Source organism: Leptodactylus fuscus, chromosome 10 (genome assembly GCF_031893055.1).
Source record: "Leptodactylus fuscus isolate aLepFus1 chromosome 10, aLepFus1.hap2, whole genome shotgun sequence".
Lineage (NCBI taxonomy): Eukaryota > Metazoa > Chordata > Amphibia > Anura > Leptodactylidae > Leptodactylus > Leptodactylus fuscus.
In genome coordinates, this window is record NC_134274.1 from 23,431,385 (window position 1) to 23,492,332 (window position 60,948).

Below are 60,948 nucleotides of genomic sequence, written 5' to 3' on the forward strand. Positions count from 1 at the left end.
GTCTCAGTGTCCTTTTTGCAGATGGTAATGTATATTTTTATCATCCTCTGGCTTGTGTTATCATGGCCCCTACAGCTCCTCTTCATTCTCTGGATATCATGAATGTTTATAGTAAAACAAGTGAGATTCCACGAGCCGTATGTTTAATGCCGGATAGATGGACCACCCATAATATATAGCTTTATGGCTGGGGATTATAGTCCCAGGCACTGTGAGCAGCAAAAGTTTAAGATAAAGCAGAACAATTGCTTATAGCAACCAGTTGGGTGACAACCTAATTTTCTAATCTGCCCTGGGTAAATGACAGCTGTAATTTGATTGGCTGCTATGACCTTTACCTCCATTACCAGTCATGTGCAAGAGGCCCTAGGCTATATTTCCAGGACGGTCAAAAACAGCAGTGTAACAGAGGCCCGTCTGTGGGGCTGAGCTCATATGTTGGGTTATAGTGACCATAACCTATGTATCTGGGGGGCTGGGCTCATATGCTGGGTTCTGGTGACCATAACCTATCTATCTGTGGGGCTGGGCTCATATGCAGGGTTATAGTGACCATAACCTATCAATCTGCAGGGCTGGGCTCATATGCTGGGTTATAGTGACCCTAACCTATGATTCTGTGAAAACGAGCGTCCCCTCGTTCACAACGGCCATGAACAATGACCAATTATTATGGTGTTGTAACCCACAGTGTGAATGTAGCTATAGGCTAGATTCACTTGAACACTGGTGAATCTGGTCCTGTAAACCTCTAGTTCTCACAACTGTCTTGCACCAGTGGGGGCGCCCATTGTCACAGCTTCCTCTTATATTGTAGTGTATAGAGGGATCTCTGGAAACGGACAAAAATTGATCATGAACTATACATAGAATCGTCCTTGACAATGGACCGTCAAAATATCAGTCATGCGAATAGCCCTATTCACATACCGTGAAAAGAATGCGGCTGCGTGACGACTGTACGTGACGTAACGCGCCCAATATTCACTGTCATGTGTGTATATCGCTTAACCCTATATTTATGTAACAGTGGATATCACTGTCTGTGAACGGGGGGCTACTTTGACTGATATTTTGATGATTTAGCTCATGCTCTATTTTTACCCGTTTGCACAGATCCCTCCGTACACTACAAAGTATGAAGGACCCCTGGAAACTGCGCCCCTTATATACATTACTCGTGGCCAGTTTGCACCTTGTCATGTGAATGTAATCTAAAGCCTTAGATGGCAACAAACCCCATTGTGACTGGCAGGTGTCACCCAGCTTTCCTAGGATCAGATATTTATGCTTTTTATGTTTAAATTTAGGCTGAAGCCCCACGCTGCGTTTTACAGTACCTGCAAAGTGGCTTCTATCCAATCCCATTGACACCTTGCAGAACCCCCACCCCCCCATAAAAACGGATTTTGAGAATCACAGCATGTTAATTATACCTACAGGAATAATGTCATGAAGAACACTGGAAAAAAATTGTTGCATTTCCGCTGCGTTTATTTGCTGTATTTTTTGCGTTTGTCCAAAAAACGCAGCATTTTACAGTCTAGCGAATCCCGTCCGCACATTGCAGAAAATTACACGCTGTGTCTTCCAAAATCGTTGCGGTTTTGGAAATCCTAGCATGTCACTTACGGAAACGCAAACCATTTCCCTATAGGTATAATGAAAGCAGAAAGACGTTTCCTCTGCGGACTTTCTGTGAACGCAATGCGTTCCGTTTTTCCCCGCAGCTTCTCTTACCTTTATTATCTGATCCGCGCTGCCCTTCCCTGAAATTTCTTCTTTCTTCCATATATGAGTTTGTTCTCTTGCAGCATGGGGGCGTCTCCTGTACTGTCTGAAAGCTCGCCAGCGACGCTTCTGTCTTCTTCTCCGGACCATCTTCATCTAAAAGCAGTGACTGCGTGTGTCCATCGGCCATTTTACTGTGGTCGAACGGGAGAGGCCACAGGAAAATGGCCAACAGACATGCGCAGTCGGCTATCTCCCTGTAGCCGAAAGGGAGAAGCCCCAGGAAAATGGGCAACGGTCATGCGCAGTCGGCGCTTTTGGATGAAGACGCGACGGGAGCGCGAGAGAAGAGGCGACCTGAAGAAGAAGACAGAGGAGATTTTTAATTAATACAGGGAATGCCCCCAGTGCTGCAAGAAAACTCATTTGCATAACGAGGAAAACTGGGAATATCTACGGAACGACGAAGACTTCTAAAGGTAGGAGAATCGTCTTTCTTAAGGCTATTCTTACGTATTAGTAGTAAACTATGGAATTCTAATGGTAGAATTCCTTTAAGATCCTTAAGACGGTAGTGCGCCTCTTCTCATTGACATCTCTACATCAGCCTAGCCGTTTTTTTGCGTAGATACGCAAGCTTCGTCTATTTTGGGGGCTTATTAAGTGGAATTACTCTCTGGGATAAAGTTCAGGTTTGTTTATTGACATATTTGTGACAGGAAATTGCTGTAGACTAAATACACTTGGCTGTTCCCTTTAAAAAAAAAAAAAAAATTGAAAAAAAAAAAAGAAAAAAATTCATCAGTTTTGGCAGAACTGAAAGTACCTATAGAGGGCGCTGCTGAGCCGTGCTGTGGAGAGAAAGAAGGCTGTGACGCAGGCAGAGCAGAGGTGGGCGGAGCTGCTGGGGAAGCGGTCTGCTGCTCGGCTCTCTCTACAGACAGGCTGAGGCGGTGACACGGGTTCGATCCCCTCCTCTGGATCTTATCTGCCCCTGGCCTGGGGGGCTCATCGAGAAATCCCTGGCATCTCAGAGGGGTGTGCAGAATTCAGCGATTGTTGTAAAGAAGCTGCAACCTTCCACTGGACACAGCAGAGGTGCATTCATGTAGAGTACTGGCTGGGGGGCTCTGTGTGACCGGACTGGGGGCATTTAAATAGCAAAGGAAGCAGATGTGGATTCCCTATCCAAATCCAACAAGGGGCTGACAATAACTAGGACTCCTGATTGTTTTGCATTGGAGAAGGCAGGAATCATCCAGGTGCTGCTCTGATCACATTGCAAGGACCCTTAAAGACTCCAAGATTTAGTCACCTTGTCCTCCTTATTTTGCAAAAAATTGATCAATTCATTTCCTGGAATGGTAAATCTGCTGAAAAAAAGGAATCTAGCAAAATATAATGCCCCAATATCGATCCTCTACGTGAATCAGGAAGGGCGTTGTGCATTTTTTTTGGTAACGTTGGCATGCTCAGCCCATTGTAAATATTTTATACCAAATATATTTTTATTTACGATCTCGCCTCTTTTTATACCTCGCCTCTGACCTTTCCTCCACAACCCGTCACTTCATTTGCAGTTGGATTTTTTTTTTTCCTTCTTAAGGGGGGGCGGTTGTAAATCAAAAAAAAAAAAAAAATATTTTTGACATTATTGGGATAGGGAAATAGATTATATTTTATTAAAGGGATTAAGAAACAAGATGGCTGAAGGGAACTGGGTTTTTTGAAATGCAAAAAGATAGAGCAGCTGGGAGATCGGCTTGAAGTTTCCTTGATCGGGTAGAATTAGGGGGTATAGGAAGGGGGCGTCTGCATTTGGGTGTTAATTGAAATACATAGTGTTTACCCCTTTCTTGGATTTTTTTGTTCCTGTTTTTGTGGTGGGGGACTACAAGTTGAATATTCATGGTGAGGGTGACCAAAATGTGTTAATTTTCTGTGACTGTCTCCCTGCTTGGCCCCACTGTCACTGCCCTTGCAGATTGGATGTAAAATCAGAAATAGCTTTCATGTCAGGAGGAGGGAGACGGAAGGGGGAGGGCCGCGATTAGCTCTTGAGAAATTCCTTTTCAGTTTGATCAAGGCATGCAAAGCCTAATCCACTGATCACAATCCAATTCTTTTTATTTTTGCGTTTCCCTTCCCCAAAATTTCACGTCGGCAGATAAGCTCGAGTTGACCACCAGGGCACAATTTTTTGTTTGCATTCGGCACAGAACGTGAAACCAAATTTTTTTTCTTTTTTCTGATTTTTTTTCCCCTTATTTGCGAAACAAGGAAGAGGTGGGAGGGTTTTTTTTTTCTCGCTCTAGGCTGGAATTTGAGCTGTGAGACTGAACTGTCTCTTTCAGAGCCCCATCCAGGATCACTCTCTATGGAAACAACCTCAAGAATTTGGTTGCTTGGTTAATTTCAAGGAAAGCTTCCTAGATTTTCAGCCTGTATGAAATCCACTCTTGTTTTCCTCCCCTTCTGTAGGATAACGTGTATACCCCATAGTACGGAATAGTCGCTGTGGAGTTCCTAGCACCTAAATTCGATTTTATTTGTATATTTTTTTTCATTTTCTTCATGAATTGTGATTCTAGGAGATAGATCTATCCTCGTTCCATTGTTTTTGAAAGAAAGCAGACAAAAAAAAATTTTGCTGGGCGCACTCCTACGCTCAGTTTCGTAAACCGTGATACACGTTACGCTGCCAAGCTGGAGATGGCGGAGAATTGGAAAAACTGTTTCGAAGAGGAGCTTATATGTCCTATATGTCTGCATGTGTTTGTTGAACCCGTTCAGCTTCCATGTAAGCACAATTTCTGCCGAGGTTGCATAAATGAGGCCTGGGCCAAAGAGACAGGCCTAGTGAGGTGCCCGGAGTGCAACCAGGCCTATAATCAAAAACCTAACCTTGAAAAGAACCTAAAACTCACCAATATTGTGGAAAAATTTAATTCTCTTAATGTGGACAAACCACCATCTATCCTGCACTGTGTATTCTGTAGAAGGGGGCCGCCGCTGCCTGCCCAGAAGATCTGCCTGAGATGTGAAGCGCCATGTTGCCAGTCCCATGTCCAGACTCACCTACAGCAGCCTTCCACCGCTCGAGGGCACCTCCTAGTAGAAGCCGAAGACGTTAGGGCCTGGAGTTGTCCACAACATAATGCTTATCGACTGTACCACTGTGAAGCCGAGCAGGTGGCGGTGTGCCAGTTCTGCTGCTACTATAGTGGTGCCCACCAAGGACACTCGGTGTGTGATGTGGAGATACGCAGAAATGAGATCAGAGTAAGTACCTTCTTTATTCGTTGCTGATTTCGATCCTCTTTTATTATACATGTTCCTTTTTTGTGTGAAAGTGACCGCCATACTGTGTCAAGTTTCTTTTACAATAGTGGCCCTTTTCTGGAGTGTCCATCGCCCAACATTTGGCTTGCACCAATGACTTCACCCTAGCTAAAATTAACAGGACATGCTTATGAATATTAGTTCATGCTATCAAAATGGAAGCAATCATGTAGGATAGGTCCTCTTTATTGCTTTACTACGCTTCCCGTCACCCATGCTTCCTTATGATTAATAGCATTGGATTAAGAGATGTTGCATAGTGCGTCATGAGGAACATTTAGGAAATGCCTGTTCGCCAAGGCCTATGACAGCACACGTAGTAAATACCAGCCTGTGTGGCAGCCAAGTGGCCTCGAATGCAAACTAATGGGCTTGCCTCTAGGGATGTGATGTATAAACCGTTCAGGGCTGTACAGTAACTTTGTTTTAATTTTTAATTATTTTCTTTTCAAAAATTTTTCTAATATTATTAGATATACTGTATATTATATTATATCAGTCAGGGATTTGTAAGATTTCCTTCTCGTAACTATATAAGCTATGGCTCTGCAGTCTTTTGTTGATGGCTCAGAGCATTCTGGGAAATGGGGTCAGTTTCAGGTTCAATGGCTTTGCTCTGCGGGCCTTCATTTCTAATACAGAAATAATATGTTCCGAATATTAGGAGTTATCCAGTGACGGACTAGGAATACTGTGTCATGTAAAGTTGTCACCTCAATGGTCCACCGCCACTCTCGCCCAGGCTGACCCTCTCCTTTCTGGTCCCTTTCAGTCCACAGGAAATGCCCCTTAGCCAGTCAACAGCTATGGTGGGTCACCACTGTGGCCAGCAATTGGCTTAGAATTCGAGTATCCTCTTGAGGCCTCATGCACATGGCAAAGCTACACTAGATGCAAACGACTGTACAGGTACAGCAGGGCCTATACAAGTCTATGGATGCCATATTGGCCTACGTCGTATGTTTTCCTTTGATCTGTAAGAAATTGTCCATGTTTTGCTACTTTGCAGGAGTTCATAAGAAAGTCAGGAAACCACTCAGTGGCCAGGCCCTATGGGACGTAAGTGGTACATGGACTAAGAGCAACTGAATCTGGAATGGGTTTTCCGCCTCGCCCTCATTATTTGAGGAATACACAAATCTGCCTAGACAAAAACTTCTCTCCCAGTGCTTTCCGAGAATACTTGTCCATTTCAGATACATTGAAGTGGGGGTATAGCTGGATTATTCCATGGCTGACCCTAGACACAAGATACCCATTGTCCATACCATATCCATGCTGTTCCATTCGATGACATCAGGCGTTTCCTCACATTGCTCATCTTCGGTTGTACAATAGTAGAAGACTATTTGGATCCACAAGACGTTGAGCCACAGACTTGAGATTCTTGGTGGATCACTGAGAACTTGTTGGTATCCACCTAGAAAAATCTTGTTTTTACGGTTAACATTACATGCAGACTGTTTGCTTTGGGTAGGGAAAAGTGATCATCAGAAACCCGCTTATCGCTTTATTTCGTGTTACCATTAATTGGAGCACTTTTAGGGTATTTTATCGGCTTTCTTGAATTGGCCAGATTCAGAAAACTTTGAAGAAATGGTTGTTATATATGACTGTGTCATGTGGTGCTTGGTGATATCATCAATCCTAGTGGCCTATATATAAGCTTGGGAAGGGCTTCCCGAACGCTGCCTCAAGCCTGTTATTATAGTTTTGGGCCTACACGTGTTTGGCCCTGTAGTTGATGTGTGCTTCTTGCCTCGCCCCTCAGATTTGTCACCATCTGTTTCTTCCAGTTTGACTTCTGGCCTTGCTTCTATTATGGATCTGTTATTTCTCACTGACCAGTGACGACCAACTAACTAGTCTCTTGTTCCTCATGGCTGACATGTCTTGTTGCCAATCGGTGACTCTTCTAATGACTGTCACCTCAGGATCTGACCAGTGGTGGTTACATGGTGGACAACCATATTGCTATATTGGATACAATGGAGTATTCTGCTTTTTCAGATACACTTGACGTAGGCCTCATTCACATATCTGCATTTAGTGGACGTGTGATGTCCATGATCATCACAAACTTCATGTTGGCCCATTGAAGCCTGCATATTATAGATGAGTCCTCCTTTATGGCCAGTATAACATGCTGTTCTCCTTCTACATAGAGGACAATTAATCAATACCATGGCGGCCCAGAACAATGGCCGTCTACCCTGTTATTAATGGATAACGCTGATGGTTACACAAATCTTTCACGGTATTTGACTATGGAAATGTAGTGTTGACACTCTTGGCTGTGATGGTGACTGTGCTGAGAACTCCAGCAAGTTCCCAGGTTCATCTCGGTAACATGAGTGATGCATTCCTATTTGCTTAGAAATTCCACGGACCTCGGAAAGAAATGAGATTTCTCATCCATACCTTGATTCATTCTGTGAAGTCTCAAAGCTATCCTTTCCCAGAAGGGACATTCCAGTTCCAGGAATATGGTTCTTTTCACTTCTTAGAAAAATTATACATTTTTTGGGTCAATGTTTTATTTCAGATATGAATTTGGCTGCGTCCTGTATACAACCCTGGATGAACGGCTTGCCATTTTAAGTGTTGGAAGACATTTCTCTTCTGGATTTTTCTCTATTCCCACACAGCTGTTACATTGCAGTGCAAAAGGAACAATGGCCTATTCTGTTCTTACAATCAGTAACTTTTATGGCTTTATTGTATTTAGATTGAAATTTTATAGAGAGTGTTTTTTTAGCCTCCAACTGGTTATACCTAAACTGTATAATGCTCCATTTATGGCTGCAGAGAGCCCAGGACCATTGGGATCATTTTATTCTCAACCCTATGTAAATGTGCCTTTCTGGGACATCATGGCTCCGCTAATGTTTACATGTACTGCTCAATCGCCATACATTGTGTAGCGACAGGTTTAGGTACTGCAGTGCTGCCCCACTGACTTCTATAGGACGTCAAGGCAGTACCTAAACCCAGTAGTCCACATGGTATGGCGAGTGAGCCGCACGGCTTCTGGCATGTAAACATTACCAGGGACCATGTTGTCTACAACAGCTGATCTGTGTAGATCCCGGTTGATGGACCCCACAGATCTATATTTATGGCCTATCCTACAGTGAAACAACTCCTTTGAGGTTAAGTTTGCACTTGCGCCATGATCTCCATTGTTCCGCCATGGGACCCGAACGACAGAAAGCCGGCCGACTAAAACAGTGGTTACCCACTGGGGGTAATGGGGTCTGCTGGGTGTCCAGTGGACTCCATTATAGTGGTTTTATACTAAAACTAGCGGAGAGGAAAGTCTTCCGTGCAGGACTTTTCTTCTTGACGATTTTCTGTTACAGAGACTCTGATGCAGATGTGAATGAAGCCATAGTATTACGTATTGCTCATGCAAATGAACGTGTGGGCTGGTAACGCACCGCTAATACAGATCTCAGCTGCTGCGGACCTTCTTTTTGAAAAGTATCAATGAGCTTTACATTGTGTTAAAGAAAGAAGTTCTGCAGCAGCTGTTTTTGTATTCTAAGAAATAATTTACAGTGTAAGGATAGGGCCCCCTTTATATTTTTATACTATTTTGTATAGTATATTTGTTGTATACTTGGGGATTGATTTGATTAAAATACCGTAATTAGAATCTAAGGCCTTATTCACATGGCCATGCTGTTTTTCACAGACATGTCTGTGTCTGTGCAAGTGCACGGATGACCAATATTCACATGGCAGTGAATAACGCTCATGTGACGGATGTTTTTGATACTGCGGTCATATGGCCATTATAGAACCCATGACTTTTTATGGGACTATTCACATGCCACTATCTGTTTTCACAGACAAAGAGAGTGCATGTTCTTTTTTTGCTGGCGGTAAAAAAACCGTACATGTGAATATACACATTGAATACAATGTGTTGTCAAACCGGACGTCCATCATGTCTGTTTTTTACTGTCATGTGAATGTACCTTAATGCTAGTTGCCAGGGAGTGTGCCCGGTACACAGTGGTCCAGATACACAAATAGTCACCATGTAAATCTAGACAGTCTGAAAATGTACCAGATTTATCACAGTGACTGATGCTGGATGATACATATGTTGTCTCTTTAAACTGTCTAGTCTATTTATACCACCTTTTAATCGGCTAACTTTAAACCAGAATTTTTTGACACATTTTTGCCGCATTTGTACCAAGTGAGAAATCCACACTTAGGTGTCTAGCATGGCGAGAAATGTTAACCAAATCTAGATGTGCCAAAGATAGGCCATAACCACTGTAGTAAATCTGGGCCCCTGTGTATTGCCAGTATGTACTGATGTAGCAGGTGGTGAAGGGGAGAGGGGTGTCCATCAAATATCTGTTTTTTAAAACATGCACCAAAAAACGGAGCAGAAGGATGCCCACAGATGAGCCCCATCGAAGGGGTGTAATTTGCCTTTGTGACCATAGATGTAATGAATGGGCTAACTTGAGGTGTTTGCTCTTCAGCATTGCATTCACTCTTAAAGGGGATGTCCAGTTTAAGTAAATAAATGTTATTGCTTGCACGATGATGATTTTGTACAATTTTCCAATATACTTTCTGTATCAATTCCTGATTATCTAGATCTCTGCTTGCTGTCATTCATTCTGCTTACTTCCGGTGGATCAGTCCATGGTCATGTGATGGACACCCGGATGCACAACCCCGTTACAAGAGAGCTTTAATGACTGTGCCCCCGGGTGTTCATCACATGACCATGGACTGATCCACTGGAAGTAAGCCGAATGAATGACAGTAAGCAGAGATCTAGAAAATCAATACAGAAAGAATATTGGAATTATATTTGCCAAAACTGGACTCCCCCTTTTAATGCAAACAGCTGTGAATGTTAAAGTAGATATTCCTTCTTACACTATATTCACACTAGTGTCACATCTCCGTTCTGGTTCGATGACGAAGAGGCGGAACACACAGAGTCAGATGGACCCCAATGACTATAATGGCATATAATATCATATAAAGGGACTATAATGGGATGGGAAAATTGTTTTAAAACCAAAAGCGGCGAAGGAAAGAGTCCTCCAACGGAGACTCCTACGCAGATGTGTACATAGCCACCACCAATGTCTATGATGACTAGGCCGCGGTTACCTTGTATCTATACGGATATAAAGTCCATAGGCCATAGTGATATTTCATCCATACTAATCCTGGTAGCCCTAAGCCCAGTGATATTCCATATCCTACTATAGCAAGAATAGCCAATTTTGCTAAAATTTTTCATGGCAACACTAAAACCAGAACCCTTTCTATAAGTGTCCCCATTGTATTTACCTGCAGGAGGTGACAAACACAACGGTTCCTAAAGCCTAAGAATAAGCACAATCAAAAGAGAGGCCTTAATGGGCCTGTCAAAACCCAAGGAAAACCATCAATGCCCTTGGATCTATTTTATTTTTTTTTCTACAATTAATTTCTTACCAACTTAGCATGGTGCTAAGACTTGGGTGGAGAAGAATGAGGCCGTAATGACATTAGACCCTATTTTTGCCCTGCACTCAGAGGAGAATGTGCTTGCAGTATAGCTAGATTACATCTTTGTGTATTTTATACCCCGCTGGGTGAACAGACATTGCCCATTGATATTCCGGCAGTGTCCAATTATGAAGGGTGGAAGAAAATCTTAAGATGGACATTTCCTGGCCACCTCCACCTTCATTGTGCTGATTGAACTTCACTTTGAAGCCATAGGCTGCAGCGTCTTTGTGCTGGAGTATACGGTGAGAGCCCTGTATTTCTAAGGAGAGACTTTTTAGCATGCTGTCTGTTCCTTTATTTCCTAGAAACCGGGAGAGCTTTGTACCCTGTGGAGATATTTGATTGGAGATTGCCATTAGCATTCTCAGTACAGTTGACATTGTGTGAAGAGCATCATACATGTATCATGGAGAAAACTAACAAAACACGCTCGCCATTTCACGTGTTGGTTAGGAAATTTTTTTTATACCGACCTGTGTTTTATACATATTCATCGGTGCTACTTGGGTGTCCACTGTAGTCGTTGACAAGTACCATTAAGACGGGTTTACTTTTCATTTCCTTCTTATTAGTCATGAAGAGTTCAGTACGGTGCATTATTCTCAGAAGTCTTACTCTTATATATCACATTGCCCACACAGAGCGGAAACAGCAGCTAGATAAAGTCTAGGAGTAAGTGGGTTGAGCACCCAGTATTTTATTTGTAATTGGTCAGCCTGGGTTCTGTATCAGTTCCCATGGGGCAGTTCGGACCAGACAATCTGGTCGGGACTTAGGAGATGGGACTCCCTACGACATAGTGATCTGATGTCGTGGCTTTAGTGCCGTGGTGGCAAACCTATGACCCACTCTATGTGGGCGCCCATCTGTGAAACGGATTATACTGTGTGGGGGCCACTTTGCAGCCGATTTTATTGTGTGAGGGGTCACTGTAGAAAAGATTATACTGTATGGGGCCACTGCGGAGCAGATTGTACTTTGTAGAGGCCACTGTGGAGCCAATTGTACTATGTGGGGGCCACCGTGGATCAGATTGTATGGTGTGCTGTAATAATATTGCACGGTCAGTACGCTATATCATCATGATGCAAGGAGTCCAGTCTCCGAACTAGGTTTTGGACTGGGAAATCCGGCAGACGAAGACTGGAATTTTCAGTCTAGATTTCCCCATATGCAAGGAGCCTAAAGGGGTTTTCCAGTATTTTATTTTTTAATGGGCTATTTTTGGGGTTGGCCGTATATATCTGACTTTAATGTAGCACCAACACATTTCACAGCACTTTACACATCAGAGGGTACATGAACAGACTATATTTGATATTAGAATGTGGCCTCTTATATGAGCACCCATTCGACCACAGGAAAATGGCCGACGGACATGCGCAGTCAGCACTTTTGGATAAAGAGGCGTCTGATGACCTGGCGAAGGGCTAAAGTATTGTCAGCCCCTGAAGCTTCGTAATCCATGTACAGAAAACCCCAGTTGACTAGTTTTGTCCAATATTGGAGAATTCCAACACCATAGAAGATACCATGAGACTACATGGAGCCCTGGTATGATGAGTGCATTTTCCCTGTACCATTAAAAATGCTCCATGTGATGGAAGTCACAGGACTGAAGTTTTAGGTATAATGATGGGGAATACTCCTTTAACACTCTATCTTAAGGATAGGGTTCTGAGCAGCCTATGCGTGACCACTTGACCAAGAATCTCTTCTTAAGATAGATGCAAGTCCTAGAAGTGGTCACGCATCTGTAGCCTTGAAAGCTTTGTAGCTTTAGGTAGGTCAGACCCAAATCTATGGCAATGTATGGTATATCATATATACTCGAGACAGCCTTACCCATTCATGTGGTGCCCACTAGAGTGCTATGACTAGTAGTACACCTTTGACTATCTCCTCTGACTTTTTGCCTTCACTAGCAGATGTAGATTACAGGAACAACTTTTCTTCCTAGTTAATAATTCATGCGCTGTATAAAAGCTGCCGAGCAGGTGCAGTATATGAGGCCTAGGCATTGGCGCCGGCTATCACGCCATAGTTCCACTCTACTTTGCTGAATATCTATATAAGAGTTGCCAGTTTTATGAGGGTGACTTTCCCTCCATTGGAATTTCCTGTTTTTAATGAGGCTGAATTAACTTGGGCTTCATTAATGAAGACGTTGAGGTCGTGCTGGATGTTAACAAATTAACTAAGTCCGGGTTAACTTGGTCAAAAAATAACAAAGTTAAACCCGACAAACGTGCAGCCGGGTTACACGATCACGTATGCGACCGCTCTTGTATTAGCCAAGTCATAGGACTGTAGTCGATGTTCACACCTGTATTTACTGTTAAATGAAATATTATTTCTGATATTTGCTTGACCTTCTACGGCTCACCAACAAGCAGCCGTGCAGGTTTTACTCCATGTCGGCTGACTTAAATATAGGAATTTTAACACAGGAAATTTCATTTGTGCGATGGAAGGAAGCTGAAGCAATGCTTAGATGAGGCCTTGCAGATCAAGCAATGGAAATTCTTCTCTTCGAGCAAAACAACCTCCAGTGTACAGCTGTGTTTCAGTTAACCCTGTCTAAACAAAGGATATGGTCAGGGTTGTGTCAGTGTCTTATCGGTGGAAAGCACCCACCAACAATTCATTCTTTTGTCTGAATGTTTTCTGCAGCCAAAACGGTCATTAATGTTTTGTGTTATGAGCCACAGTTTTGCTCTATTTTTGGTGTAATTCTTTGGACTGACCATGAACGCTGTGCTTATAGGGTTGTCCAACAGGATATATATAATGTATATATAAAATTATTATTCTGTATTTTTATTACAAGCACTGATCCCCCATCGCTAATATTCCCATGCTTCTTGGTTCCCCTGTTGGTCTCTACTTGATCCTTCATGAGATGGAACCAGAAAGTAGAGACCAGCAGGGTAAATACTCGAACAGTATCAGCAGTAGGGTTGAGACGATCTTGAGATTTCAGGATCGATTTTAAAATCTGATTTCCGATCATTTTCCAGCCTATTGCGAAATTTACTCGATCGCTCAACCCCAATCAGCAGGGAACAAGTGAAGCCATCTAAGCTCTATGTTTTTTTTTTAACCCATTCTTATACAAAAATATCCATCCAGACAAACCCCTGATGAGATGGCTGTCTTTGTCAAATAATGTACATAATACAATACATATATACACGGTACAATATATATGTACCATAAACAGATTTTTGGAAATCCCTTGACAAAACTATTGGTGAGTTGTAGACTGTACATATAGTAGCTTACAAATATTTAGGTTTCTATAGTGTACATCTCATAGACCAGTATTTTTCAATATTTACTAAGCCCTAAAGGTGGCCATACACAGTAAAAGTTAGTTCACATGGAGGAAAGTGGAGCGTAATCTGGCACGTATACACGTGCCGGCAGATTACGCACTCAAATGCTCCCAATCATTTCAATGGGAGTTAGGAGCGTATACGCTGTGTTATTTTGCGCCCGTGATTTTGCGGCCGCAAAGTTGGCCAGATTTAGGTGGGACCTTCTGCGTATTTTGTGTGTACGATATTTGGCTGACATACGTATGGGCTATGTTGATAAAACAGTGGGCCTAACAAAAGATTTGAGACCTGGTCAGAGTTTCCCCACAAGACAACAGCAAGATGACACATCGCACTGAAGGTGGGAATGGACTAATCCTCATCCTGCCCAAAGAGATTTACAAAATAATAATAAAAAAAATCTGGGTCAGAACAAAGATGCTGTTAAAAATACAATCCTTCACCTACCCCTTTAGGTAGGAATGAGAAATTTTTTAGGAGTTCCTCCATCCTAATTTTATCTTTGGTTTAGAGCACTATGGCATTCGCCAAATATTGACGCAGTGGTATCGGGGAGATGTTTATACAAGAATGTATTTTTACATCTTCATTTATATCAAGATAGTATGGTCTTGCCCTAGTGTTCAGCAGCTATAGGCGCTCTCTTTGGCGACACTCGCTCCCGAAACGATGAACAGATGTTCCTCCAGATCCAGCTGTAAATGTTGCGTTGGACGGAGTGCACTGAATAGGCCAGCGCCTGTGTGATAAATTCCCCTTAATATTCCATGTACTATAGGAGGACCCGTGAGCGACCATCCCACATTACACAAGCCTAGCCCCTATGGCTCCCTTCCCAATGTATGTTATTTGCTGTAGTTCTGAGTTATGTTTTCAATTAGTAATATTTCTGCTGTCCTCGCTCTAATACTAAACTGTAATAAGAATAATTTATGGATTTAATTGAATTTTCGTGTAATTTCAGAACGGCTTTAGCTTTGTGATTCTCGGTTAGGAATTAAAGGCTATATTAAGGATGGGGCACGCACATAGGCAGCACACGAGGCAGCCCATAAGTCTGTCTTCCATTTACTTCCTATATTCAGATAGTTTGTTTTATAGAAATACAATTCACGAAAACCAGAAACTGGGCAAGCCATTATTTATTTTTATGGTTTTTTTTTTGCATTTTTAGGTATTATTTTGTTTTATTATTTATTAATATTATTGTATGGACAGCTGGATAGCGAGCAGCCAACACTATCGATGTAGTATAGATAGATATTAATATTAAGCTGATTTATAGCTATATATTACATTTTATTAGTAGTATCATTTATGCTTACATGTATGGAAAGTTGTGGGGTTTTTTATGGTGTGCTCACTATTATATGAATCAGTTCCTCCATTGCTGAGATATCGCTTCTTGTCGATACGTACACAAGCTCTTTGGAGCAATGAGGGTGTTACCATTGCTCCAGATAGGTAAGCAGCAATGTCGCAACAAAAACCTGCAATACACTGGCAACAGACCCCAATTCACAAAGATGCTTGCCTTAGGGTTACCTCTATCGATTTGTCTGCGGGCTGGGTGGATAGGATAGATTTTCGTGACACTCCCTTTAAGCGACAATAATAGACTGCAGACTTAATGCACCTACAGATGTTTTCTTCACAGAATTTCGATAGATCCCCCTTCCTCCTTATTCTTAACACCTCTCTTCCTGTTGTGTTGTGTAGTGAAGACGTTGCTACAGAATGTCGAAACTGCTGTTTTTGCCTTTTAAGCAGCTGAAATATTATTTTCTGCGTAAGCATTGATGCCACGCTGGTCGCACCCTATATACCTTCACAAGCTGTCTGCTGGATGACGGTTCTCCCAAATACTGTTACCTCCCCTATACACAAACAAGTACAGTCTGTTAGGACGAGCATGCATGTGCTTTCAGTGGGGAGGGGAGTGATCTGATACCCTACACCTCTTCTCCTAAGGGGATATAGTGTCAGGTGTGGCAAGCTTCATCATGCCCACTCCTTCCCCCTACATTATCCTAAGCATGTAAAGCACGGTGCTGTACATTGTGTATTTGGTTTGCAGCTCAGCCCCTTTCACTTGAATGGGACTGGGCTGCTGTTGATGTTTGTGACTAGTGAACTTAATGCCATTGCAAAAGGAAAGACAATGTAGTACTTGTGAGCATTGCAGACTCTTCAAACAACTTATCTCTGGTGGTCTCACACATGTCAAACCCCTGCCGATCACATATTGATAACCTTTCCTATGGACAGCACTGTCTGTGAACGTGATTGGTACGTCAATGTATCATCATTATTATTATTTTTATTTTATAATTTTTTTCAATTATCTTATTTGTTAAGTAGAGCAATGTTGTAACTTGAAGCTCCAGGGCCCCAGTGTAAAATCTGTCATGGCCTCCCAGCTAGCGTGTGTCATTTATAATACCAGTGTCGGCCACCCTCCGGCGCAGGGTGCGACTCCTACCTCTGTACCCCCTATGGCTCTGCTTTTGGAATATGGGTGTATTTCGTTAAGAATGTTAAGAAGCTTTGATCTAAGTGACCGGCGCAGGGTTGGGTACCTAGGGGAGCTTTATATTTTATTCTATGACTTCACACAATATTTATTCTTATTAGAGGAAACTGCTGACATGAAAATAAACATGTATACGATAAACTAACTTAGGTTCAGTACTTCATTTGCAACATATAGATGGGTCTGACCGATAAAACTAGGTCATTGCGGGTCTAACCCGGATACTGGGTCTCGCCATTTTAAAATTGCACTTACAGGGGTTGTCCAGTTTCAGGAAATAAATATTATTTGTGTAATGAAAAAGTTATACAGTTTGTAGATCTCTTTGCTGTCACTTTGTGTACTTGTAGTGATCATGTGATGGCCAAGGGGAACAACCCAGTCACAAGCTGTGCACATGTGTCCGTTACATGACCCATGGAGTGCCCATCACATGACTCATGGAGTGCCCATTACATGACTCATGGCACGCCTATCACATGACCTATGGAGTTCCCATCACATGACTCATGGAGTGCCTATTACATGACTCATGGCACACCTATCACGTGATCCATGGAGTGCCCATCACATGACGCATGAAGAGCCCATCACATGACTCATGGAGTGCCTATTACATGACTCATGGCACGCCTATCACGTGATCCATGGAGTGCCCATCACATGACGCATGAAGAGCCCATCACATGACTCATGGAGTGCCTATCACGTGATCCATGGAGTGCCCATCACATGACGCATGGAGTGCCCATCACATGACGCATGGAGTGCCCATCACATGACGCATGGAGTGCCCATCACATGACTCATGGGGTGCCCAACACATGACTACGGAGTACCTATCACATGACCCATAGAGAGCGCATCACATGACTCATGGAGTGCCCATCACATGACTCATGGTGGGCAACACATGACTCATGGTGTACCCATCACATGACCCATGAAGTGCCCATCACATGACCACATCCATTGGAAGCAAATAAAGAATAAGAGCAAGCCGAGATCTAGAAACCATGAGGAACTGATACAAAGTGTATACAATAAACTTTCATCATACAAACCATTTTATTTTTTGCAACTGGACTTCCCCTTTCAAGGGTCATTTTTATAGTCCTATAATACCTTAATCCTTCCCATATGGACCTGCATTTTCCCAAGGCTGTATTCCTATAATGCACTGCTTCAGGTAACATGTAAGATTTGCAATATTATCTTGTTCACTGTGTAATAAATTTGCAAAATGAACGACTGAGCATATTTGTAGTGGTTTCTATACGGGTCAGAATTAGAGGTCTCTGTGCCGAATCTGAAGTCTCCAGTGAATGTTACTTGCCACGGTATTGTACATAGACATGAGTAGGTGTGAGCTGGGAGGGAAATGGTTAAATAGTAGGCAGATATATATTTAGTGCTGCTGTCATTTAAGCAGGGCTTAGCAAGGCTGTTGCTATAGGAAACCGAGCCTTGTAGCACCGTGTCTGGATTTAGCACATGCACACGTATGGAATAGACCGCACCGATCTACCTTGCCTAGAGTGATGTCGGTTTCCACTTTGCATTGTGTCACGTTGCGGTAACGCTGCTTTTTTTTGTTGCAGATTTTGCTGTGTTTTTTTGAGCGAAAGCCGAGATTGGCTAGAAAAAGAATTGGGAAATATATAGAACATACTTATACCTTCTGCTCAAAAAACTGCAACAAAATCTGCAACAAAACAGTCTGCGTTCTGCAACGTGGGGCCTTATTCTAAGAGAGGTTTTTGTAATATATTCTATCTATTGCCGTTTCAGAGGATAAAAAGACTTCACTGTTTCAAAGTATACTCCAAGCCCCCTCCCCCATTATGTGTGCAGTGGTCTGTTCCACAACACACAGAACATCTCTTGCCAGCTGACTGAATAGAACAGACCACTGCACACAGATAATGGGGGAGGGGTGTTCTGCGTATACCGAGAAATATTTCATGAAGTCAGTTACCTGTTTCTGCTCTTGAGTTTAATGCAAGGCATCCAAAAAGGTCATAAAATATATTGCAAACATATTACAGTATTACTGACACTTACTATGATAAACATTACATTTTTATTATTATAAATGACTGAAATAAAAGTTATACTTTTGCACCAAACTTTACATCAATACGTTCAGCTTCTCTTGCAGGGTTAAAGGTTTTTTTTTTTTGGCCTCAAATGCGTTTTTGATGACCCGCAGTTTCCCAGCACCACCGTATATGACGTACGATAGCTGTCCATTGTATAGCAATAGGGCCAGGAAATGCAGCCTTGTTTCACTCCCTGCCATTGCTATGGACAGTGGATCTGTGTAGGCTCCATAGTGAACAATAACCTCTTGGAGGGGGGCGGGTGCCCTATTAGGGCTCTTTACAATGCTGATATTTTCCTGGGCTGTTACGGTTTGTGATATTGTTTGTTCATTTATGTAATGTAAGTAAGTTAAAGGGGTTTTCTGGGCTAAAAGTATTCATGACCTTAGTTTAGTGACCTGATTTTAGTAGGAACTAAGGCCCGGTTCTCATCTTCGTTCGGTATTCTATTTGGGGAGTCCGATTGGGGACCCCTCCGACCGGAATACCAAACGCATTAAAATGCGGTGAGAAATGAAACCACACGGACCCCACAGACTATAATGGGGGCTGTGTGTTTTCCGCACGAATCATGTAGAGAGAAAAGTCCTGCTTGAAGTACTTTTCTCTCGGCATGATTCGTGCGGACACCATGCAGAAAACACACAGACTCCATTATAGTCTATGGGTTCCCTGTGGTTTTGTTGCTCACTGCTTTTTAATGCATTTGGTATTCCATTCAGGGGTCCCAAGTGGACTCCCCGAAAGGAATACCGAACACAGATGTGAACCGGGCCTAAGCTGTAGTGACTCATTCAAGCCAATGCAGAGTACAGAGGTGTCTGCTTCCTGCTCTGTTCTCTGTATATCAGCTGATGGACCTCCAGTGATCTGATATTGATAAACTGTACTCAGGATGGGGCATTAATATTTTTAGCCCAGAAATCCCCTGTAATTACCTAGTGGTTGGTGACCCCCCTGGCCACAGAACTTACCCATACACATTATATAATTGTTGGCTAAACTGCCAGCTGGGTATATGGGTAGATGTTGGAGAACTAAGGTCCAGTCCTATTGTTCTGGGTAGATAAGCTGCTGTCAGAACTGTCTTGAAGCAACATGCTGTCCATCTTGCACATGCAGGGGTGTAACTTGAGGGGTTACAGAGGGTGCAGTCACACCTTAGGGGGCCCATAAGCACTGGCATCAGTATTCATATTGCAGCTTCCATCTCGCCCATAAGCCAAGAAGACCCGCAGATTACCCCTAACCACACTAAGGTTGATTAAACTCCTTACCACCCGTAACCATCACTATCAAGAATTCGCTGTAGGGATGAGGTAGGGGGCCCCGGACAAAAGATTGCATCGGGGCCCACAAGACTTTAGTTCCACCATTGGGCACATGAGCGTGTATGAGGGGATCACTGTCTATGTTATGCTGGGTTCACACTAGCGTTAGGGTTAACCACTGATCCTATAAACTATAATGGGGTCTGCCAGGTTGCAGGATATTTCTAACCACCTATTTCCAGCAGATTTAGGGACACAGTCCCCAATATACACTAGTATGAACAACCCCTTATGTGCATGACCAACATTAGAATACAGAGAGTCTGCAAATTGTTGTATAATTTATCTTCCCTAAATAGGCAAAAATTTGCCCATGAAGACAAGACCTATTACCAAAATCTCTTGGGTGGCAACTTTTCCTATAGAAAGCCTTTGCTTTCCTGCACCGCCCGGACCACCAATTCAGTAACCTTCCTCTCCCCTACAGAATCCTTATCTACTGATTTATGGTACATATAATGGTCTCCACCAATGGATATAATTTGTGTTGTGCTTTTGTGTACGCTTCTTTCCCCCCCTTCCTCCATGGAGGTTAAAAGCCCATAATATGTTTGTAAGTAAGCTGAATAGCGGCTAATCCTTTTATTTCCCGGCCCCGTCCATTATTTTGCAGATGGCAGAATCTGAAATTACCCTTAATTTGGCCTCTAGAGTGATGCCTGTTCCCGAGCAGCAACCGGTGACCTTTGTATGTTGAAGAGGGACGCGGGCTCTCCATGACCCTCCTCTGGCATAAAATATTAAACTCTTTCAGCCATGGTCTCTAAATGACCTCTCCACTTCATTATTCGGCTGTATATGCATTCCTGAGATCTTGCACAGTGCAGATGAATTCATGGAAGGATAGGTGTACAATTAAAAAAAAACAAACCGTATGAGCCGCTGGAACAGCCAAATGCTGTGAAATTCAGACAAAGGGATTCTTTCTCTGTTCATATCCCTTTGTTCTCCAATGCCAGCACAGTGTTTTGATGGGGAAAGTTAATTTCGCTCTGCTTTGAAACCGCCATTGCTTTTATAGAGGCGATTTTATTAGAACTTTTATTTTCCGCATTTCAGGGGCTTAAACAGCAAACAAAAGATGGTTTGATGGACGTATGAAAAACAAACTTTTTTTTTGTATTTTTTCCTCCAGTTAATAATCAGAGGGGTTTTTATATTATTTGTCGCCGCCTGGAATAAAATATTGAGTGGTTGGTTTTTTTTTTAGCTGCGGGAGTTGGGAATTAATCGTTTTATGTGAGCGGAATGTAAATGGGATTTTGTTAATTTTATTTATTTTATTTTAAGCCCCTTCCACTATGAATGTCGCATTCTGTATTGCACAATATATTTGGATAATTGGTTAAGGGGGTGCTGTATATAAAGGGTGATGGGATTGTATATACTATGTGTATTTGTATGTATTCCTTCCAATATTAGATATTTTTGAGTCCTCTGTTTTGTCCTTGGTTTTTCTTATTTATGGCTTATGTACCCCCCATCCTCTGCTATTATAGGTTAGGATTGAGCCGTGCGCTGACTTCCAGCAGAGGTTCAACAGCCCAGCTCTGCCCATATATTACAGGGAACAATAAAGTTGTTTGAAGGTCGTATATTTTTCCATTCCGAGCTTTGGTGAGAACGGTGGGCACAGTTGTCACAAAATCCAACTCCCCCACCTATCAGTAATGTCTTTGGAGTGTGGGAGGAAGCCGACGCTATAACACAGGGAGAACATACAAGCTCCTTGCAGATGTTGTCCTTGGCAGGATTCAAACCCAGGGCTCCAGCACTAACCACTGATCCACCAATATCCAACATTTTTGACCAGAGAATTTTATTTTTTAATATACAAAAGTAGATGTGTCCATGATCTGGGGATCTTGTAAAGACCATTCTTAGTGTAATTTTTACAGATCACAGTTAACGCATCTAATGGGATCATATTATCGTTCTCTTTGTCACGAGGGTTGGCAATAGTAATGGTGCCCGTAACCCTACTCCTCAGGCAGCACGGGTACTCTATAGTTGGACTCCAGTGCCCTTAGGCAATAGTACTATGGCTGCGATATAACTAAAGGGTAAACCTCTGCGTGCAATTTATATGTTCTTCCTCTGCGTGCATGGGTTTTCGCCATTTCGCCCATTGATGGGTTAATTATCCGCCCATGAGATAAGCCTTAGATCCAGAGCCTCATTGGGGACATCATCTGATGTAAGTGGTTACAATCTGCCTAGCATTGTGTACGTCAAAGGGGACTTCATCCTGCCTCAAAGAACGCTCTATCCTTCTTCAGGTGGATGGTGGGGTCTACAGATACGTTTGATGTATGTAAACATAGTGCGAATACATTCTTAGGTTATAGCATTATAACACTATGTTCTCATATTTGGCAGGTATGTGATCAGAATGACTTCATTGTAAGTTTGTGCACAGCCGGTTGATCTGGTTATTATAGGAGATATGCCCATGAGCTAAACACTCCTATATCTTAGCTACTACCCTGGTAATAGGTTATTTCCTTTATACCATTCCAACCTACCACAATATACTGGATATGACTTTTCTGTTTCTTTTAGACTTCTATAGCTCAAGCGTTGGAGTAGACAATCCAGTTTCATTCCATTTCCCAAAAAGGTTCATTGTGTTAATCTTATATGCAAATAAATATGACGCTATGTAGGCGCCATCCCCTCCAGGCACCATCCTTGCAGATTTCCTCATTCTAATGATAGTTGGGTGAGATAACTCAGTGACATAGTGAAGTGTGAATGCACATTAGCTTCATTTTTAGTACTTGTGAGCGATATTGTCGAGTTGATACCTTGGAGGAGCCTAATGATGACTTTATGGATCTTCTCCTGTGGCTGAGATAAGTAATAAGGTGTGAGGATGACAATGGAGGAGTTGGGCAAGAAGAAATGGATCTCTTAACCTCACTGAACTGAGACATAAAATGGGGAATTTACTAAAAATGGCGTTTCTTATGCCAGTGTTAACTGATTCCCTGACGGGCACAAGACTAGGTTCCGGCATCTCAGTGATTCTTGCACATGTGAAAGCGCCTGATCACGTATCTTCTCCAGTCAGACACCCGGGGGCCCCTGGAAGGGGGACAGGGACAGGGCCGCCACAGCGCCCACAGATGGAATGGGGGCACATGGCTTGCCGCAGGAGGGGGGCCCTCATAGGCACCCCTGTAACATCGGTGCATGGGGAGCCCAGGGTTTGGTGAGGCCGTGGGCACAGGTTTGTGGGAGGAAAGGTGACAGGGTCTGGAGGGGGGAAGGGGTCACTGGGTAGGTAAGACAGGGAAGGGGGCACGGGGTAGGTAACATGGGGGAAGGGGGCACGGGGTAGGTAACATGGGGGAAGGGGGCTAGGGGGGAAAAGGGGCACGGGGTAGGAGAAAGAAGCGAGCACATGAGGGAGTGGGTAGGAAAAAAGGAGGATGGCGGGCGCCAGGGGGGAGATGAGGAAAAGGGAGCCGCTGTGGACACAAGGCAAAGGAAGAAGCCTGCGTGGCGCTACAGGTGGGTCAGGGTTCCACGGACAAAGTCGCAGGTACTGCTAGTGTACCATAATGCATCAAGTGGAGACACATTTTTGGCCACTTTCGAGCTCTTCTCACTTTATTTTGGAAGGGCGCACGCTATTCCCCATTAGGTTATAGTCACACGATCAACGCTGATACTTGGCTGTGTTTTTTCACACCCAAGTTGGCCCTTTTTTTTGACTTTTCGAAGGAGAATGCATGCGCTCTTCCACAGACCACGGGCAGTACTTGCCTGTAACCATTGGTAATGTGAATAAATCCTTATAAATCCGTCCAAATGAAAACATTTCAAGTGTTCATTTCTGATATTTTGCTTTTTTTTTTTTGCAAGTTTTTACTTTGATGAAGGGTAAGCAATAATCTGTGTTTCCCATAAATACAAATCGGTAGAAAATAATGTCTGTTCGGATGTTTTTATAGCTGAGCGAGTTGTCGATCATGTTCAGTGATTTTTTTTTTTAATTATTTGTCTAGAAACAAAGGAATTTATAGGGTTTAAAAAATTAAAAAAATCTATAAAGTTGGACAATTGCTTAATTCCAGATTTTGCTTGCACAATACTTGGACTCAACACTTGTTGAGTCCTCCAGAGAGAGATATAACCAAAAAAAAAAATTAAAAAAATTGTTACCCACATGTAACATATCGGGTGTACCACTAGGACTGGAGGTAGATATCGGAAAAATAGAGAATAGTAGTATCTGTTAACTCTTTATGTGTCCATCTTGAAAATGTTGCGTTGGATGTCATGGGCTAATCCCAGGCCATATACTTTTATCTTGGTCTACAATGGCATGCCAGCAGTGTGTCAAGTTAATATGTTACGTGAAGACTGTAACTCATGATATTTAACAATAAACCCCCCCCCCCCCCCAGACTATTAACCCCAACTTTTCCTTATACTTTGTTTAAGAATTTTTTGGAAACCAGACAACCCCTTTAAGATTGTCTCGAGTAATCTCTTTTCAGGTTCTAGACTGCATAGGTGTTGTATTATTATATTCTATTTATGGGGCGCTCTCTGTTGCCTTTTTATAGGTAGACTTATTCACTATATCCAGTTTTTATACGGTCTATGTCACAAGACTTGAAGGTCTTTATAAAAGCTTTTCAGTTCTCACGCAAGCCTTGTGAGTCAGATTTGATTTTTTTTCTATTCCCATGTCATTCTCTTTTTACCAGAACAGCGCATTTCTGTTTTCTATGGTGTGTTCCTAAAATCATTTTGCCAATAACACGGCCCTCCTAGGTTCACCGAGAGGTAAAGCTGAAGAATGAGTCTTCTAATCCACTTATGATAAATTAATGGCTGGCGAGTTAGAAGCTTTTGGACTTTCTTCTATTTGAGTCGGTTTCCTAAAAGGGTCGTAAACAGAAATCTGATGAAATACAGTATTAAGATGTCAATAAGCCAGGCCAGGAGTGAAGACTGAACTAGCGGCAAAACGGATGCCAGAACTCTACCTCGACAGAGTGGAGGATGTAGCTTTCGCTAAGAGGTAGCCGATTGGTTTTTGGTACAGATTATTCCCCCGATTTACGAGTCACATTTGCCGAAACATGGATTGTTAAAGACTGCCACCAAACTGGACTAGACCAATCATGTCACATAATGTAAGTCTTCTCTGGGCGGAGTGTTTCTGGACATGTCCAATTGGTCAAGATTGTTTGTAAAAAAATAAATAAATTACCATTTCAGCAAATTTGGGACAGTTGGCAAGTAAGCGTGAAGGCAGATCTGGTCATGTAAGGGGGGCAGAGATGCCACAGCATATATCCAGACAGATCACTCATAATAAGTTCAGGATTTATGCAGGTGCAATATTTGGTAGCCATCTTTGTTACAATGTATCTTCAATGTGGCTGGCAAATCAGGTAACCATATGTCCAAGGCCTCTCCAGCAACCACACAGCTAGATAAGTCGGACATGCAGGACTTTGTGTCCAGTTAAAAAAAAAAAAAACGGTTTCGCCGCGGAGAGGCAGAAGACGCTCACTGGCGATCACTTTGCAAACCCATTCAAGTGAATGGGTTTGAAAACTGACTGCCGGGTTTCCGTCTCCTGTCCAGTTTCTCTTGGCAGAAGATGGAAACCTAAAAGCGGAGACCGGGCGCAGGTGTGAACCCGCCCTAAGTCAGCTGTGCCTCCAGTCAACTAATAGTCGAGAAGGAAGGCGAGAATATCATCAAAGTTTGAAGCATGCCTTCAATGAACAGTAGAGGTAAATAGTAGACACTTTATAATAAAGTATTATGTTCCCTTCTCCCTTTATCAGGTTGTTACTTTTTTTTTTTTTTTTTAATTAAAGAAGTCTATGGAGAAAGATAGAAGAAGCTGCTGGTGAAGACACACACTAATGCTCTTTTAATACTGCTGTTTTTCACAATAAGGTGCACTGCAGGCAATAAATAACTTCCTCCTCCCTGTCTGCTCTCCATAGACTTCTGTGTGTGAGGTGACTACGGAGATGATGCTATACAGATGAGGAGGACAGCAGCCTAATAAGAGAAGAATGAAGCCTATTTCTTTAATAAGATATATTATGTGCATGAAAGTAGTTTTAGAGTGGGAGCGTTTTGTCAGATTTTGCTTATTTTCTGTTATTGCGGCTTGTTTTTCTGACCCTTTTAGCTCGATCCATGGGTGCAGCTGCTGCACATCTCCGATTCTGACCAACCTTGTCTACGTCAGCAGCTGAATCTTGTAATGTAGTCCATTGGAAACGTTTTAATTCCCAAGAAATGGTGTTTTACGCCCTCCTTCTAAGCATGGAGCAACCAATTCCAGGTTCAGATGAAATTGGAAAACTGCTGAGGGCTAAACAGTGAGAACATGAAGGGCTGGGTATATTTGTCTCTGCCAAAATCCTCTCCCACTTAAGCTAGTTGGCTAACAACTAATAAATAGAGAGAAATAAGTCATCCTTGTTCGCTCAGATTTTGTTATCCCTTCAAGGTGTTATCAGGGATTCCTTGAGAAGGGAAGGGCGCAGTCTGTTATTTCATGCACTTCGAAACCGTGTCCTCAACCTCAATGCTACAATACTGTATAGATTTTGGAGCTGACCCCGTTTGACACGATTCATTCTTTTTTCCCCCTCGTTTTCTTCATATTGTGCCAACGCATCTCACAGTGCGAAACACAAAATGTATCTGGCATTGGTCCTTGTACCTACTGACGATGTAACTTAACATATGGGGCTTATTAACCTACAAGCGGGTTTTTGGAGAAGAACCCCAGAAAAGTAATCAGAAAACCTACATATTTCATATCTGCCCTGGTTGGGTTGAGAGATATATGATTGTATCCTTGCAACACTAATATTTGTCAGTTCTCCCATACTATCCAAACGGTTCCCAGAAAATGTGGTAGAGTCTTGGAAGAGTGAGCAAATCTTCCAGATCTCGTGGGATGCTTCTACAGCTGCTTCCACTCATGTTCTCTATCATGTGGGTATGTGAAGCGCTGTCTTGCCGCAAAAAAGGGGAATGACTCTTACGTTGCGTGTCCATGTCACAAAAATGGGTCACAGTCCTGTATTGATTCTGCAGTGCGTTTCACACGCCTGGGCTCTTGGACATCACTCTACAAAAGTTAGCAAACGCGCTTACCCTTACCCTTCATTCACATCTGCATTTGTAATCCGTTCGAGAGAGTCTGTATGGGGACCCCCCAAACGGAATACCGATAACAACTGCAAGCACTGTGCCGTGAAAGCACACGGACCCCATAGACTATAATGGGGTCCGTGTGTTTGCTGAGTGGCCCGCACGAATTATGCAGACAGGAAAGTAGATTGTGAACTACTTTCCTGTCCACATGTTCCCTGTGGAGATCTGGCAGCAAGCACACGGACCCCATTATAATCTATGGTGTCCGTGTGCTTTCACGGCATAGCGCTTGCAGTTGCGTTAGGTGTTCCGTTCGGGGAAAGGGGGGGGGTCCTCATGCGGACTTCCCCGGACGGAATACCAACGCAGATGTGAAGGAGGCCTTAGTCTCTCGCTCTGTTCACTCTAGTCTAATGGGTTTTCTTCAACATTTTGTGGTCCCATTACGTTTAGATCTTGATTTTTAATGTGGGTCTTTTTGTCCGGCTTAAAAAAAGCAACCCCAAAAAGCTTCTATATTTAAAAAAATGAATACGACATGTTTTTTAAGTGTTGCTTTTTAAATTCCCTTTGATTTCAATGAGATTTGGAGCTTTTTTGGGGGTGCCCCAAGCTAGGCCAGGATGCTAGCCATCTCCCATTGTAAGCAGTGGGCACTTTGAGCTTTTAGAGCTGTTTTTGGGCAGAAAAAAGCTCCAGAAGAAGCAGTGTGAACCAGTCCTTAGTCATCGAGGTCCTGCAGTGTGGAGATCACTACGGTCTCATGCTATATACGGAGTCACTATATGCCGTGATCCCGCAGAATTCTGATCTCTAACCCAAGTAACTACATTTTTTGGTATAGTAACTAGTAAGTACAGTTTTTCTTCCTCTATATCCTATACTAAGTGTGTTTTTTAGCGCCCGGCCCTTCTGTTACACATCAAACGGCCGACCTTCCTGATGCAATTACTATGTCGAACAATAAATATAGGCCACACTGCCGTGGCCATGGTTACCGCAGGCCGACACGTAGAAGCGGAATATCAGAAGTGTCTGCGCTGCCGAGTAATTCCTTGTGACATCATAAAAGAACTGCTATTTCCTGAAAGCTCAGTCACAGGGGACGGGATGTCATTGTTCATTTCACCAGCGCACAACTATTGCAACATGCACAACATGGACGCTCGCTCTACTGACGTGTATGAACATGGAGACCAAAGGAAAGCGAGGGAGAAAAAAAAGAATAGATGTGTATTTATGGAAACGCAGCCCTGGTGAAATTACTCAACTTCTGGCCGAGTTTAGAGTCTATAAAACTTTATAAGTTGCAAATATTGAATATAAACTTTGTATTAAATTGTGTAACTTTGTTTACATGTAGAGATGAGCGAACACTAAAATGTTCGAGGTTCGAAATTCGATTCGAACAGCCGCTCACTGTTCGAGTGTTCGAATGGGTTTCGAACCCCATTATAGTCTATGGGGAACATAAACTCGTTAAGGGGGAAACCCAAATTCGTGTCTGGAGGGTCACCAAGTCCACTATGACACCCCAGGAAATGATACCAACACCCTGGAATGACACTGGGACAGCAGGGGAAGCATGTCTGGGGGCATAAAAGTCACTTTATTTCATGGAAATCCCTGTCAGTTTGCGATTTTCGCAAGCTAACTTTTCCCCATAGAAATGCATTGGCCAGTGCTGATTGGCCAGAGTACGGAACTCGACCAATCAGCGCTGGCTCTGCTGGAGGAGGCGGAGTCTAAGATTGCTCCACACCAGTCTCCATTCAGGTCCGACCTTAGACTCCGCCTCCTCCGGCAGAGCCAGCGCTGATTGGCCGAAGGCTGGCCAATGCATTCCTATGCGAATGCAGAGACTTAGCAGTGCTGAGTCAGTTTTGCTCAACTACACATCTGATGCACACTCGGCACTGCTACATCAGATGTAGCAATCTGATGTAGCAGAGCCGAGGGTGCACTAGAACCCCTGTGCAAACTCAGTTCACGCTAATAGAATGCATTGGCCAGCGCTGATTGGCCAATGCATTCTATTAGCCCGATGAAGTAGAGCTGAATGTGTGTGCTAAGCACACACATTCAGCACTGCTTCATCACGCCAATACAATGCATTAGCCAGTGCTGATTGGCCAGAGTACGGAATTCGGCCAATCAGCGCTGGCTCTGCTGGAGGAGGCGGAGTCTAAGATCGCTCCACACCAGTCTCCATTCAGGTCCGACCTTAGACTCCGCCTCCTCCAGCAGAGCCAGCGCTGATTGGCCAGAGTACGGAATTCGGCCAATCAGCACTGGCTAATGCATTGTATTGGCGTGATGAAGCAGTGCTGAATGTGTGTGCTTAGCACACACATTCAGCTCTACTTCATCGGGCTAATAGAATGCATTGGCCAATCAGCGCTGGCCAATGCATTCTATTAGCGTGAACTGAGTTTGCACAGGGGTTCTAGTGCACCCTCGGCTCTGCTACATCAGATTGCTACATCTGATGTAGCAGTGCCGAGTGTGCATCAGATGTGTAGTTGAGCAAAACTGACTCAGCACTGCTAAGTCTCTGCATTCGCATAGGAATGCATTGGCCAGCCTTCGGCCAATCGGCGCTGGCTCTGCCGGAGGAGGCGGAGTCTAAGGTCGGACCTGAATGGAGACTGGTGTGGAGCGATCTTAGACTCCGCCTCCTCCAGCAGAGCCAGCGCTGATTGGTCGAGTTCCGTACTCTGGCCAATCAGCGCTGGCCAATGCATTCTATTAGCCCGATGAAGTAGAGCTGAATGTGTGTGCTTAGCACACACATTCAGCTCTACTTCATCGGGCTAATAGAATGCATTGGCCAATCAGCGCTGGCCAATGCATTCTATTAGCTTGATGAAGCAGAGTGTGCACAAGGGTTCAAGCGCACCCTCGGCTCTGATGTAGCAGAGCCGAGGCTGCACAAGGGTTCAAGTGCACCCTCGGCTCTCCTACATCAGAGCCGAGGGTGCGCTTGAACCCTTGTGCAGCCTCGGCTCTGCTACATCAGAGCCGAGGGTGCGCTTGAACCCTTGTGCACACTCTGCTTCATCAAGCTAATAGAATGCATTGGCCAGCACTGATTGGCCAGAGTACGGAATTCGGCCAATCAGCGCTGGCCAATGCATCCCTATGGGAAAAAGTTTATCTCACAAAAATCACAATTACACACCCGATAGAGCCCCAAAAAGTTATTTTTAATAACATTCCCCCCTAAATAAAGGTTATCCCTAGCTATCCCTGCCTGTACAGCTATCCCTGTCTCATAGTCACAAAGTTCACATTCTCATATGACCCGGATTTGAAATCCACTATTCGTCTAAAATGGAGGTCACCTGATTTCGGCAGCCAATGACTTTTTCCAATTTTTTTCAATGCCCCCGGTGTCGTAGTTCCTGTCCCACCTCCCCTGCGCTGTTATTGGTGCAAAAAAGGCGCCAGGGAAGGTGGGAGGGGAATCGAATTTTGGCGCACTTTACCACGCGGTGTTCGATTCGATTCGAACATGGCGAACACCCTGATATCCGATCGAACATGTGTTCGATAGAACACTGTTCGCTCATCTCTATTTACATGCAAAAGAGGGCATCAAGTAGTGTCCGGGCACGGAGACCCCCACCGACTGCTAGAAGTGGGGCGTGCTTTGGCGTTATTCATTGGTTCGCTATGGAAAAATGTTGTCAGACTAAATGGACACAAAAGGTACTGGCGCTCAAAGTGTGAGGGTTTTTTTTTTTGTTTTGATGCAGCAATACCTGAACCCATGGGTCTGCTTACTATATTTGTGTGACTTACATAGGGCCAACATATTCCACAGGGCTGTACAGAAATTATTCGCACAAGATCCTGTTCATAGGAAGCCAAATAATCTTTCAGTCAGGGGCATAACCATGGAGCCCCCATAGTAAAACTAGTAACCATTGGGACCCCCACTCTACTATAACAACCTTAAAAAGTGAGTGACTATTTTGGTCTCCTTTACAAACAGGAATAATGTACACAGTGATGTCACAGTACATGGATAATACACACAATGATGTCACAGTACAGGGATAATACACACAGTGATGTCACAGTACAGAGATAATACACAATGATGTCACAGTACAGGGATAATACACACAGTGATGTCACAGTACAGGGATAATACACACAGTGATGTCACAGTACAGGGATAATATACACAGTGATGTCACAGGACAGAAATAATACACACAGTGATGTCACAGTACAGGGATAATACACACAGTGATGTCACAGTACAGGGATAATACACACAGTGATGTCACAGTACAGGGATAATATACACAGTGATGTCACAGTACAGAGATAATACACTAGGGTGATGTCACAGTACAGGGATAATAGACACAGTGATGTCACAGTACAGAGATAATGCACACAGTGATGTCACAGTACAGAGATAATACACACAGTGATGTCACAGTACAGAGATAATACACACAGTGATGTCATAGTACAGAGATAATACACACAGTGATGTCACAGTACAGAGATAATACACACAGTGATATCACAGTACAGAGATAATACACACAGTGATGTCACAGTACAGGGTAATACACACAGTGATGTCACAGTACAGGGATAATACACACAGTGATGTCACAGTACAGGGATAATACACACAGTGATGTCACAGTACAGGGATAATACACACAGTGATGTCACAGTACAGAGATAATACACACAGTGATGTCACAGTACAGGATAATACACACAGTGATGTCACAGTACAGGGATAATACACACAGTGATGTCACAGTACAGGGATAATACACACAGTGATGTCACAGTACAGGGATAATACACACAGTGATGTCACAGTACAGGGATAATACACACAGTGATGTCACAGTACAAGGATAATACACACAGTGATGTCACAGTACAGGGATAATACACAGTGATGTCACAGTACAGAGATAATACACACAGTGATGTCATAGTACAGAGATAATACACACAGTGATGTCACAGTACAGGGATAATACACACAGTGATGTCACAGTACAGGGATAATACACACAGTGATGTCACAGTACAGGGATAATACACACAGTGATGTCACAGTACAGGGATAATATACACAGTGATGTCACAGTACAAGGATAATACACACAGTGATGTCACAGTACAGGATAATACACACAGTGATGTCACAGTACAAGATAATACACACAGTGATGTCACAGTACAGAGATAATACACACAGTGATGTCACAGTACAGAGATAATACACACAGTGATGTCACAGTACAGAGATAATACACACAGTGATGTCACAGTACAGGATAATACACACAGTGATGTCACAGTACAGGGATAATATACAGTGATGTCACAGTACAAGGGTAATACATACACAAAGATCACTGTGTACACTGTGACATCACAGCATATGAAGACAGGTAGTGTACTGATATCATATGTAATCTTTATGATGCCCCAGTAAAGTAATAGAAGACCATTCATTTTTCCACATCCCCTTCCGTCTTCCATAGTTATTACTAACTACACTTTTGTTGAGCCCCATTTACACCTTTATTTCAGCTACGGTGGTAGTTATGTCCAAGCTTTGTAAACCCACACACAGATCGGAGGATTGTACAGACTCTGTCGCTATTCATGGTTTTAATTTGAGGACCCCGGTGTCACTTGACCACCCCTGTTCAGATTGTAATGGTGGTATATTAGTTGCCACCCAATTTACGATCTCATGGTTGTGTCAATGTTGTGAATGTAGCCTTAGTCCGTACCACTTATTAGTTGTCTGTCTTGGCGCATCAGAGACCCCCCTCTAGATAAGCCATGCATTTTCTTTGTGCTAAGCCACGCCCCGTTGTGTTTTTGGGTGCACATTAAACCCTGGCATCTTTGACTTCGATGTCCCCCATATTTCTTAATAATACGTCTCTCTGTATATGGAGTCACAGGGTTCTTTTACAAATGCGTTTGACAGTGCGGATTGTGTATCCTGTACAGAGGCGTGGAATCATTGAATTGTAGTGAGTGCTGACTCTGTAAGACGTCTCTTGTTTTGTTACACAACATTCTCAAGGTTAATAATAAAAGCCTATATCAAGGGCATGGCGATGTTGATGTTTTTCTATTCTGTGCGTGAATGACTGGTCTTTGCTCTTTTATCGCTGACTACGCAGGCATCTCTTTTGTCATGAGGGTACGGTAAAGGACAAATTAAAGCCCAATTTTGACATTGTGAACCGTAGGACGTTCGCATTTCGGGCTAGAAACTGTAACAGAACTTTGGACTGAGGTTGTCAAGTTTCGCAATGTTTATTTAGGATCTGCAATGAAGTATGTATGACATAAAAGGGGTTGTAAAAGAATAGAAATGGGGTTTGTTTGTTTTTTTATAAAACGGCGCCACTGTTGTCTATGGATTGGTCTGGTATTGCAGCTCTGTTCACTTTAATGGGGCTATGCTGGAACATAGGACAAAGGTGTGAAAGGAATTGGCAATATTTTACAGTAAGGCTTGATTCACATCTGCGTTGGGTTTCTGTTTGGGGGGTCCGCTAGGGGACCTCCCGAATGGAAATCTAATCCGCATAAAAAAGTTGTTACCTTAGGAAACCTGTGAACCCCATATAATGGGGTCTGTGTGGTTTCTGCACAAAAAATTGTGTAGAGAAAAGTGCTGCTTGCAGTGCGGATAGGGGAACGGAATGACCCAAACCCAGATGTAAACCAAGCGTAACATTGAAGGGACTGACCAAATAAAGAAAAACCTGTCTGCTTTCTTCCAAAACCAGATTAAAACTAGCCATAAACCTTAGACGTTTCATACACATTAGTGTATCAACTCAACTTGCCAATTTTGACAAGGTTGGCCAACCATCTAGTGTGTACAAGGGTCTCCTACCCCCTATGCAGATATGGGGCGAGATGCTGATGGTGCAGGCAGTAGATTTCATCTGCCCGATCCTATTGTTCTTGGAGATGAGCTGCTGCTAGACTCTCCTTGTTCACAACTTGGTGGAGATGAGTTTGGATCTCCGATGAGAACTGCCAGCCAAATGCGCATTCAGCTGATAGGGGTAAAGCAGCCCATACACTTTACATCACTAGCGGTACCATGGTCCATTAGGATTTAAGTGATAGATTTGGTTGGGAAGGGCAGGCTTCAACTCTGCTTTGGAGTCCATCAGAAACCATAGACCTAATAGTCCCAAAAGCCTTGTTTTTTTATCCAGCAATGTCCATGAAAAACAATGGATATCCAATGGACCCCATGGGGTTCCTCTGCATTAGCCAGTCCATTATTAGATGGTCTTTGATTAATCTGTTCTTCTATTCCTACAACGGAGCACAAGAACAGATTAAACAACGCAGATGCCAATGCCCCCTTACCCACCAAGAAATCCTTCTCATGCTGGAGTATCCAGGGCATCGATCAAATTCAATGGATTCATGTTTGGGGAGTCTTTGCAGCTTGACCCCAAAAGACTAACTAGTCATCGGGTGGACAGGACAAAAAAGACATTGTTGTCCAAGCTAAGAGATCCTACCTACAAGAAAACGAAGCAGATGTCACTTTGTACATTGGTAAAGTGAGATATTGAAATCGATACTTGAACACGAGGAGATCTGACTCTTCTGCTGCAGTTTCTTTTTTGCATTTAGTATCACAAAATTCCCCAGTGTGTCACTGGCTCCCACGTACAACACTCCTCCATTTTGCTTACTGTAGACAGATGCAGTTGGCAATGTTACCGAACAGCTGCTACATTGAACGCTCTCTTCAGGCCCCTTTAACTATGGGATTCATGAAGATTACAATCTATTCCTTTGGAATTCTCAACAGCCAATCAAAATGAAATGAAATGAGAAAATAAAATCGCTTTATCCAAGCAGTTTTAGGTGCCAGCTGAAATCACTTACAGAAAGGAAAAAAAATCTGAACCCCTCCTTCCCTCATTGCCATTGACGGCATAATATCGGGTGTGCGTTTTCTACTTTTTACACTTGCATTGACATGAATTTTGTTGACTAATGGTAATAGACAGTAGGTAGAATTTGCATGGCAGTGCGGTAGGAGGCAATGCTGGTGCGGGATTCAAAGGTCATAGTAAAATTCAAAGGAAATTTGAGGAGTTTGCATTGTTTTATGCAAAGTATAGGCTGCAAAAGCTGAAAACTGGTAATTTTGCTCTTAAATTATACCTAGGGTAGATGTGGTGGTGAGGTCACTGAGGATGTTGAGGCCAAGGCCGGTTTCACGTGCAGGAGAACCCAGACTTTGCAGTTCTACTCAATTCAATGTGGATCACTATAGAACACTGTGGTGTAATATGGGATGGTTTAGTGGAGGGTCTTGATGTTGCCAAACTCAAAGTTCAGTATATTGGGAGAGGTCATGATATTGATTTGACTAGTGATTTGACTTGGGCAAAGGTCCGTTCTATTTGGCAATCCCCAAGAGTCTACTACAATCTATAGTCTACTGCCTTCCATCGAGCCAAGTTTCTGTTGAAGTCCTCAGTTCCTTTTCTATTTTGGTTGATTTTTTGGAATTTCCAAATTATATGTACAGTACATTGACCACATTAAGGACCAAGATCGCTCTGTTCTGTCTGATCCCTATGGTCAATGTACTAGATAATGGACCGTGTCAAAACATAGCTGAAGACCTTTCATTTTGAGGTTGTACTGGATTCGGAAAACATGACTGCTGTCTTCCAAAAACAGTGCCACTCCTGTTCATGGGTTGTGTCTGGTATTGTAACTTAGATGGTGGTGAACTGGACTGACCTGCCATATGCCACCAGTGTGGCACTGTTTATGGAGACATGATTGCTGCCCAGATGGATCCAAAAAGTAAGCGTAGAAAGAAGAAGTAGGACTACTTATATTATGGAAAAATCCCGTTGGCCCAGTATCCTCCATATCCATGTGTCGTAGTTCCAGAATAGGACAAATCTGGCTTCTTTTTTGTAGACCACATCCAATTTTGATGTTCTGCGTTTCGTTTGTGTCTCGTTTCAAGCCAAAGCCTTTGTGTTTCATTATCCGCCACACATTGCCAGACTTTTCATATAAAAAGTGATTAGTTGTGACATTTGCTCCACCTTCACAATATAAGCCTCTTCTCTCTTGCTTCACTGATAAATAGGATTTGAAAATCTTTTTCCAGGATCAGTTTGGATTTAATCAGTCCATCGCACAAATATTAAAGTTGCCACGAACGCCAGTTGTCTCCTTCAGATGCTCAGCGTCCCGTTGCCTCCCGTGACACTTGTACATAAGCTCATGTTTCTTTGCAGTATGACCAAAAATGAGAACCTTGCCTTCCTGTTGCCTGCCGCTTCTACCCACGGCACTGGTGGACAGAGAGTCTGATTGAGCTTGGCATTTGTGAAATGCGTCTTCAGCTGGATTGGGATAGACAGAGAGCTGTGAACTGCCAAGCCAACAGATGCAGCAAGATTAATAGCAAACTTGGCAGGCTCCTGCAGTGGGGAAACCTGCATTAGCAGATAGACTGTCTCTGCTACCAGCGTGTGCCTGCAGGCCCCAAATGAAAGGGCAAATGGAAGGCGGAAACTAGGACTGAACAAGGCTAGGCCTCAATGCTACATATGACCATTCAGTCCTACTTTGTTATCTTGGTGCAATTGTTGCAAAATTGACTATTACATTGTATACATTTAATATAAATATTTAGTACATTTGCTACCTGGTATAGGTAACTGTACACCTTATTACTAGATGACGTGCACTCCATTTTCCTGCCATCCCATACCTTGTACCATGTAGCTTTAAAGCCTTGTCTACATACATTGACTTCCTGGCTATGCCTTTCACGTTGGTGTCTATTTCAGTAGCAGGAACCAAAGGAAACCATGGGGAAGGAATGGAAGTACCTGTATCCCTCTGTATCTAATGTCAGTTCCCACACCCTTCCCATAGACTGAAGGAGGAAGCACATGGGGTGATATGTGTCACCCTGGACATCCAGCACTCGTCCTTCTTTGTGGAAGTATAACCTCCCCATATAGGCTTTAGACAGATACTAAATGCTTATTTGTGCATATGCGTGCATTTTATGTTCTGTTATCTGCCATTTTGGAGACTATGGGGCAGGAAGTCCAATAAAATGTCTTCCTTTGTGATTGACACGTTACAGAATCTTAGGCCTGGTTCACATCAGTGTTCGGGGAGTCTGCTGGGGACCCTGAACAGAAACCTATATGCATAAAACCTGCAGACCTCATAGACAATAATGGGGTCTGTGTGGTTTCCACTTGGTTTCTGCACAAAACATGCAGATAGAAAACTCCTGCAAGCACCCGAACACACATGTGAACTGAGCCATAGCTATGCTTTTCTTCTACTGTGGGAAAGTTTTAATTTGTTGTCCTATCTCTGTATTTAAACACCCTGTCAAAAACAGAAGCTACGCCCCTGCTTTACCTGTCATGTCCATCCAGGCAGAGTAGCCACGCCCCTGCTTTACCAGTCATGTCCATCCAGGCAGAGTAGCCACGCCCCTGCTTTACCAGTCATGTCCATCCAGGCAGAGTAGCCACGCCCCTGCTTTACCAGTCATGTCCATCCAGGCAGAGTAGCCACGCCCCTGCTTTACCAGTCATGTCCATCCAGGCAGAGTAGCCACGCCCCTGCTTTACCAGTCATGTCCATCCAGGCAGAATAGCCACGCCCCTGCTTTACCAGTCATGTCCATCCAGGCTACATCTATATAGCCCTAGTTACATCTTTAACAGAGAATGTAAATTTGCTTCATTGTACTCCTGGATGACAGATGTGCCTTATTTCTATAAGGGTCTGTTCACACTAGAGTCTTTGCTGGTCTCTGAAAATGTGATATTTTTTAATGCAGGAATAAGGCAGGCAGTAGAGTGTAGAGCTTTATATATTTACCTCCATCCCCAATATGGCGTTTATTTCCATTCAGATGACTGACCTCCCGGGCTCTGAGGCCTTTGGACTTTGCAGATTATATGGGTATGGGGCTATAAGAAATAATGGGTCAGTGTGCTACTTAGTGGCTGGGCTGTGGAGTCGCTATGCTGGACCACCAACTCTGACTCTTTTGTTATCACAGCCAGACTCAGACTCCTTCATAAATGGCTGATGGCCATGGTCAGAAACCTTAAAGATCCTGTAATTCATAAAGAAATTCAGTGATTGAATTCCTATAAAAATAAATATGTATGAAATACATATATATATACGTAGAATGCATTACTAAAAACTGATTTCTGTGCCCCTTTCATCGTATTTGGACCAAGCTCCCCCAACTTGATAGGCAATAGAGCAGATTTTTACCATCCTGACAGACGCCAACCTTAAGACTTTCACAGGGGATTTTTTTTTTTTTTTTTATTGTACATGGAAATGCTTTTAATAAACCATGGGGATCACAAGGTTATGTGTTTTTGGTTTTTTTTTACTGCAGGGAGTTTTCTGACTATAGGATAATATACTCAGCCTCGCATTAGTGGAATAGTCCCGATATTGTTTTGTCTATTTTTATAGAGTGGTTTCTGCATGTTTGTGGATATTTGATCACAATCCATGATGTTGTCTGTTTCGCAGCTGTTCCAGGATCACGTGGTGTGAATTGTTATTAAAAACATTGGTTATAATAGACTGCCCTAGATCCTGGAGACCGCTGAGCTGACTGTGGCGTAATCTGCCTTCCAGGTCTGCAGAGCACAGACCCACGACAGCTGCTCTGGAGGTCTACAAGGTCGCCTTCAATGCAGAGAACGTAAATGGGTGGTTATCCAAATTTCATTTAGCAATATATTTTAATATCCTAATTTCAGTTTTCAGCTCATTGGTTTGGTCATTGGTTGAAGGTATGGATACTTGTATGTGCTGGTACCTTGTGCATTCAGCCTGTCCTCTGAGTTCTGATGGCTCTCGATACCCTTGTAGGCTGAGGTCCCACGTTGCAAAAAAGCAGCTTTTCTTTATTGCAGGTTTTGTTGTAGTATCATGGCTAGCACACGGACAAAGCTCACATTTCAGTGCATGGAGCCTAATGTGTCTAGGGGGTATATAAGGGCCAATGGACATGGCTGTTTTCCAGCTTTGTTTTGTACCTGGGCTGCATAGAGGTGTATAAAGCCTCTGCCATAATTCGCATGACTCTTAAATTGGGGGCACATTGGCGTTTTTTCTATCAAATGCTGCACACATCAGATTGCACTATGGTCCATTGGATTCTATGTATTTGCTTCTGCTCGGCATAGGTCTCTGCAGCTTCCTTCCTTTGCATCGCTTTGCGTGCCAGTTTTATTCACAGCGTGTGGATGGAATTTGTAGAAATTTTATCTGCAGCCATGTTACTGTAGATCACTGCAGTCACTGTGTGTGGCTTCGGCCTTAGGATATGTTCACATTGGACTGATATCTTGCACCGACAACCTGTGCCAATGTCTTTTGATGCATCGCGCAATGACTGCATTGAAAGAGGGGCGACTCCATGGTGAAAATCCACAGCATAAAGTGATGGCAAGGTCCCATGTAGCATTGCAGTCATGTTGCATAGGAAACCTTGTACTAGACTTTATGCATTCAGATAATCCATCACTCTCATATGGGATTAGCCCTAGTGCTGTGACTCATAAGCGCCTGGAGGTAAGCTATTTATGGCGCTGCTAAAACTAATATTTATCGCGCACTAGGTTTGTTTGGACGTTAAACAATGGCAAGGATCAAGCTGGGTCAAAAACCTACCAAATCTAACTGGAGATCACCAGAACCCATGAATCAGGATTCCATCTGCGTATCCATTGCTAATATGTTGCTATGTAAAAACACTCGGGATCCTGAGTCAGACAACAGCTGTTGTAGGATTCCCGGAATTATGAGTTACCAGCAGCTGTCATACACTTCACTATACCCCTAAGGGTACCCAAAGGGTACAGAAAGATGCCCTGTTAACTATAACCTTGCCATACAATACAATACGATTTATTATCTGCCTCAGTTCTTCATGTTCAGAGATATTCTGCTTTGATAGGATCACAAAAATCCTTTCCAATAATGGAATCGTCCTGCGTTCACTATTTTAGGCTGCATGCACATGGATTCTGTACGTGGGCTGTCTATACCCTCCATTGACTTATTTATGTCCTGCAGCGCCCCGTACGGACCAGTGATAGTACACAGATTTGTATATGGGGCCTAATATATAATGGGTCGGTATGATATCCATTAATAACACGACTTGCACTCATTTGTGTACATGGAGCCTTGGAGAGGTAATGGTCAGACCCATGTTTTACCCCTACTATATTTTTGGTTGCTTTTATATTGATAAACCCCTAATAGAAGTTGTGGACACAATTGATGAGTTTATCAGACATTACATTTACACAATATTATATTTTCTTAGTAAAATGACCAAAACCTCGTATTTTACATGATTTCCCACATGTACCGAGACCTTGTGATAATCATGACCTGGTACCACAATGCTTCTATGTAGTCACGTAATATAATTTACTAGACTGTAAGAGGTCATTGGTAATAATTCACAATGACAATGATTTCAGGCGGCTGTAACATGGAACGTCTGTAATACGGACACAAGACCCAGAGCCATCACACTTCCAATCGACAGATGTTAGATTATTATAGTGGTCTCAGTTTGGTTCTGTAGAAATGGAGGGATCTCAACCTTAAAGGGGTTTTCCATAATAAAAATACTGCTGACCCCAAGAATTGAATACCAGATGCATTAAAAAGCGGTGAGCAATGAAAGCACATGAACCCCTATAGACTATAATGGGGTCCGTCTGTTTTCGGCACGTTGTTCACACAAATCATTAGGAGATGATTCAAGAACTATTTTCCTCTCCGCATTATTTGTGCGGACAATGTGCCGAAAACACACGGACCCCATTATAGTCTATAGGGGTTCATGTGCTTTCATTGCTCGCTGCTTTTTAATACGTTTGGCATTGCATTCTCCCCAAGCGGCCTCCTCAAATGGAATAGCAAGCGCAGATGTGAACCAGGCCTAGCTCTAGGTTCTCAATAGCAGGACCTGAATGACGAGAGCTTGACTGCTAAAACAGCGGATGCCCACAGAACCCAGCAGACCCTATTGAGTATAATGGGGGTCCATTGGGTGTTTTCCGTTTTGAAACCAAGCATGCAGGTACTTTTTCTCTCTGCGACAGAGTCACCAACAGATGTGAACCCAACCCAAGCTGCAGGACATTACATACAGAATGGCGCTGTCTTTTGCTTTCTGTTCCACTCTTGGTATTTTATCTGATTGGTGGGGGTGCCGGTTGTCGAAATTGATGCCCTATCCTTAGAATCGGTAATCAGTATGTTTAACCCTTTAATGCCATACTATGGCTGTCTGAATGCGGCCCTCATTCAGTAATGGCTGTAAATTTGCATTATTACGCTGAATTTATACTGTGTTTGTCAGGTCCTATATCAAGTAGACGTAGTATATTTTTTATTGTAGAATAGACCAATGCAAAAATATACCCTATAACACACTTTCTTTTAAAATGGGGTCTGTGGGCATTGTATGATGTCATATGTCGTATCGCCCATGTGCAGTACAAACCCAATTAGGCTATTATATTCTATAAGTCCCCCAACCAGTTATTCTGAACTCATTTCTGATTATTATTATACAGCGTTGCCTCTATACCCAGCATATGTAGTCGGTGACCAAGACTCTTGCAGTACTCGGTATATGGAAGGGTTTTCACCTGCTTTGTGAAGCGATGGCTTTGATGTGAGCAGAAATGACTTTGCCTGTAAGAATTCAGTGTATGGGAGAAGCTTTGGCTGATGGGCTCCGGCGCTTTCACCCTCCCCACTGAGGAATGTTTCTCTTGTGGAATAGCAGAAGAGACGGCCTTTAGATGAGAGGCCAGCTGAGGTGTCTGCAAGACAATTCTGGGCCTGATTACAAAGTCAGATGTGCTCTTTTGGCAAGTTGAAAGGGAACACGTCAAAGCGGCGACATGAGCTGTGGCTCTGGCACTCCCAGGCCTTGCCTCTTTGTGCAGGGGGGAAGGATGATCATTTGGAAACCCACCGATGAGTGCGCCTAAACTGTTAAAATCCACGCTGTGCTTTCTTTTCCAGCAGCCTACGCAGCGATGTACAGTAGATTTGTAGTCATTGTGTCTGCCAGTTGTAATATTGTAATATTCATTTCCTGGCCCAGCGCAGAAAATTCACCTTGTACAGTGTTTAGCCTGTGAGCAGAGGACGGAAATTCAGGGAAGATTTGTGACCGGTGAATACATTTCATTATTGATTTTCTGCTGCGTGACGGTAGAAACAAAGACCCAAAGAGCTGATCTGGGAACACAGAGAGTGGACATGGTGGACTGAAAGGGGTTATGTAACGAAACGTATTTATCCTCTAGCCATAGGATAGATACCTGATAATTGGGGGTATGGCCATGGAGACCCCCACCTATCCCGAAAATTAGGGTCTTTTGTCCCCCAGGTGCATTCAACCTGACGCCGCTGAACATAGGCGTGACTGGTGGTGGACGACGACTCCATTTGTATAAACGGACAATTGGGTGTGCCTATTGCCATTGTCAGGAGTCCCTGCACGGATTGGACAGTGCCAGTTTGTGCAGGGACACTCCCATATACTAATTATATATTTGTAGGAGGGATAACAGAGGAGCGCATAATGCGTAGATGCCCCAGAATTGCCATTTCGTAGAGTATACATCTACTTCTTAACAGACATGTCAGGGGGTGGGGGGGGGTTCACTTTCAACTTCAAGGAATTTTTTTACATTTAGTAACATGAAAGGAGAGCAGCAAAGGGATAAGACAGTACCCGGGGTTGGCAGTGCCTGACGTTTCATATCTTACCCCTTATCTTAACCATTTATTGCTGGCCAAGGCAGACATTCATTACTTTTCAGACATGATTTAGAGCTTGTTTTTATTTGGCATCTCATTCCTTGTGCGAAGGGAGTCGAGAATCTCATAACAGGGTGGAGGATTATTTGGCCCATTTCCTGAACTATTCTCTTCCTCTTCTTGGTCAGAATGCTTGTGGCAGACTCAGAGCAGTATGTTCACTCTGTTATGTAGCGCCGTATAGTGAGAAATATTCTAAACATCTGCTATTTTTCTGGAAGTTTGCAGGGTTGTTTTAGAATTGACTTTAGGATTTGGACAATTTTGAATATTTTTGGTTGTCGTTCGGAGTCTACATACCTTCCATTTAAAGGGGATGTATCACCTTTTATGAAATTGGTGCTGTCTTTATATTGTATAATATGTCATAAAGATCTTCTTGCTTAATTAAAGTTAAGGGTCAGGGATTACTTTGCACTGCGGAATATTTTTTAGCAGTTGTAATGCCATTGTTCACCACTGAAGGGAAATTAATTTCCATTGACTACAATGCAATAGCGCCTCCAGCACTAACGGAGCTAATGTTTAAACTGAATGTATCAGCAGAAAACCCATTTTTATATTTTTTTTTAATAATTTTTGATAGTATTTTAAAGACTTTTATATGTCACTTTCTGTGATAAAAAAATAAGGTTTTCTTTGCAGCAGCCACATCATTTATATCAGACAGGATTACAATAGAAGATAACACCACCAATTCATTATCAACTACTAACAATAGATGTCAAAACCAGAAAATCCCTGTTTTTATGTCTTTCAAGTAATGTTTGATAGTATTTTAAAGAATTTTACATGTCACTATCTGTGATTAAAAAAAAAACTCCATCAAAAGGTTTTCTTTGCAGCAGCCACATCATTTATATCAGACAGGATTACAATAGAAGATAACACCACTGATTTATTATCATCTACTAACAATAGATGTCAAAACTCATCTACTTTCCATTCCTGAACAGAACATGTCTAGAAAACTCTCCCGTAGATCTCAGTGAACTGGTTCTAGGCTACAGCATAACCATGGCCAGGGGTGAACCTACCCCTTTCGCCGCCCAAGGCGAACGACAGAAAGCCCCCCCCCCCCCGGGGGAGGGGGCGGAATGAAGGGGGTGGGGCTTTAGCGCCGTTCGCAGGCAGAGAGCAGGCAGGGAGAGGACCTGCTCTCTGCCTGAGCGTGAGGGGAGGCTGCTGGAGTAGCGCTGCTCCAGTGGCCTCCCCAATCCACCGCTCGGTGCTAAGCCAGTCCAGGTTAGCTTGTCCTGGACTGGCTTAGGGAAGCAAAAATGCCGCCCTCCCTGGGGCCCTGGCATAGCGCCGCCTGAAGCGGTCGCTTCAGGTCGCCTGATGGAGGTGCGGCGCTGTCCATGGCCATAGGCGGCAATTCACTACCAAAAAATTGGCGATACATTCCTTTTTTATGATGTAACTTAAAGGAAATTAATTGCCTGGGTGGAAAGGGACTACAATGCAGACAATGATCTAGCAACATGTAATAAAAGGGTAGTCACCTGGAAAAAAAATCAGTAGTTGCCTGGCAACTTGACCTCTGACAATTGACAGAATAAACTAACAGGGAGCGGAACGTAATCTACCTAGATATTGCGCAGATATATGACGTTAATTACACTGCGTGGATCCCATTAGCACAGCGGAGATAGCCGTTAAAGTGAATACTTTACTGCACGGTTATATAGATCTTGCTGCGGCTCCTTCACGTTACATTGCTTATTATCTGAGATTTCTAACATTCCATTACTCATCCCTCCAATACATAAATTCATATTTTATTAGACAAAAAGTAATAAAGCGTCACTTTCTATTATGAGAATATTGCACATTCCGTGTATATGATTGATTCTATTAAATATTCTATAGTATCTTAAATATGCAATTGAATATTAATGCAAAGATATTCCGCTGAATTATTTATTGAAATACTGAGCTGTTACAAAGTATTTGATGAATTGGAGAGTAGATTTTGCCCATCGCCGTGATGGGAGGCATTCTTGCTTTGTGCAGTTTGGAGAAATTACACTTTTTGTTGGAAAAATCACACATTTTATAGCAGGGTATTGGTTTCCAGATAGTGTTTTGTGCCTGGAAGTAATTGTAACGCACACTGTGAAGCATGAAATCATGAAAATGGCTTATAGGCAAACGCAGAAGCTCCACCTTGGAGCCACGCTAGAGAATGGACTGGGGATCTGCCGCCGGAGCATTCCAATAATAACTTGCCAAGAAAATGTAAAATTCCCTTTGGCTGCCCCGCTGACCTTTTTTTTTCGCTGAAGGCCTCATACAGATGGCAGAACTGTGTGTACGGAGCTTGTAAACAGGCACATGTAGTCTGTACTGCTCTGTACTATATAGCCATTGGCAGGCACTCTGCATACTGCTGTATGGTGCCTCTGTATGCAGCTTTCATAGGAGGATATTCTCCCCTACGTTAAGACAATATTCTCCCCTACGGTATGCTGATATTCTCCCCTTACGGTATGCTGATATTCTCCCCTTACGGTATGCTGATATTCTCCCCTACGGTATGAGGATATTCTCCCCTTACGGTATGAGGATATTCTCCCCTTATGGTATGAGGATATTCTCCCCTACGGTATGAGGATATTCTCCCCTTACGGTATGAGGATATTCTCCCCTACGGTATGAGGATATTCTCCTCTACGGTATGAGGATATTCTACCCTATGGTATGAGGATATTCTCCCCTACGGTATGAGGATATTCTCCCCTACGGTATGAGGATATTCTCCCCTACGGTATGAGGATATTCTACCCTATGGTATGAGGATATTCTCCCCTTACGGTATGAGGATATTCTCCTCTACGGTATGAGGATATTCTACCCTATGGTATGAGGATATTCTCCCCTACGGTATGATGATATTCTCCCCTACGGTATGAGGATATTCTCCCCTTACGGTATGAGGATATTCTCCCCTACGGTATGAGGATATTCTTCTCTTACGGTATGATGATATTCTCCCCTACGGTATGCTGATATTCTCCCCTACGGTAAGCCGATATTCTCCCCTACAGTATGACGATATTTTCCCATTGTCAGGGTCTGGGGTTGCTAGGTGGGGTGGCATAGACACAAAAGTCCAGTTTCTTTAGTCCAAAACAAAGGTGGAGTTTTATTTTCATTCAAAAATATAGTGCAGCAACAAAAGGAAACAATACAAAAATAAATCCCTGCCCGGCTAGGCTCTAACTAAACATAGAATAGGTTACCTCACCTAGAATAACAGAAATCTAAAAGCCAGTAGAATCATTCAGGACACAGCTCCAAAAATATGACCTCTCTGTCAGCTCTCCAGCCAAACTCTGCCAAAGTGTTGCTGCTGGAGATTACTTCTTAAGCCTCCTTGACGAGGAGACTCTCTGCAGCTGAGTCGCTGCCGGAACATCCCCAAAGTGTGGACTGGAGGGGGGTGGAATGACAGGTCCCACTACCAACCTACCTGCCATTCCTAAAAATCCAGCCAAGTAACCGTAACTTTGAAATAACCCTCGGCAGACAATAGTTATCTGCTGAGAACCAGTCTTTCTGGAGTTTTCTCATCTCACCCACCCTAGTAGTCTGGGTGAGATGTACACTCCCTCCATTACCTGACCAGCCATCCGCTTACTCCTTTCAATATGATGATATTCTTCCCTACGGCATGACGATATTCTCTCCTACGGTATGCCCATATTTTCCCCTACTGTATGACAATATTCTCCCCTGTACAGAGCTGGACCAGGCTCAGCGCACTATGCAGTGCTACTGTCTGCCTGGCCACTGCACAGTGTATGAGCCATCTGTTGCTGGCTCTCTGCAGTGCTCGGAGAACAGCTGATCAGTGTGGGGACTGGGGGGTCAGACCCCCAACAATCCTGGACTATGTATAGGTCATTAATATAACGTCTTGAATAAATTCCTACCTTGGACTTATTGGAAATTTTTATTTTTTTTTTAACTTCAGCTGGGTTTGCACTTGTTTTTCTTGTACTTTTGTTGCATTTGGAAACCTGCAGATGTGAACGTGACCTAAGTAGGAAGAACCCGATGAATATTACTAATGCCCTATCTGATATATTCGTACAGAGGTGTAGTAGGCCTCATTTACCAAACCTAATAGAGTTCTTATTAGTCGCTATGGGCAAGAAGGCCTGTTTTTCAGGTAGACAGACTTGATAAGTGCGGCCTACTCCTTCTAACACTGCTCATGACTCCTCATTTATACAGTCTAAACACTTGGACAGCGGCGAAGGATATCCTCAATAATTGACTCTTTAGTGACTCATCTAGTATTGAGAATATTCTGGATAATGGGGAGCGGTAAATGAAATCCCTTACCTGTACTTGGTTTTTAATGATGCCAGCACTCGTATCTACCAGCTACAAATAGCGATATGCGTATATAATAAGGGATACGTTGCTACGACAACCATCGTTCCAGTCTACTAATTTAATAAAATAACGTGGGGGTTCCTTATGAAGAATACCTATCTGGATTGCATGACACTGAAAGGGGGATGAGATCCTACAGATCTGGAGGAAGACGTGAGAGATCATCTGCATTTACTGTATAATGTTATAAAATAGAAAACCGTATGTTTAGCAAGATGGCATAATACCGCCATAGAATACATAATGCATACAATATTATTTTCATTCCAACCTATTGACCATTAATATTACAAATCTGTTATAGGTTTCATGTTTTATATATAAGGTATGATGCCCAGGAATGAGCGTTGTCGTAATGGGCGTTCGGCTTCTTATGTCTGGTTGAGCTGCTTAGTAGAGCCCATTGGGTTTGCCCCAGGGTAGTTGCGTCCATGTAGGTCTTTATAGCTGAAGTGGATGACTGCCCAAGAGATAGGGATATAGTCAATATATTATCTGTTGAGTGATATTGTATAGGAAAGACCATGAAAAACATGCAAGCCAAAAAATTTGCACGAGCAATGGAGATTGTAAACTACAATGGACAGAGTGACGTATGGACGGCTATAGCCTCTACAATACTTAGGGCTCGTTCACACGGTGTAACGTGCCGCGTGATGTGGCACGTGTACGCCGCGTGACCCTTTGCGTGCCGTACACGCTCCTATTCATTTGAATGGGAGTGGGAATCGTATGCGCCGCGCTAGTTTGCGGCCATGCATTTATTCACGGCCGCAAACAAGCGCGGCGCATACGATCCCCGCTCCCATTGAAATGAATGGGAGCGTGTACGGCACGCAAAGGGTCACGCGGCGTACACGTGCCACATCACGCGGCACATTACACCGTGTGAACGAGCCCTTAGATGTTTGCCAACTTTTTTTTTACATATATGTGCAATCTCGGCTGAACATACAGTACGTGCACCTCAAAGAAGAGAATCCCTACACAAAACTTATTCCCCCCCCCCCCAGCATTTGTCATTGGGGGAGAACCAGGATACCCCTAACGCAAAAAATCGTCACCAGGTATGATGAAACCGGTGCATGGTCAACTTTACTGATTTGTCTATGAACTATTACATATACAGACGTCATATATGGGACAGTACACACTCAATCTTTGGACGGCACACAGACTGAGCCGCAAAAAGGGACAGGAGTAGGACCTGTACTGAATTTTGTGGCTTGGCCCCGCAGCCCCTACATAACGGCTGTATAAAAATTCAGCGATCTATTTAAGAAAAAAAAAATGGATAGCATAGGAACGGAAAATGCTTGTGTGCACGAGACCTTAATATTACATCCAGTAATTCAGAAAGTCCAGCATTTATTTCCAACCCTAAATAAAATATAGTAAATTATAAAATATATATATATATATATATATATATATATATATATATATAATGCAGTAAGACTGAGCAGAAAGAACAAATTAGGAAATTCTAAAGTTCATTTAAAAAAATTTAAATTATTATTATTATTTTTTTGAAGTTTTGATTATTTTATCTCGAACGCTAGATTACAGGAAATTTCTGGTTTTGTTTCAGGGTACTAATATATTGGCAAGGTTATTTCAGGCACATTTTCACCTACTCAGTAGATTACTTATTTAGTTCAGGATGTATCGTCTTATTTCGGGCGATCCCCCTCCTACATACAATACTTACACTTCACGATGTTGGGCATTTTGTGGGTGGCTGTTTTATTATTAGTCAGGTCTATGCAGAATAATGTAGTTACTCCGATGCCTTGAGGTTACGTTATTTTTCCTATAACCCTATCGCTACCTAGGTTCTTATTCCTCATCGCTTCTTATTACTTATTCTGCACAAATATGCTAAACAATAATTACATTGAAGGAAATATTGAGTTACTGCGGACTTGATGCAATTTCTGATGCCACCCCGTAACCTTCTCTGAGTTCATGAGCGCCTGTACTGGGCCTCTGGACTAAATGGATCCGGAATTATAGAATTTGACTGCTTTTTTGTTAATTTGTTTAGCATAGATTATACACTAGGTTCACACCTGCGTTCGGGTTTACGTTTGTGAGGTTCACTTGGGGACCCCACAAACGGAAACGTAATTCGCTTAAAGTGGTTACCTGCGGACCCCATAGACTGTAATGCCTTGCCTTATTTGTCCTGAAAAATGGTTTATAAGAGTTACTGATGTGAGTCTCTTTAAAACACTTGCATGCTGGGCCTGACTGAGAATGCATGTTTATGGCCGATGGCTATCTAAGATGATGATTCAAACCTTCAGACAACGTCTTGGATTGTCCAAGAATATATTTCACCAGAAGCCAGAATATCAATCCAGCCCTTAGGTTAGATAGGTTAGGGTCACCTGAATCCAAAAACAACCCGCCTATCCTCATCTGCAACTCTGCCTACTTCACGTAAGTGGAGTTTCGTTGTGATTAGGGATGTAACCAAAGGCTCATCGGCTTTGGTACAAAAGCTTTACTTGGGCTTTCTGTGCAACTTTTTCTCTTCATCGGCCTGGTTGCAGCTATTATCTGCTGCAGCCCCTATGGTTACACCAGTGGTTGCGATACCAGGCAGTACTCATGGACAGGCATGGCACTATTTACAAGAACAGTCCCTTCAAGCAAACCCTGCCACTTTCCAAGTTGAGCTCTCAGGGACTGGATTTGGGTGGTCCCCTTTTTCCAGATCATAATTTTATTGCGAAACCATTTCAGACCACATAACATATTGAATACTTTCACCAACGTTAACTTTTTTATGACTATTTTTGCTTCCTTGCCAGTAATTTACTTGCTGTCGCTGAAGCTGGATCACTTACTGTCATCTGTAAAGTATGGCATGTTTTCTTATTCCTCTTCCTTGTCCTCCTTCCCCCCCTCCATTCCTTTTACTGATTATAGGTTTGCTAGGCCTCCGGTAACATCCGGTGTAGGCTGGAGCGGCCTGAAACGTTACCCCTGAGAATGTTTTTGCAGATCTCTTCAGAATCCGTTGTGGGCGCTGTACTGTGACAGACGTTGGCTCTAGTTATTGCTGATCCTGAGCCATGACCGAGGCCTACACTCTTTTGTGACCAGCCATGCCTTAAGCCAAATTAAATGGAAGCTAATGAAAGCAAAGATGACGAGTTATGTCATGAGCTTATGTGAAATCCTTGCACGGCGTCCAAGAAGTCTGTGTACACAGCATTATCTACAGAACTATCAAATGTGTGTACACGCTACAATCTATATAGAAGAATTGCCACATATCCTCAGGAGCTCCATAGTAGACTGCAGAATTGTCAAACTTCGTTATATGGATGCCTGTGGTCTGTACGGTCCAGTTTCAGGAAATTTTCAGCACGGCTGTTTTTTTGAGGTTTTTTTTTATTGTTTTATGTACTCGTATTAGAATTCACAGGAATAAGGATGTTTAGTTTTCTATTACTGAGTCATTGTGCGTTCAAGGATTAACTTTGATATGTTTTGTGTAGGTAGGCCTTAAAAGGCATTATTTCAGGACAAACCCTTTAAGGATCTATTAAAGACAAATTTTCTCTGACGACAGTCTTTTCTGCTGGTCACACTCAAAAAAAAATACACAATTAAAAAATATAGAAATGCCTCCTAGCAGTTGACCGACGTCTGTATGAGTTGCACCAATGCACATAATCATCAGTGTGGTGGGGGGCTACTCTGGTCTCTCCAGGAACATAGTTCGGGCATCAGGTCTCTGGAGGAACATGAACTGAGACCAATCTGGTCTCCAGGAATGTAGTAGGGTAGGGGGAAACTGGTCTCTGCAGGAACACAATTGGTGGGGTGACCACTTTGATCTCTCCAGGAACATAGTTGGGTGGGGAATCTGGTCTCTTCAGAAAGATAGTTGGTGAGGGGGCCACATTGGTCTCTCTAGGAACATAGTTAGCGGGGTGACCACTGTGGTCTCTCCAGGAACATAGGGGAGTGGAACAGTGGGGGAGCAACTCTGGTCTCTCCATAAACATGGGGGAGTGGAGTCCAATCTAGTCTCTCCAGGACCATAGTTTGGCGGTGGGAGGGAACGCACTTTTTTTTTTCTTTTTATGTTCTAGGAACATGGCAAGGGCGACCCATTCTGGTCTCTCCAGGAGAGAAGATGCCACTTCTCCTCTAATTCTCTTTGTAATAGACAAGTGTATTAGCTCTTCAATTACAGTTACCCAGTAGTCACCTAGCCACTGCAAGTTTAGTCATTCTAACCCTAACCACCAACGAATACGAGCTACTTGTGGTGGCATCTTAGAGTTGAGGACGGAAGGGACTGTGCTTTTCTGGATGGCCTCGTGGTTGGTGCTATGTCTTAGCTACGTTTCCTACCCATTTACCAGGTTTACTATTCGTTGGGTACGCCGTCATAGAGCCATTTACTGGCACTAGTGAATGATGTACACCCTTATCTCCCACATTGAACCTTTCCATAGTGGGGGGACTAGGTTTTGGCTAGTCACATTGTGGCTTAACGACTTCTTAGGGCTGTCTCTATATATAACCTGCCATGTTGTGACTCACCCTCCCCGGCATTAGTTTCACATAAGCCACAACTATAGCAAGCATGAGCTAATCTGCTGGTACTGCTATGAGATAACACTTTTGTACGTTTTTCTATATTAACCCTTTGCATTGACATTTCCCATAATAAGCCTTGATTTTATTAATGTTTATATTTTTTTTATATTTTCAGAAAATGCTTATGAAACAGCAAGATCGTCTGGAAGAGCGGGAACAGGATATAGAGGATCAATTGTACAAACTGGAGTCTGATAAGAGATTAGTGGAGGTGAGTACAGTCGTGTAGTGAACGTTGATGGTGCAAACACATGCTGTAGTGAAGGTGGCCATTTACAAAAGTACATTCCAATTGGCCTTCCCCGATATCTCATTTCCAACTCTGGCGCAGTTAGGATTTCTTCTCAAGCCTCCCTCTGTTAGCTTAGGTGGTCCCTATCTTTCTGCTACAGCCTAGGTCCACCCACCTGACACTAGAAAGCAACCAAAGTACAGCGGTACAAGTTAGTAATTCTCTATATATGTCCTGCATGGCCCTGGCGTTATGGAGTTAGACACTTTTTCTCTACTTGCATTGTATGGCAGCTAGTCTCAATCCACGTCAGCCGTGTGCATGGAGCCCAAGTGTAGTTTAGCATCTAATGGACGCATATAATGGAATCTGTTGAGATTTTATCATAGTCTTGATCATTTTGACAACAAGAACATCCCCGCTTGCAGCCCTATCTTGCTGTCAAATGCAACGGACCTGTGGTCAGAGTCTCAGAATGGACCTTTCGATGTCCATATGAACAGACCTTCAGTGTGACAAACATTGTCCGCTGGTCAGTAACGGTCCATTGCTAATCCTAAAGCATTATAAAATCAGGGAATGTCATTCTAGAGAATTGCTATTCGATATCATTCCTATTAAAGCCATTGTCATCCATTTGGTGATCATAAACGTCCACAACAAAGGTGATTGATTTTATTGGACGGATATTCCAATATGTTGGACGTTCGCCATAACGCGAGTGCTTTCGCTGACCAGAACAGCTCATTGTGCCATAATCTAATACTGACATCATGGCTTTCCTTACAGTAAATCGTATAAGGTTGTTTTATATGGTACGTGGCATCTTATTGCACAAAATGTTACCTTGTGCACACAAATCTGGGTATGGTTCGGTATATCTAGGTATTGTTCTATGCTTACTCCTGTCCAGATCTCTGCAGCTACAGAGAAGTCCAAAGCCAAATCCTCCACTTATTAACCTTTTATTTGAGCAATACCCTTATTATTTTCATTGTTTAGATCATCATCCTTCATTATCATCTGTAATTTGACAGCAGTTTATAGCGGCAGACTATTATCTCTAGGAACAGAAATGGGGCATCAGCAAATTTGCTATTTAAATGAATGCGAATTGGGGAAAGGCAATTAATTTAGGCTGTCAGCGGCTCATTGAGGTGATCGAGATGGCTGGCGTTAATACCGGAACGTATTTGCAGTGTCTGGTGAGAAGCTGACATTCTAGCTTAAGAAAACATAACTCTTGGTTTACTCTGCAAACCTATCGGTGCACCCAGGAGTCCATTCACAGAGCATAGGGAGCCTATGGGGCGCTCTCCTGTAGCCACTTGGTACCTCTTTATAATATTAACCATCACAATGGCTTCTGATCTGGGGTAGAAGATGCTTCAGGCTTTAAGGTTAGGTTCACATCTGTGCACGGACAAAACTGCTTACACAAAAATAAACTGCAGCTACATAATGTTAATTTCTCAAAGAGTCCGAGTCTGAGCAGGAGTCGGGTTTTGGAAAAGTAGGAGTGTGACTACTTTGACCTACTGACTCCATAGCCCATAGTCCATGGCTATACTGGCACTATTTGCAGACAACTTCTACCCCATAAAATATCCTTCCATTTGGGGTGGGGGTTAATTATTCTAGAGTACCCCCTAAATGTTCTTTCCAATTTAAGCACTGGCTATACCTATGTGGTGACTTTGCTTTTTGACAGCACAATTGGAGTTTTCATTTGTCCTGGGTAGTAACATAGCGGTACTACTGCACCCTGACCAAAATTACACATCCCCAGGATTTTCCATAGGTTCCCCTGCAGTCACCATCTTGCCTCGTACTCTCTATTCTCATAATGACTTTTCTCACAATTTTTGGTCTTTTCCTTCTTCCAGGAGAAGGTAAACCAACTGAAGGATGAGGTTCGGCAGCAGTACGAAAGGTTGCACCAGATTCTGGATGAAGATATGAGGAAAACAATGGATATATTGGATAAGGCTCAAGCCAAGTTTTGTAATGAGAATGCAGCCCAAGTTCTGCAGCTGAATGAGCGCATGCAAGAGGCCAAAAAGCTCCTGAGCTCTGTGCAGGTCATGTTCGACAAAACAGAAGACATTAACTTCATGAAGGTGAGCTTCTATCTCATCTAGAGGCCATCAAAGAGGACCTGTCCTGGTGGAGAACCAGGAGAGCTCCTTAGATCCAAAAACTAAGAGATTCACTTGTAGCTCTTAACCTGTGCCAGAAGATTGAGTTCTCGTAAGATGTTGGCCATTGACTTTGTCGAACTGGTCTAGTGAGGGAGGGCATTCGGATTAGGGAGTAGTCTCTAATATATCACTTTGAGAGCTGTGGCTGGTACTGCAATTGGTTTTGGAGGCAGAAGATACCTAAGGAAGGGTGCACAACTTTGTATTCTACCCTTCTATTCCTCTAATGACCATCAATGAATGGAAATATTTGACTTATGGGTCAAGTTCATTTTCACCCGGGTGTTTAATGGGTTTTCAGAGCCTGAATAATACATAAACTAAGGTTGGGAAACCCCTTTATACCTTTTGGTGCCCTGAGTGCCCTGGTCTTCGGTATTTGGTGCCCTGGCAGCAGCACCCATTACAATATTTGTTCAGAGGCGATATTACAAGAACACATTGTACATGCCCGCAGGCTCCATAATGCCCACTAATGACTCAGAAAACCATTTATTAATGTAAAACCATAACTACTACTTTTTTTTCCTAAGAATTTAATAACCATAATACCTTTTATTAACCGTAATTTAACAAAGCTACTTAATGTATGATTAAAAATTTTTTATTAATTTTGGCCGCAATTCAGAAACGCATTTTTATGTGGAAAGCAATATTTTTTTGTAATTTTTTTTTTTTTTTAATTTATAATGAGCGCACTAAAAGAATAGTCATTACATGTTATTATCATTGAGTATTAGCGAAATGGTTTTATTGCTTGTCATACCCAATGCTAAATAATACATTATTCCTTAGCGGAGCATTTACTCTATTTGATGGTCTCACTTTTTTTTTTTTATTGAAAAACAAACAAAAAAAAACCAACAACCCTGTAATGGATCTAAGAAGGGGGAGGCATCCCTTATTGTTCCCCATGAGGAACATGGACCACAAAAATATTGGCGTAAAGAAGTCTACATATCTAGGAGTCCGTCATGGATGTTTTCTGATAGGCCCCGGCCTACATTTACAAGTGCCCTGTCCTATCCATTCTTGTGGCCTGATGAATGGAAAAACTGACAGTAATGAATTGGGGAAATGATGGGCACAACTGACTGTTATGGGGTCTGTCAGGATAAGGAAGGGCGGGGGGGGGGATGTTGAAATTTCTGAACACAACAGCACTGCGCCTTTCTTTGGGTTGTCTGGTTTTGCAGCCGAGTTGTGATGTGGTGCTGTTTTTATGGGGGGGGAGAAAAGAGTAGCCATGTTTAACCCTTGTATACTAGCCGTGAACAAGTTAAAGCGTGGCGGATAGGGCAGGACGCTACTTTTCTGCATGCTGAGTGTCTGTCACTCTCTTCCATTGAAAACAATGGGAGGCAGATTGCATTTTTAGAGCCGTTTTTTGAAGCCGCGTTAACCCAGCCTAAAGTACTGAGGACATGAAATCTTGTACATGCCCAGAATACACCTCCACAGGCCTGCAGATATTACAGGTGTGCAACAAAAATTCTGGCGTTCAACCAACCAAAGCCAACATTACGACTATGAATTTTTGACTACTGTTGTTTCTTGTAATACTTACGCCCTAGTTCTTGTCTACAATAGATTCAGTCTATCACATAGATGATCGCAGAGAGAATACAATTGTCAGTAGTGGTTTATGACCGATACGTCTGCCGAGACAATATGACAATTACTCGGACCATGTCTACAGATCACTAACCTGGTTTTGTTTTTTCCTAGAATACAAAGTCTGTGAAAATCTTGATGGACAGGTAAGATTAAAATTTCAGGCTTTGCCCTTTTATGCTGCATTTGTTGTTTACGGGTAGTCTCTTGGGGAAAGAGGTTTGTTTAGTCTGGGAGATTAAGGACACGAAGGGAGGGCTTGGAGATGGAGTGACTTTCAGTGGCCATGTCTGGGCTTATGTAATCACGGATAAAGACTTGTGCTAGGCATAGCCGCAGTCAGAATGATTAAGTGCACAGTGTGTTTATGTATGTATGTATGTATATATAATGTATGTGTGTATATATGTATGTATATATAATGTATGTGTGTGTATGTATATGTGCATGTGTATTATATATATATATATATATATATATATATACACACACACACACACACACACACACATACATACATACATACATACATGCATTCTTACACACACATATGTCTAGGGTCTACTAATGGCCTTCTGCAGAGTAGGGCAGGATCGATCACATCTCCTTGGGTAGATGGGCACTTCAAGAACATCCAGGACACAGCTATTGGCTCTACAATTATTACCTTTGTGAACTAGTTGGCTCAACCAATCCAAAGACTTGTGGCCTTATGGAGTATCCATCAACCAAAGACTCCCAGGCTTAGTTTTAACACATAACATGCCAATAAGGCGCTCTACCGCCAAGAGGGTGGTGTCAGGCAGGAGCGGGCCAGGGGGTGAGATTCAGAGCTCTATGACACTATCCAATAAGAGGAGGACAGATCATAAAGCTGAATCCCTACTCTGACCTGCTCTAGTACAAGATCCCCCACTTGACTAGTCGGCATATTTCCAATACATTTTACATTTCCTTACCAAGGGACTAAATACGTGGCTTGGTTTATTACCTTGGCTATCAGTTACAACCTTGGATTACCCAGGAGTCTGTATTGCTCTCCATAATGCGATTAGTCTGGTTTTGGTTTTCAGAGCTGGGGACAATAATGCAAAGAAAATCAATGATGTATCCCATGGGGTCCGGTCAGCTGGATTATTACAGTTGGAAGAACACGGCAGGGTGACCTATAGCGCCAGCATGTACTGACCTGTGACTGACTGAGCGGGAGAGGGGGCAGTGCTGCTTATTATATTTACGTAGCATTAGATATGGACATGGCTTCAACATACCGTATAACATTAATATGATGGCCACACTTTTCTCTATGACCTCAGGACTCAGACCTGTACTGGAGGAAGCCTTCCACCACCCAAAATTGGACATCTGAACTCCAAACTTTTCCTGACAGAGATCGCAAAGAAGGAGAAACAATTGAGGAAAATGCTGGAAGGTAAATAATGACAAGTTTTGAGTTTTCTCCACCATTTTAAGGACCTTTTTTCCCCTCATCATTCATCAGTTTTCTGCCCACAAACAAGGCATGGACATATGTTTGTACGCCATAATTTTCTATCCGTGTTAGAAGCAGTGGTGGGAATGTTTTTGTTGAGCTCCTTGTTTTAAGCTTGGCGTCGTCTACCACTACGCTGCTTATAATGGCATTGTATGGTAAGGTGTAGACTATTCTTGTACATCATATATAATGCTTACAGCATCCAATGCAATACAGGCCTGGTCATACTGTATGGTCTATTGGCGCATATTGGCTTTGCATAGAGGTCCTCTCCCAAAAACGTATCTGTTCTCCTAAAGAGTGTGGCCACCAAACTTCCCCTAATGATACCGTCCCGGCCGTCATATCAAAAAGGGGTTATCCCCATAGTCTCTTTTCACTGTGTATTTTTATGGGATTTCCAGATAGACACAATGGAAATTGAATGTATTGGGAATTTTTTGAAATTACGCTGAATACTGAAAGTGAAATAAGACAAGTAGTAAATTCTCAAGGATAGTCTGGGCAGTATAAGGAGAGCAGTCAACATCTCATGATGACATTGCAGTTTTACTAAACCATAGGCCTCCATTGACTTGACACTATAGCTGAATACCTGTATGTCTATTTTTGGTATTGCAGAACGACCATATGAATGGTATTATTCTATATGTCTATAATATATCCGTCACTTGTGGTGTAATTGTTTATGTCTTATACTTTATATCATATCAGTTTTTCCTACATAATATATTTCTTGTATCTCTTGCTCTAGGCCCATTCAGTACCCCGGTGCCATTCCTGCAGAGCATTCCTATGTATTCCTGCAACGTCAGCAGCTCGGGGGGAGAGAAGCGCAAACATTCAGCTGCATTTCCTGAAGGCAGTTTCCTTGATTCGGCCCCTGGAACTGTTAGCGGCCAGTACATAAGCCAGGGATCTTCCACTGGTGAGGGTCAGTCGGCACAACCCATGGTGCCTTGCAGCTCTACCCAGCATATTGTAGGACTTCCTAGCGGCCCACAGCCGGTCCACTCCAATTCTGTCTTCAATCCCTCCCATTATCCAAACAGTTCATCATCTCAACAATCTGTCCTCTCCCAGTATGGAGGGCGCAAGATCCTGGTGTGCTCTGTGGACAACTGTTATTGCTCCTCAGTGTCCAACCACAGTGGGCACCAACCATATCCTAGGTCTGGCCACTTTCCATGGACAGTCTCTTCCCAAGAATACTCTCATCCTCTTCCACCCACCCCTTCGGTAACACAGTCTCTTCCAGGACTAGCCGTCAGAGAATGGATTGATGCTACCCAGCAACATGGCCGTCAAGATTTCTATAGGGTCTACGGGCAGCCCGCCACAAAACACTACGTCACCAGTTAACTTTTATAGCAAGCTAGCCTTGTTAAATATGCATACAGTAAAAATAACACCCCTCCCCCAACTCCGAACAGAACAACCTTAACCTTGTTTAGCAGTGGATAACCTTTTCACTTCTGAATAGGGTTAATACAGGATTGTTTTATATTTTTGCTTTAATTTTGACAATTCTGGACAATGGTGTATGCCTTTCCCCCTATCTAGAAAAACACCCAATTAGTTATTTCCGTTTTTGGTTTTTTTTTTAGAATTATTTTTGTTTTTCCAGTGCTTTGACGCTTCTTCATTTGATACGAACCATTAAGGTTTTCTTTTTGTGTGTGTGTTTTGTTTTATATCCGTTTAATTGACTTTGTTGCTTTAGAATTAACCATTTGTCGGGATAGGAGTTTTAAGTTAAAAGGCCACTTATCATAGAGACACTGTTTTTTCTTTTTTTTTTTAAATTTTTTATTATATGTTTTCGAAACGTGTAAATACACAAGTTATCTGAAAAGTGCGAAGTACACAAAAGGGAACGGTAAAATTACGTTTGCAGGGAGGGAATCTGCCAGCTCCTACAAAGGTCTTACGGACGTTCTACTAGAGTGGGAGCTATGGATGGAACATTCTAGAATCCCAGTGCGTTCACGGAACACGACATTTCTTTCTTCTGCACCTTTACTTGAACTCTAACCTATCAGATAAGATGATTTTTATATTTTTATTATGTTGGAAATTTAAAAAAAAAAATGCAGGGACGGGGAAATGTTAAGTTTTGTATATAAAGTAAGAAGAAATACAGGGTAATTTTTTTTTCTCCAATTCAACAAAATCATGAAAATTCTGAAAAAAATTCCTCCATATTCAGTCTCCATGGACCAAGGTTTATAGTTGTAGATGATATATAAATACATACATAAGGCCCAACATGGTAAATGGTCTTTTAGCTTAAAAAAAAAGTCATTTCTTTAATTTTAGTTTTTTTTTTGTTTTGGTTTTTTTTAACATTCCAAAAACACATTAAAAAGTGCAATTCAACTTTTTTCACTTAAAAAAAAATTAAAAAATTAGAAGGTTTGCTTTACAGATGAAATAATTTCTGGAGTGCCACAAACATGATTATAAAAAAAAAATTAAAAAAAAGAACAAAAAAAATAAAAAAAAATTACAAAGTGTATGTATGTACAGTATAAGGTCCATGCACTTTTTTTCCTCTTTTTTTCTGCAGCATTAATTAATGACTCATTTAATGCCATATTGTAATATTACAGCAATAAGACTTTGTACTGTATGTTGCTAAGGGACTATAATGGCGACAGGTTTGTTTGGGAAGGCACATGAAAAATGGGCACCAATTGGACATCAGAGCAATGGATAGAACAAGTACTGCATGACAACCAACTGATGTGCGGTATGCTCCTGTGTTTTCTTGCCTTTTTCTATGTCAGTGTTGGATCTGGTGGTATACATGTACCACACTCCTCTTAAAGCAGCAGTCCCGCTTACTTGGTCAAAACAAAAATGAAATAAAAAACTTTTTATAAACTACACATTGTATTTTTGTCATCCTGTTGTTGCATTTGCATATATAGAAAAATAGTAAAAGATGATTCCACTCTTTACAAGGATTGGTTTAGCCTTGGAAATCCTCATGGTGTAGGGTTAGAAGAACATGACTCCTCTCCTAGGGACAGTGCCACCACCTGTCCATGGAATATGGACTTTTGACCACCTACACCAGCTTACATCCTTCAGTAGGTACCATACGACTGATTCTGATGCAGTTGGAATTTTTTCTCTAGTTCCCACCATTCCTGAGCAATCATTGCTGTTATTCTCAGCATATGTTAATTGGGCTAATGTCAAATGGGTGGTCCCTTTGCATGTAACAGCCTAATTATCATATTAGGTGCTAAAACCAACAGCACTCCATCCGATCCAGAATCAGTGGAGTGGCTTCTACTCGAGGATGTAAAAAGGTGGAGTTGGTGAAGGGTCCTCTTTTAGT

At 42.7% G+C, this 60,948-nt stretch overlaps 1 protein-coding gene across 1 annotated transcript; it reads left to right on the plus strand.

Moving 5' to 3' along the window:
- Positions 1–2,676: 2,676 nt before the first annotated feature.
- Positions 2,677–60,488, plus strand: TRIM8 (tripartite motif containing 8). Its single transcript, XM_075257528.1, has 6 exons — positions 2,677–5,013; positions 52,173–52,268; positions 54,176–54,409; positions 56,219–56,250; positions 57,421–57,536; positions 58,354–60,488. Exons 1-6 carry the CDS (start codon positions 4,444–4,446, stop codon positions 58,959–58,961), a joined length of 1,656 nt encoding a protein of 551 aa, XP_075113629.1. The 5' UTR covers positions 2,677–4,443; the 3' UTR covers positions 58,962–60,488.
- The last annotated feature ends 460 nt before the right edge of the window (positions 60,489–60,948 follow it).

Bases quoted from the DNA above. Each gene is read 5' to 3' on its own strand.
- TRIM8 (XM_075257528.1), top strand. From the start codon at position 4,444: ATGGCGGAGAATTGGAAAAACTGTTTCGAAGAGGAGCTTATATGTCCT. The intron at 52,269-54,175 runs GTGAGTACAGTC...TCCTTCTTCCAG, and splicing joins CTGATAAGAGATTAGTGGAG to GAGAAGGTAAACCAACTGAA. The intron at 57,537-58,353 runs GTAAATAATGAC...CTCTTGCTCTAG, and splicing joins ATTGAGGAAAATGCTGGAAG to GCCCATTCAGTACCCCGGTG.